The 72,089-nt window shown below is 44.9% G+C and overlaps 1 protein-coding gene and 1 long non-coding RNA gene across 2 annotated transcripts in view; one reads left to right on the forward strand and one right to left on the reverse strand.

Moving 5' to 3' along the window:
• The window catches only part of LOC140201102 (uncharacterized), a 22,790-nt gene extending 13,527 nt beyond the window's left edge, over positions 1 to 9,263 (forward strand). The window contains exon 4 of the long non-coding RNA XR_011886775.1: positions 8,598 to 9,263. This is a non-coding gene — a long non-coding RNA (uncharacterized lncRNA). The remainder of the gene's footprint in view (positions 1 to 8,597) is intronic.
• Positions 9,264 to 13,307: 4,044 nt separating this feature from the next.
• LOC140201101 (uncharacterized) lies at positions 13,308 to 38,424 on the reverse strand. Its single transcript, XM_072264700.1, has 2 exons — positions 37,825 to 38,424; positions 13,308 to 14,333 (listed from the first exon to the last, which is right to left on the reverse strand). Exons 1-2 carry the CDS (start codon positions 38,288 to 38,290, stop codon positions 13,843 to 13,845), a joined length of 957 nt encoding a protein of 318 aa, XP_072120801.1. The 5' UTR covers positions 38,291 to 38,424; the 3' UTR covers positions 13,308 to 13,842.
• Positions 38,425 to 72,089: the final 33,665 nt, after the last annotated feature.

The raw sequence follows: 72,089 nt of genomic DNA on the forward strand, positions 1-72,089 counted from the left end.
GGCCTTCTGAAAGTCCAAATATACAACATCTTCTGCATCTCCTTTATCTATCTTGCGTGTACTCTCCTCAAGGAATTCTAACGAGTTCGTCAGGCAGCATTTTCCCTGAAGGAAACCTCACTGGCTTTGCCCTATCTTGTCCTGTGTCACCAAGCACTCAATCACCTCATCCTTAACAATTGACTCCAACATCTTCTCAACCACTGAGGTCAGGCTAACTGGTCTATAATTTCCTTTCTGCTACCTCCCTCCTTTCTTGAAGAGTGGAGTGACATTTGCAATTTTCCAGTCCTCTAGCACCGTGCCAGAGTCCAATGCTTTTTGAAAGATCATTATTAATGCCTCTACAATCTCTAACGCTACCTCTTTCAGAACCCTGGGGTGCAGTTCATCTGGTCCAGGTGACTTGTGTACCCTTAGGTCTTTTAGCTTGATGAGCACCTTCTCTCTTGTAACAGTAACTGCACTCAGTGCTCTTCCCTCACACCCTTCAACAGACCAAAGAGACAGGTATTAAGATTAGGTTTTTCCTTTTTTCCTATTGCTGATTTGATCTTGGTTGCCCATTGTACAGTGCAGGCAGGATGGCAGATATGGCAGTGGAATGTTCCTCCTGTGGGATGTGGGAATTCATAGAACCTGATGGTCTCCCTGATCTCTACACCTACAGGAAATGCAGCCAGCTCCAGCTCCAGCTCCTGAAAGACCGCATTAAGGAGCTGGAGTTGGAGTTCGATGAACTAAGGATCATCCGGGAGGCATGCAATTGACAGATACAACATTTGAGCAGGTGGTTACACCCAGAGTGCAGAATTCAGGGAGTAGATGGGTGAACACTGAGAGAGGTAAAAGGGAGAAGGAAGTCAGGGTTTCCCTGTGGTCAATAGACAATAGGTGCAGGAGTAGGTCATTCAGCCCTTCGAGCCAGCACCGTCATTCACTGTGATCATGGCTGATCATCCACAATCATTCTCCTCAATAGCAGGTATACTCCTTTGGATACTGCTGAGGGAGATGACCTATCTGGGCAAGGTGGCAGGAGCCACACCAATAACAGTGTGGTCAGCTCTGAACTTCAGGAGGGTAGGGTGAAGTCAGATGGAGCAATAGTCACAGGGACTTAATAGTTAAGGGAACAGATAGATTCTATGGCAACAGAAGATGTCTCTGAGTGGTTGTAGAATATCCTTGAAGGGAAGGGTGAGCAGTCAGAGGTTGTGGTACGTGTTGGTACCAATGAAATGGGCAGGAGAGGGATAGAGGTCCTGCACAGTAAGTTTAGGGAGTTAGGAAGGAGGCTGAAGAACAGGACCTCCAGCTGGTAATCTCCAGATTACTCCTGGAGCCTCGAGCCAGTGAAGGTCAGAACAGGAAGATAGCGCAGAGGAATTAGTGGCTGAGGAGGTGGTGCAGGGGGCAGGGTTTAAAGTTCTTTGAATCTTTTCTAGGGAAGGGGTGACTTGTACAAGTGGGAGGGGTTGCACCTGAACTGGAGGAGAACCAATATCCTGGGAAGGCGATTCGCTAAAGCTGTAGGGGAGGGTTTAAACTAGATTTGCAGGAGGCAGAGGATGGGTGGTTAGCGCACAGGTAGAGACAGCTTGTGGGTAATTTCTGAGGAAGGATAGACAGATGTTAGAGCAAAGATGCACTCAGCCAGATGCTTTGACATGTGTCTGTTTGAATGTAAGGAGTATCATAAACAAGGCGGATGAACTTAGAGCGTGGATCAATACAGGGAGTTGTGATGTTGTGGCCATTACAGAGACTTGGATGTCTCAGGCGCAGGAATGGTTGCTGAGCGTGCCGGGCTAGATGTTTCAAAAAGAACAGGGAGGGAGGCAAAAGAGGTGGAGTTGTGGCACTGCTAATCAGGGATAGTATCACAGCTGCAAAAAAGGAGGAAGTCATGGAGGGATTGTCTACTGAGTCAGTGTGGGTGGAAGTCAGAAACAGGAAGGAGACAATAACTCTACTGTGTGGTTTTTATAGACCCCCAAAGAGTAGCAGGGATATCGAGGAGCAGATGAGGGGCAGATTCTGGAATGATGCAGAAATAAGATGGACTTATTTCCATCTGGGATAGTTTGCATATTGTTGTTTGATTGTTTGTGGTTTTTGTACTGCTATATTTATGCTCTATTCTTAGTTGGTGCGGCTGTAATGAAACCCAATTTCCCTCGGGATCACCAAGTATATCTGTCTGTCTGTCTGTCTATCTATCTATCTATCAGGGTTGTTGTGTTGAGTGATTTTAACTTTCCTAATATTGATTGGCATCTCCCGAGAGCGAGGAGTTGAGGGGTGGGTGGAGTTTGTTAGGTGTGTTCAGGAAGGTTTTCTGATGCAATATGTAGATAAACCAACTAGAAGAGAGGCTGTACTTGATCTGGTATTGGGAAATGAAACTGGCCAGGTGTCAGATCTCTCGGTGGGAGGGTATTTTGGAGGTAGTGATCACAACTCTACCTCCTTTACTGCTGGAGAGGGATAGAAACAGACAACTTGACCATAAGAACATAAGATATAGGAGCAGGAGCAGGCCATTTGGCTTGTCAAGTCTGCTCTGCTATTCAATCATGGGCTGATCCAATTCTTCCAGTCATCCCCACTCCCCTGCCTTCTCCCCATACCCTTTGATGCCCTGGCTAATCAAGACCCTATCTACATCTGCCTTAAATACACCCAATGACTTGGCCTCCACAGCTGCTTGTGGCAACAAATTCCACAGATTTACCACCCTATGACTCAAGTAATTTCTCAGCATCTCTGTTCTAAATGGACGTCCTTCAATCCTGAAGTCATGCCCTCTTGTCCTAGACACCACTACCATAGGAAATAACTCTGCCATATCTAATTTGTTCCGGCCTTTTAAATTCAGAATGTTTCTATGATATCCCCCTCATTCTCCTGAACTCTAGGGAATACAACCCAAGAGATGCCTCATACAGTAACCCTTTCATTCTTGGAATCATTCTCATAAATCTTCTCTGAACCCTCTCCAACATCAGTATATCCTTTCTAAAATAAGGAGCCCAAAACTGCGCACAATACTCCAAGTGTGGTCTCATGAGTGCCTTATAGAGCCTCAACATCACATCCCTGCTCTTATATTCTATACCTCGAGAAATGAATGCCAACATTGCATTTGCTTTTTTCACCACTGACTCAACCTGGAGGTTAACCTTTAGAGTATCTTGCACAAGGACTCCCAAGTGTCTTTGCATCTCTGCATTTTGAATTCTCTCCCTATCTAAGTAATAGTCTGCTCATTTATTTTTTCCACCAAAGTGCATGACCATACACTTTCCAACATTGTATTTCATTTGCCCATTACCCTAAATTATCGAAGTCTCTCTGCAGGCTCTCTGTTTCCTCAACACTACCGGCTCCTCCACCTATCTTTGTATATCAGCAAATTTAGCCACAAATCCATTAATACCATAGTCCAAATCATTGATATACATCGTAAAAAGCAGCGGTCCCAACACCGGCCCCTGTGGAGCTCCAGTGGTAACCGGCAGTCATCCAGAATAGGATCCCTTTATTCCCACTCTCTGTTTTCTGCCGACCAGCCAATGCTCCACCCATGCTAGTAACTTCCCTGTAATTCCGTGGGCTCTTATCTTGCTAAGCAGCCTCATGTGCGGCACATTGTCAAAGGCCTTCTGAAAATCCAAGTACACTATGTCTACTGCATCTCCTTTGTCTACCCTGCTTGTAATTTCCTCAAAGAGTTGCAGTAGCTTTGTCAGGCAGGATTTTCCTTTCAGGAAACCATGCTGACTTTGGCCTATCTTGTCATGTGACTGCAGGTACTCCATAATCTCATCCCTAACAATCGATTCCAACAACTTCCTAACCACTGATGTCAGGCTAACGGGTCCATAGTTTCCTTTCTGCTGCCTCCCACCCTTCTTAAATAGCAGAGTAACATTTGCAATGTTCCAGTCATCCAGTATAATGCCAGAATCTATCGGTTCTTGAAAGAGCATTGTTAATGCCTCCACAATCTCTCCAGCTACTTCCTTCAGAACCCGAGGATGCTGATCCAGGAGATTTATCCACCCTCAGACCATTAAGCTTCCTGAGCACCTTCTCAGCTGTAATTTTCACTGCACGTACTTCACTTCCCTGACACTCTTGAATGTCCGGTATACTGCAGACGTCTTCCACTGTGAAGACTGATGCAAAATACGCATTCAGTTCCTCTGCTATCTCTGCATCATTAACTGTCATTATCATTAACTCCAGCATCATTTTCTATTGGTCCTATATCTAACTTCAAGTTTCTTTTACCCTTTATATACTTAAAAAGCTTAAAAGCTTTTAGTATCTTCTTTGATATTAGTTGCCAGCTTCCTTTCATAATTCAGATTTTCCTTCCTAATGACCTTCTTAGTTTCCTTCAAGTTTTTAAAAGCTCCCCAATCCTCTATCTTCCCACTAGCTTTGGCTTCCTTGTATGCCCTCTATTTTGCTTTTACTTTGGCTCTAACTTCACTTGTCAGCCATGGTAGTGTCCTCCTTCCCTTTGAAAATTTCTTCTTATTTGGAATATATCTGTCTGGCACTTCCCTCATTTTTTCACAGAAACTCCAGCCATTACTACTCTGCAGTCCTTTCTGCTTGTATCCCTTTCCAGTCAACCTTGGCCACTTTCCCTCTTGTGCCATTGTAATTTCCTTTATTCCACAGAAATACCGACACATTGGGTTTTAGTTTCTCCTCAAATTTCACCATGAACTTGATTGTATTGTGATCACTGTTCCCATAGGGGTTCCTTAACCTTCAGCTCCACAAATTAAATTAAATTCCACAAATTCACCACTAAAGAAATTTCTAAAGAAATTTAGAAATTGGCTAAAGAAATTTCTCCGCATCTCTGTTTTGAAAGGGCGCCCCACTATCCTGAGGCTGTGCCCTCTTGTCCTGGACTCTCCCACCATGGGAAACATCCTTTACACATCTACTCTGTCTAGAGCTTTCAACATTTGAAAGGTTTTAATGAGATCACTCCTCATCCTTCTGAATTCCAGTGCGTACAGACCCAGAGTCATCAAACATTCCTTGTATGATAACCCTTTGGAATCATTCTTTGGAACCTCCTCTGGACCCTCTCCAATGACAGCACATCTTTTCTAAGATGAGGGCCCAAAACTGTTCACAATACTCAAGTTGGGACCTCACCAGTGCCTTATACAGCCTCAGTGTCACATCCCTGCTCTTGTATTCCACACCTCACCACCTTCCTCACTGCTGACTCAATTTGGGAAAACATTTAATTGATGTAGGAGGAAATATGATACTATTAGTCAGAAACTTGGCAGCAGACATTCTCGGGGAAATACACAGCAGGAATGTAGCAAATCTTCAGGGACATTTGCATGGATTTCGGCAAAGGCATGTTCCATTGAGACAGGCAAAGGATGGTAGAGTTAAAGAACCATGGGGTACAAATATGTAGAAAATCTAGTTAAGAAGAAAAGAAAGCTTACCAAAGGTTCAAGAAACCAGGTACTGTTTGAGCCTAGAAAATTACAAGGTTGCTAGGAAGGTGCTTAAGAATGAAATTAGGAGAGCTAGAAAGGGCCTTGGTGAGCAGGATTAAAGAAAACTCCAAGGCATTCTACAAATATGTGAAGACCAAGAGGTTGAGCCATGTGAGAATAGGGCCATTCAGGTTCAATTTACTGTCGGAATTGGTCCCATCCTTCACAAACTGACCATGAATACAGTTATTGGGACCATATGCTTTCTCTCTTTCTGCCCCCCCCTCCCCCCTGTTTGTACCACTCACCCACACATAGCAGCCCATGAACTGTCTCACACACTAGGTGCTCCCTCACACAGTAGGCGCTCCATCCTCACATAGTAGTGCTCCCTCAGATTGTGCGTCGCTCCCTCACAGAGTGGGTGCGCTCTCAACACAGATTGAGTGCTGTCTCACACTTGCATTGCTTCCTCACAGAGCGGGACGCTCCCTCACTCCCCTGACGGTGGGCGGTGTACCGTGGTGCTGGTTACTGTAGTCAGTCTGACCCTCGCCCTCTCCGCCTCTGCTCAGTCACCTCTGCCCCAGTGCTCAGCTCTGCTCTGATTGGCCAGATGTCACCATGTAACTTTCCTTCTGTGGGAGGGGCTGGGGGGAGTAGATTCCCATTGCTGAACCCAGGGTTGAAGCTTCCTCTGGTCTGGATACTGGAACCAGCCTGGGGAGCAGGTACCTTGAGGCCACAGAGTTAAACCCTTCAGCCCAACTTATTCATGCTAACCCTGATTCCAATCTAAACTAATCCCATGTAAGGCCATAAGATATAGGAGCAGAATTAGACCATTTTCCCATCAACTCAGTTTTGCCATTCTGTCATGGCCAGTTTATTATACCTCTATCCCCATTCTCCTGCCTTCTCCCCATAACTTTTGATGCCCTGACTAATCAAGAACCTACCAACCTCTGCTTTAAGTATGCCCAATGACTTGGCTTCCACAGCCGTCTGTGGCAATGAATTCCACAGGTGTCCACCTGTGGCCTCTTCCACTGTTGTGGTGAGGACACCTTATATCCTGTCTGGGTAGCCTCCAACCTGATGGCATGAACATGGATTTCTCAAACTTCCAGTAATGCCCCTTACCCGACCCCCCCCACCTTCACCATTTCCCATCCCCCTTTTCCTTCTCTCACTTTATCTCCTTGCCCACCCGTTGCCTCCCTCGGGTGCTCCTCCCCCTCTTCTATGCCCTTCTGTCTCTTTCATCAATCAACTTCCCAGCTCTTTACTTCATCCCTCCTGCTCCAGGTTTCACCTATCACCTCATGTTTCTCCCTCTCCTCCCCACCCCCACCTTTCAAATCTACTCCTCAGCTTTTTCCTCCAGTTCTGCCGAAGGGTTTTAGCCTGAAGCATCGACTGAACTTTTTCCAATGATGCTGCCTGGCCTTCTAAGTTCCTCTAGCATCTTGTGTGTTGCAAGTTAACCTTTAGGGAATCCTGTGCAAGGACTCCCAAGTCCCTTTTCACCTTAGACTTTCATATTTTCTTCGCATTTATAAAGTAGTCAGTGCCTTTATTCCTTTTACCAAAGTGTAAGACCACACAAGTGGTTCCACTGTATTCCATCAGCCACTTTGCATTCTCCAATCTGTCTAATCTGTCCCAATTTGCCCACATTTGCTCCACGTCCCTGTCCACTATCGAAAAGCAATGCCATATTGAAGCAGACGCCTCAACTCAACTGGCCAAGAGGGTGTCATGGTAACTTAGTGGTTAGGGTAATGCTTTACGGTGCCAGCAACTGACGTTCAGTTCCCACCACGGTCGAGAAGGAGAATGTACCTTCTCGCTGTGACCATGTGTGCTGCCGCCAGATGCTCCGTTTCCTCCCACCGTCCATAGATTGTGTTAGTGTTAGTGGGTTATGTCTGCTGTGTACAATTCCCCTTTCAGCAAAGTACTTTTAATGATCCACAGACTGCACAATCTCATGAAGGGTGTGGAATAAAATGTGTTTCAATGTATAAATACTAGCATGTATTTACAATATGAACAGCATTATAAAATCTGGTTTAGAGTTTACAGTACAGAGATAGATATACTTTATTGATCCTGAGGGAAATTGGGTTTCGTTACAGCCGCACCAACCAAGAATAGAGCATAAATATAGCAATACAAAAACCACAAACAATCAACAACAAAATGCAAACTATGCCAGATGGAAATAAGTCCAGGACCAGCCTATTGGCTCAGGGTGTCTGACCCTCCACGGGAGGAGCTGCAAAGTTCGATGGCCACAGGCAGGAATGGCCTCCTGTGCTGCCCAGTGTTGTATCTCAGTGGAATGTGGCTGAAGTCCAACAGTAAAAAGTTCAATATCCGGTCTGCAAACACGTTCCTTGATTGTAATATGACCCGGATTGCACCATCTGTTGTTAACCAGAACAGTAAGCACCCAACTCCTTTATGCTTACCGCTCTCAGTGCACTTCCGGTCAGCCTGAACGGTCTGGAAGCCGTCCATGGAGAAGTTTTGATCGGGTATGTCCTCGTGCAGCCCCGCTCCAGTAAAACACATAACACTGCACTCCCGAAATGTCCTGTGAGGCCTGGCTAGTGCTGTGAACTCGTCCATTTTATTACCCACCGAACTCCTCTTCTCCATAAGTCTCTGTTGTCTCGACCTGGTCCTCTTTCCTTGCCTTTGTAATCCCCCTTTGCATCTTCTGTGTGTTTTCCTCCAGATTTTAGCAGGGGTGTCCGCCACTCTGCTCGCTAAACCAGCCGGTGTAAGCGCAAGTAGCTGGTCCCTGGAATGAACAATGCGACCATGCTTCTGTCCTGCATGTCGGGATGTAACTATTTCCAGTGCTAAAAACCCAAATAAAACTCTCCCTACCAGCATGTTAGAGAGGGTGCAGCTTTGATGTGTTACCGTCGAAAAAAATTACAAAAAATAACAAGTTGTTTTGTGCTGTGATGGGGGTAATAGAGGGGGTGGTGGGGCTAACAAGAATGGTTGATCAGATTAACTGCCCTTTGAGGGAGAAACTTTTAAGATGGAGTGAAGTTTTTTTTTAAAATAGTGCTATAATTCCACCAGGAAGGGGGGAGAAGATGGTGGCGCGATAACAGTGCGCGTGGCCACTTCGGTGATGAATATCTGTTATCTGTCAAGTGGGGACCGTGCACAATTCTGATTTGATGGAGACGGATGTGTGAGAACAGCAGAACATCTGGAAAAACTTCTGAAATGCCGGCTTTGCTGCCGCTGTTACTGTGTGGTAACCGGAATCTCCGGAGCAGAAGGCCCTGAAATCCTCGGCTTTGCGTGTTTCAGCAGCCGGGGAGGGGTCGAAGGTGCTCGGCAGAGGATGGCGCTCGGGAGACTGTATCAGAGAGGCTGCTCGGAAGCTCGGAGATTTCAGATGGACGGACTCAGTGTCGGCTGTGGTCGGCTGCTTCCAAGGTATCAGCAAGTTGACGGTGCCTGGAGGTTTATGGCAGGGAGTTTCTCCCTTTTGCCGCCTGCTATCGGGGACTCGGGAGTTGATTGACTTGGGACTTTGAGACTTTTTTTTTACTGTGCCTGTGGTCTGTTCTTCATCAAATTATGGTATTGCTTTGCACTGCTGTAACTATATGGTATAATTATGTGGTTTTGTCAGGGTTAGTCTTTGGTCTGTCCTGTTTTCTGTGATATCACCCTGGAGAAACATTGTATCATTTCTTAATGCATGTGTGCATTTCTAAATGACAGTAAAAGAGGACTGAGTGTTGTCATAATCTAATCTATAACACTTTCCAGACAAGAGTTTTTGGAAACAACAGCTTGCAGGTTGGGTAGTGTCTGCAACGTTTTTACTGCCTACTGCTTTGTCCTAGAAACATATGTCTTGCAGTGCAGCCAATGACCCTTTTCTGCTGATGTGACAGTTCACTGCAGTTTTTCTATATCATGAGAAGATGCTAACACCAAACCAGACTGATGGCTGATATGAGGATGATTTTTATGATGACAGTGTTCATGATTTCCCAACCTCAGGAAGAAGAGTGTGCCACATTCATCTTATTCTCACAATCTTACACTCAGTCGCTATTTTTGAGTATTTCACCAACAACCGATCTGGAATTTTCACACAGAATAGTGTCGACAGTTTACAGACAGTGGTGGGAAAAACAAAACCATTCTGTGGGTGAAAATACCTCATTAATGAGGCCGGAGGAGAATGTCCAGACTGGTTCAAGCTGACAGGAACGTGACAATAACTCAAATAACCACACGTTACAACAGCAGTGTGCAGAAGAGCATCTCTGAATGCACAACACATCAAACCTTGAAGTGGATGGGCTACAGCAGCAGAAGACCATGAACATACACTCAGTGGCCAGTTTATGAGGTACAGGAGGCATGTAATACAGTGGCCACTGATTGTATATGGTGTACCTCTGTATGATCAACCCTCAGTCCCTGACACAATCTGCTCAACCTCTTTCCATAACTTAGTGCCTCGAGGCCAAGTTACATTATCTCTGGCCCTCCTGGTTTTACAGAACTATGTAGGGGACCACTCCTCCCCCTTCACTCCAGCGAAAACAGTCCCAGCCTGCCCAGCATCTCCCTATAACCCCAGCCCAGCAGCCACACACTTTGATGTCACCCTCGAGCACCCAGCCCTGCTCCTGGCCTGTGTGAAAACCCCTCCCTTCCCTCTGTGGATTGAACATTGAGTGCTGGCATTAATTGCAGGCACAAATCTGAAGGTTTAAGAGTTAACTGAGGTTATAATATCACTATTGAACAATGAAGCCGTTTTCATTTGTGTGTGACCGCTGATGATGTTTCCTTTGCAGTTGACTCTCTCTCATTCTAGGTTTGTCTGGAGATGGTGGGGAGGAGAAGGAGCTGTAGGAGGGGATGGTTCCATCACTCCCAGAGGTGCGACCCCTCTCTCAACCAGACTTCCCTCTGCTTTCCTCACCATGGTTCCACCACCGCAGAATGTGTGGGCTGTCCATCCCACTACTGTTCCCACAGCCCTTCCCTCCTATTTCCCCAATCGGCATCTCCCACAGCCCCCATTTTCTCTGCAATCCAAAACTACCTAGTTTTCTTTCTCTCCAAGGTCTGTGACTGCAACGTTCAGTGATACTTTCTCCACATTCACTGACTAACCAGCTGAGTGATTCAAACAGCTATGTTTTTATCTTAATATGGAATAGCTATTCATTACAGATAGTTCCTAACATAAATAAAAACACAGCGTGCAGTGCAAGAGAATCAATTTCTTTCATTTAGTTGTGGTTCAGAAGCAGAATAACTTTACCAAGGGCTTAACGATTCCCATCGACAGCTGCTTTAAATATGAAAAGTATCAGGAAATATAGATGAGGATTGACCCACAGTAGAGCAGCAAAGAGTACCACTAAAATTAGTGGTGAGTGGTGCCGCAGCAACAACCTGGCACTCAACGTCGGTAAGACGAAAGAGCTGATTGGGGACTTCAGGAAGGGTAAGACGAAGGAACACAGACCCAATCCTCAGAGGGATCAGAAGTGGAGAGAGTGAGCAGTTTCAAGTTGCTGGGTGTCAAGCTCTCTGAGGATATAACCTGGTCCCAACATATTGATGTAGTTATAAAGAAGGCAAGATAGCGTCTATACTTCATTAGGAGTTTGAAGAGATCTGGCATGTCAACAAATACACTCAAAAACTTCTATAGTTGTACTGTGGAGAGCATTCTGATAGGCTGCATCACTGTCTGGTATGGGGGAGTGGGTGCTACTGCACAGGACTGAAAGAAGCTGCAGAAGGTTGTAAATCTAGTCAGCTCTATTTTGGGTACTAGCCTACAAAGTACCCAGGACAAGGGAAACAAGTAGTGAGATCATGGAAACTGTACAGATCGAAAAGGAGGAGGTCCTTGCTGTCCTGAGGAAAGTTAAAGTGGATAAATCCCTGGGACCTGACAGGGTGTTCCCTCGGACCTTGAAGGAGACTAGTGTTGAAATTGCAGGGGCCCTGGCTGAAATATTTAAAATGTCGCTGTCTACAGGTGAGGTGCCTGAGGATTGGAGAGTGGCTCATGTTGTTCCGTTGTTTAAAAAAGGATTGAAAAGTAATCCGGGAAATTACAGGCCAGTAAGTTTAACGTTGGTAGTAGGTAAGTTATTAGAGGGAGTACTAAGAGACAGAATCTACAAGCATTTGGATAGACTGGGACTTATTAGGGAGAGTCAACATGGCTTTGTGCGTGGTAGGTCATGTTTGACCAATCTATTGGAGTTTTTCGAGGAGGTTACCAGGAAAGTGGATGAAGGGAAGGCAGTGAATATTGTCTACATGGACTTCAGTAAGGCCTTTGACAAGGTCCCGCATGGGAGGTTAGTTAGGAAAATTCAGTCGCTAGGTATACATGGAGAGGTGGTAAATTGGATTAGACATTGGCTCGATGGAAGAAGCCAGAGAGTGGTAGTAGAGAATTGCTTCTCTGAGTGGAGGCCTGTGACTAGTGGTGTGCCACAGGGATCAGTGCTGGGTCCATTGTTATTTGTCATCTATATCAATGATCTGGATGATAATGTGGTAAATTGGATCAGCAAGTTTGCTGATGATACAAAGATTGGAGGTGTAGTAGACAGTGAGGAAGGTTTTCAGAGTCTGCAGAGGGACTTGGACCAGCTGGAAAAATGGGCTAAAAAATGGCAGATGGAGTTTAATACTGACAAGTGTGAGGTATTGCACGTTGGAAGGACAAACCAAGGTAGAACATACAGGGTTAATGGTAAGGCACTGAGGAATGCAGTGGAACAGAGGGATCTTGGAATACAGATACAAAATTCCCTAAAAGTGGCGTCACAGGTAGATAGGGTCGTAAAGAGAGCTTTTGGTACATTGGCGTTTATTAATCCAAGTATTGAGTATAAGAGCTGGATTGTTATGATGAGGTTGTATAAGGCATTGGTGAGGCCGAATCTGGAGTATTGTGTTCAGTTTTGGCCACCAAATTACAGGAAGGATATAAATAAGGTTGAAAGAGTGCAGAGAAGGTTTACAAGGATGTTGCCGGGACTTGAGAAACTCAGTTACAGAGAAAGGTTGAATAGGTTGGGACTTTATTCCCTGGAGTGTAGAAGAATGAGGGGAGATTTGATAGAGGTATATAAAATTATGATGGGTATAGATAGAGTGAATGCAAGCAGGCTTTTTCCACTGAGGCAAGGGGAGAAAAAAAACCAGAGGACATGGTTTTAGGGTGAGGGGAGAAAAGTTTAAAGGGAACATTGCGGGGGGCTTCTTCACACAGAGAGTGGTGGGAGTATGGAATGAGCTGCCAGACGAGGTGGTAAATGCGGGTTCTTTTTTAACATTTAAGAATAAATTGGACAGATACATGGATGGGAGGTATATGGAGGGATATGGTCCATGTGCAGGTCAGTGGGACTAGGCAGAAAATGGTTCGGCACAGCCAAGAAGGGCCAAAAGGCCTGTTTCTGTGCTGTGGTTTCTATGGTTTCTATATTTGGACTGACACTGGAATGGGAAAGGCAGGAATGCTTACAGTCCAAGTGCAGGCAGGTAAGCAGTAAAGCTGGGCTGGAGGGTCTGTTTCTGTGTGATGAGTTGGTAACATTGATGCATAAAGCTATGGACTGGTGGCTTCCTTAGGTATTGTAATGCTTAGGGCTATTGACTCACATATGTCTAGGGGAACCCCTGTCCGCCCGCCAAACCGTGTTTCAGGTTTGCATAGATGCTGTGTAATGCACCCTGGTGCAGACTCACACATAAAATATCAGAGAGCACACAAGGTACGATTAACTGATTACACTTTATAAATCTTAATGTGACTGTGGTTAATAGAGATACAAATACTAAAGGAAAAGAAAAAGGCCCCAATCTTATCAGAGTTCAACCAATTCATGCACAACCGTTGGAGCTCAATTAACGGAGTCTTCTCTCCACCATTCAATCTCCTCCGAACTCCTCGACCCTCAGACTGGGACCAACCACGGTGGTCTACCAGAGCGCGTCCAGCACGTCCTTCCTCTTCGTTGTTCCTCGCTGAAAAACCCCCCAAGCCCGCGCAAGCTAACAGCTTTCACACAGCAGAAAGAGTAACATCTCTTCCATTGGTTAGCAAGTGAATACAAGTCCCATTATCACTAATTATAACCCAAACATGCTGCTACAGAGAATCTTACCTCATCAGTTAACATTACTGAAAAGCCATTTCATTTTAACACTGCAGAGAAGCCATTTCATTAATAGCAGTTAATATCACTGAGAGCCCTACAGTACCTTCAGGGAGTCAGTACCTCCCACACACATCCCTTTGTGGTCGCTCTCAGACCCCCGGGAGGGACGGTGCTCCATTCGGGCACTTCCCATCGAGTTGGCTGAGCTTGCTGATTACCCGGGGGTCTTCGAGCAACTCAAGGCCAAAGCTTTGTCCCTGGACAAGGGAGACGAGTTTCTGGAGATGACCAATCAGATTAAACCCAGGGTAGTTATCTGGGTCGCAATCCTCGTACACCACGTCCAGCTCTCTCTGGAGGGCTTTCAGGTGGTCCATACTGTTGAACACCTTCATCCTGCTGGCACACAGCTGGGTTATGTGTTCCTGCCTGACCTGGACATCCATCTCGTTCCCCCTCAGCTGGCTGTCCACCTCCAGCTGCTTCAGCCTCAGCTCCTCCACCTTCTCCTGGCACTCGGTTAGCTCCTGGCACACGCTGTCCTGTTCCACCTTCATCGTCGACAACCTTTCAGAGGCCTTGGAGATCAGTTCCTTCGAGCGTTTCATTTCCCTGGTTGCACCGAGAGCCAGGGGGATTCCTAGAGGAGGGAAGGAGGTGGATAACTGAGGGTCTGCCTATCCACATCTCCACACACTCTCTGGGACAGACTTTCTGACCCTCACCCCCACCCTCCCCGCTCTCAAACGCTCCCCCTCCCCCTCCCCTGCTCACCCTCACCTTCATCCTCATCCTCATCTTCTCCCTCCTCCACTACAGCACAGAAATGGACCATTCAGCCCATCTAGTTAATGCTATAATTAGTTCAGAAGACATAGAGGGCCGAGATGCCTGTCTTGTGATCGACTGTGACCATTTATCCTGAAGCTATGACTGGTGGCTCTAAATATCCCTTTGTATCTGCTCTCGTGTCTGTGAATTTGCGCTGCGGCCTGTATATCTGCAGATTTATTCGTATTTGGATAGTCATGGACTAAGAAAAGTCAGTATGGACTCGTGTGGGATGTCATGTCTATTCAATCTTATAGAGTTTTTGAGGAAGTTACCAGGAAAGTGGTTGAAGGCAAGACAGTGATTGTTGTCTAAGTGGATTTTCATAAGACATTTGACAGGTTCCTGCATGAGAGGCTGATCAAGGAGGTTCAGTCGCTCAGCATTCAAGATGAGGTAGTAAACTGGCTCTGTGGGAGAAGCCAGAGAGTGGTCATTGACAGTTGCCTCTCTGACTGGAGGCCTGGCAGTGGCGTGCCACAGGGATCAGTGCTGTGTCCGATCTTCTTTGTCATCTATATCAATGATCTGCATGATAATGTCGTTAACTGGATCAGCAAATTTGTGGATGACACCAAGACTGGTGGTGTAAGGAAGACTATCAGAGCTTCCAGGGGGATCTGGAAAAAATGGGCTGAAAAATGGATCATATCTGAGAGGCCATCGAAAAGATTAAGAAAGTGAGAGGACAGTTTCACAATTAAGACACTCCAGGAAGCGATTGGTGAGTGACTATCCTACGTTCTGATATAATCATTGGTATAATTATAATCATCACTGTTATTCTTTTGTGATTTATGTGTCGTGTAGGTCTAGGTACTGTATATTGAAAATAGGTACTACCTGTTGATCCAGACTTGGAAAAGGGGATTTTGTTTAATTAAAGTTCTGAGACTGTATCATTATTTGAATATTCAAGATCATTTTGATTACTGTACTCATACCTTAATAATTATGTTTTTGATTATTATGGTGTTGTTATGAAATGACAATAAGGAGGGAATGTGGAAATATATTTGTAACTGTGAATTCTTTATGAGTTTGTAACTTTTGTAAAATGTAATGTAACAAAATAAGGTCTATGAAATCCATAGTGCTATGCTGGTTTGGGTGAGAACAAGTGTGATTGTGTTATATGGGAGCAAACTATTTTCTTTGATGACAGGCAATTTGTTTTATGAGCAGAAGCAATGTCTTGATAGCAGGGAAAACAGGATGGAGCTTCTAAAGCTCAAATGTGAGAATGAGATGAGGATGAAGGTCACAGAGGAATGTAATGTTCAACCTAATCACTGTTCTTTGCAAGAAAAAGTATCAAAGTACTTGGGTTGAAACAGAAGATTGGAGCTCTATTTCCAGATGAAACTTGGCTGGAAGTACATTTCCCCTTGCAAGTAAAATAATAAATGCATTAATAATGTGATCCACTCTGAATTTGCTGTCATTTGTTTCTTTATATTGGAAGGCCTAGCCGAACGGTACAGCTGTCCTGGCTCGCAAAGGGATCTGCTCCAGCTGGAAAAATGGGCTGAAAACTGGCAGGTGGAACTTAATACAGACAAGTGTTAGGATTTGCACTTTGGTAGGACCAAGTCTTACACAGTGAATAGTAGGGCACTGAGGAGTGTGGTAGAACAAAGGGATCTGGGAATACTGGTCCATAATTCCTCACAGTGGCGTCTCAGGCTGATAGGATCGTAAAGAAGGCTTTTGGCACATTGGCCTACATAAATCAAAGTACTGAGTACAGGAGACGGGATGTTATGTTGAAGTCGTATAAGACATTAGTGAGGTTTAATTTGGAGTATTATGTGCAGTTTTGGTCACCTACCTACAGGAAAGATGTGAACAAGGTTGAAAGAGTACAGGGAAAATTTACAAGGATGTTGCCAGGTCTGGAGGACCCGAGTTATAAGGAAAGACTGAGTAGGTTAGAACCTCATTCCTCAGAATGTAGATGACTGAGAGGATATTTGATAGAGGTGTAGAAAATTATGAGTGGTATAGACAGGGTAAATGTAGGCGGGCTTTTTCCTCAAAGGTTTGGTGGGAATACAACCAGAGGTCATGGGTTAAGGGTGAAAGGTGACAAGTTTAAGGGGAAGAGGAGGAACCCTTCTCTCAGAAAGTCATGAGAGGGTGGGAGGAGCTGACAGCACAAGTGGTGCAGGTTGATGAGACTAGGCATTTTCAATGGTTTTGACATGGAGTAGATGGGCCGAAGGGCCTGTTTCTGTGCTGAACTTTTCTCTATAACTGTGATCTGTGTCTGCTTGTGTCCCTGGGCTGCGGCCTGTGTCATCTTAAAAAGTGAAAGAACCTGCCAGATGGAGAGGGAAGAGGCTGCAGGCTCCGGAATCCAGACCATCAAACTAACCACCGGAGGAACGGAACAGGTCGAGCAGAATCTGTGGAGGCAGGGGGATGGTCGATGCCTCATGTGAGACTGAGGTGAAGGTTTCCCTCATCAGATGCTGCTTTATGCTTGACCTCCTCCAGTGTTGTAAGTTTGATATGGAAACAAGGCTCTCTGCAAACAGTCAACAGGTCAGGCAGCTTCTGAGGAGAGAAAAACTGTCCTGGCATTTCAAACCATCTGAACACAGCACCTCGTGAAGAACTATAAAAGACTGAAGATAATATCAGACTCAACAGAAAGCCACACTGAGTGATGACCTTGGATCTTAGGGCCTGTCACAACCCCTACCAGTGGAAAGGGGCTCGTCGAGCAGCAGTTTGAGCAGAGGCCAGAGGCGGAGCATTTGAAAAACCTTGGTAGATTGGCACAGACTAGATGGGCCAAAAGGCCTGTTTCTGTGCTGTAGTCTATGGCAGGTCAGGCAGACTGGGCCTGTATCTGCTTGAGGGTAGAAGAGTAGACAGCAACTGACAGAATCATGTGTAATGTGGAGAGAGCGTTTCCTCTTGCGGGAGAACTGGGAACTATTGTCACTGGTTAAAAATAAACTATGAACCACTTAAGACAAAGCAGCATTATTTTTTCGCTGAAGGGATGATCAGCCTTTATATCTTTCTTCAAGGAGCAGTGGTGATCAAAGCGGGGGGTCTGGTTATCATTAATGCCGAGGTTGATGGATTCCTGAAAAGCGAGGGGTGGGGTGAAGGGTCACACAATTGAATAAGAATCTGTTAATCCACATCAGCCATTAGCAATGAAGGGGACAGTCTAGATGGGCTGATTGGCCACTGCCAGCTCCTCCTTTCATCTTCTGTTGTTGAATTCAGTATTGAGGACCGAGCATAGGCCATTACAGCATAAAATCAGACCTTTCAGCTCATCTACTGTCAAGCTGTTCTTCCGCCTAGTCCCATCAACCCAAACCGAGGCCACGGCCCTCCATAACCCTCCCATTATGTACGGTATCTGTCCAATTTCTCTTAAATGTTGAGCCTGAACCCACTTCCACCGGTAGCTCGTTCCACACTCTCACCAGACCTCTGAGTGACAAAGTTCCTCTTCAGGTTCCCTTTAAACATTTCACTTTTCACTCTCTAATTCAAGTCTCACCTACCCCTGACATCGATGTACTGATCCAAAAGCTGATGAGATGCTGCTCCTCCAGTGTTAAACTATAAGGCCAAAAGATCACAAGACCATAAGACATGGGAGCAGAATTCGGCCATTCGGCCCATCAAGTCTGCCCTGCCATTTCATCATGACTGATCCATTTCCCTCTCAGCCACAATCTCCTGCCTTCCGCCCTTAACCCTTCATGCCCTGATCAATCTATCAATCTCTGTCTTAAAGGTAATCAGACCTGTTATAGTAAAGACAATATACATACAGACTTGCCCTCCGCAGCTTTCAGTAGCAAAGAAAGCCACAGATTCACCACCCTCTACCTAAAGAAATTCCTCCTCATCTCTGTTCTAAATGGACATCCCTCTATTCTGAGGCTGTGCCCTCTGGTCCTAGACTCCCCCAGAACAGGAAAAATCCTCTCCACATCTACTCTCTCTCGGCCTTTCAGTATAACCATATAACCATTACAGCACGGAAACAGGCCATCTTGGTCCTTCTAGTCCGTGTCGAACTCTTACCCTATCCTATTCCCACTGACCTGCACTCAGCCCATAACCCTCGATTCCTTCCCTGTCCATATATCTATCCAATTTAACTTTAAACTACAACATGGAACCTGCTTCAACCACTTCTGCTGCAAGCTCATTCCACACAACTACCACTCTCTGAGTAAAGAAGTTCCCCCTCATGTTACCCCTAAACTTTTGTCCTGTAATTCTCAACCCATGCCCTCTTGTTTGAATCTTCCCCACTCTCAATGGAAAAAGTCTAACCACGTCAACTCTATCAATCCCCCTCATAATTTTAAACACCTCTATCAAGTCTCCCCTTAACCTTCTACGCTCCAAAGAATAAAGACCTAACTTGTTCAACCTTTCTCTGTAACTTGGGAGATGAAACCCAGGCAACATTTTAGTAAACCTCCTCTGTACTCTCTTAATTTTATTGACATCTTTCCTATAATTCGGTGACCAGAACTGTACACAATACTCCAGATTTGGCCTTATCAATGCCTTATACAAATTCAACATTACATCATTTGTCAGAAAAGTGGAGGAGGCCACACTGGGAGGTCAGACTGGAAGTTAGAGACAGGAAACGGGAACCTCAGGGTCACCACTGCAGATTGAATCTGGAGTGCTCCCCAAACTGGTCACACGGTCTACGCTTCTTTTCCCTGTTGTCGAGGAGGCTGCTGTGTGAATTCTGAGTACGCACATCGTCTGCGAGTGTGATAATTTATCAAGGAATTCAGCATTTGTGATTGTTTAATGTCATTTCCAGTACACTACTTCCTTTTTCATTCTCTCTTTGCCCCTCCCCCTTTCCTCTTCTTCAATTTGTCACTCTGGCCTCTCAGCACTTCCCCTCACCTGCCTATCACCTCCCTCCGGTGTCCCTCCTCCTTCCCTTCTCACATGATCCACACTGCTGTCCTATTAGATTCATTTCTCCAGAGCCCTTTATCTTTCCCACCCACCTGTCTTCATCTATCACTTTCCAGCTATACTCCTTCACCTCCCTCCCCTCCCCCCAGCTATTTATTCTGGTATCTTACCCCTTCCTTTCCAATCCTGATAAAGGGTCTCGGCCCAAAACTTCCAACAGTGTTTTCGTTTTGGCAGATGCTGCCTGACCACTGAGCTCCTCCAGCATTTTGTGTGTGAAATAATTGTACCGCTGGCTCTGGTGCACAACCCAGTAGACAGCCCCCGAGCAGGCTGGGGGGATGAGAAGGGTACTCGGGAGAGATGGCTGTGGGAGTAGGGATGTTGTCCTCTGGTACGTGGGGAGTCGACGAGACTCTGGGAAGAGCTGTCAGTGGCCCTGGAATGTGAGGAGGAGGGAGAGGGAAGGGCTAAACGGAGGGAGCTGGGGAAAAGACTGGAGAAGCTGCAGAATGTCGGGGAGGAAGGGGAGGGGAAGGTATGACTGCTGGCAGAGTCTCGCGAGGATCGGCGGTAAGGGCGAGAGGACTGGGGGTGGGGAGAAGCTCTGCTCCTGTCTTGTCCAGGAGGAGAGCAGAGGGTGAGAGGCTGGATGTGAGGGATGCTGTTGGCAATGATGGCGTGGGCACTACGAGTCGAAGACATTCTGGAGGGTCCTGCACAAAATGTCTCATTGTGGGATCAGGAGGAACTTGGAGAGAGGATAGAATTCTTAACGGAGGCAGTCCGGAGGAACTGTAGTTAGGATGTGTATCCTCACAGTAGTCTGTGCCTCCATGCTGTGACCACCTGCAACTCTGCACTGGGACCAGTGTCTACACGTTGGGACCAGAATCTCTGCTGGGACCGCCAGTGTCTGCACTGGGACCAGTGTCTCCACGTTGGGACCAGAATCTCTGCTGGGACCGCCAGTGTCTCTACACTGAGATTGTCAGTGTCTCTGCACTGGGACTGTCAAGGTTTCCACACTGGGAATGTCAGTGTCTCTGTGCTGGGACTGCCAGTGTCATCTGCTTTCAGAATCCGAATCAGAATCAAGTTAATTATCGCTGGTGTATGTGATGAAATGTGTTGTGGCAGCAGTACAGTGCGGTACAGGAGAATGAATACAAGTTACAGAAATTACATATAACAAATCAGTGAGTGGTGCAAAAAGATAGGAAAGTTCATCAGTTCATGGAGTGTTCAGAAACCAGATGGTGGCTGGAATGTCTCTGGGCTGGGGTCTGTGTATCTGGGCTGCAGTTTGTGTATCTGCACTGGGCCTGTATTTCTGGGTGGTAACCGTGCTGGTGTGCAATGTGGAAACACACAGGAAGTTGGTGTGTTTTCTGTAGCCTTGGTGTCCACCGCAGTGCTGAACACACAGTATCTGTTCCTTCAGATGGACAGAACTGCTGACGGACTCCGGGTGTGTCACTGCAGCCTACGCCCTCTCCAGGCAGTCTACCCAGAACTCTCACACACTCTCCCTGTCACCAACTGTCCAGGCAGTCTACCCAGAACTAACAGACACTCTCCCCCATTACCCACACCCCCACCCACTGAATCCCCTCCCACAGCTCACAGACACTCTCCCCATTACCGACACCCCCACCCACTGAATCCCCTCCCACAGCCCACAGACACTGTCCTGCATCACCGACTCTCCCCACCCACATCACATGGACTCTTTCCCCCATTACCAATATCTCCCACCTCAGACAACCATCCCATGGATGCCCTCCCCTGTTGTGAAGTTGTCCTGGGATCAGGCTGATTCTTCGGGGTAGAGAGTGTGAGTGCACCGTTCCTGTGGGGAATCTGAAAATCGTGTCTGTGCCAGAGTTCTTTGGCAATTTCATTGGCGAGGAGACCAGAAATGAGTGGACTAGAAAGTGTGATCACATAGGATCCAGGGTGATGTGGGCACTGGGAGACAACCAGAGGCAGAGGGTGGTAGTGATGGTGTGGTTCAGACTGGAGTCCTGCCAGCTCGGTGTGCCACAGGGGTTGGTGCAGGCTCCACTACTGTTTCTCATCTGTAATACCACTCTTGATGCCATTGTCCCTGGCACAGTGGGTGGTGGGCTGGACTCTATAATACCACTCTCGATGCCATTGTGTTGGCACAGCTGGTGGTGGGCTGGACTCTGTAATACCATTCTTGATGCCATTGTGTTGGCACAGCTGGTGGTGGGCTGGTCTGAGGTTACTATAGTCTCTACATCCACTGGGAACATGAGCCACGGATCAGCAGATGGAATTTAACTCAGACAAGTTATGTATTTTACAATGAACGTCAAACAACACAGTACAGGCCCTTCGGCCCACCATGTTGTGTGGACCTTTTAACCTATCCAAGATCCGTCTAACCCTTCCCTCCCACATAGCCTCCATTTTCCTTTCACTCATGTCTCTCTTAGAAGTCCCAAGTGGGTCTGTCTCTACCACCACCCCAACACGCATCCCCCACTCTGTGTATATAAAAAAAAAACAAACACTACCTCTGACACCCCTCCTATACTTTCATCCAATTGCCTTCAAACGATGCCCCCTTACATTAGCCATTTCCACCCTGGGAAAAATGTCTCTGTCTATGCTTCTTATCATCCTGTGCACCTCTCTCACATCACCTCCCCTGGTCAAAGGGAAGTTAAATAAGGGTAGGATTTGCACAATGAACGGTAGGTACGTGGGGACTGTTGTGCGACAGAGAGAATTAAGAGTACAAGAGCAGAGTGCCCTGAAGGTGACAACCCATGTAGACAGGGTGGCAGAGAAGGTGCCTTCGTCAGCTGTGGCACTGAGGGTGGGAGATGGGATGGGATGTTGCGTTGCAGCAGTGCAGAACATCATTTAGGTTGCAGCCGGAGAACTGTGTTCAGTTCTGGTCACAGCTCTGTGGGAAGGATGTGATTAATAGACAGAAGATGCGTTCTAGTCACCTAGCTACAGGAAAGATGTCAGTAAGATTGAGAGAGTCCAGAGACAATTTACAAGGTGGTGCCAGGACTTGAGTTACAGGGAAAGGCTGAATAGGTTAAGGCTTCATTCCCTGGAATGCAAGGGAACGAGGGGAGATGTGATAGAGATATGCACAATGGTGTGGGATATAGACAGGGTAAATGCAAGCAGGATTTTTCCACTGAGATAGGGTGAAACTAGAACGGGCAGTCATGGGTTAAGGGTGAAAGGTGATATGTTTAAGGGGATATGAGGGGGAACTTCGTCCCTCAGAGGGTGATGGGAGTGTGGACAAGCTGCCAGTGCAAGTGGTGGATGTGGTCTGATTTTAACATTTAAGAGAAATTTGGTTAAGTACATGGAAGGGAGGGCATGGAGGGATATGGCCCAGGTGCAGGTCAATGGGTTTAGGCAGATTAATGGCTCAGCACAGCCTAAATGGGCTGAAGGGCCTGTTTCTGTGCTGTAGTGCACAATGACCTCATGACTCTAAAAGATAGTTGCTGGGACTCAAAGCCTGAGATATGAGGAGTGATAGGACCGGATGGGACTGATTTAAGACCATAAGATATAGGAGCACAATTACTCCATTTGGCCCATGGAGTCTGCTCCACCATTTGATCATGGCTGATCCATTTCCCTCTCAGCACCTACTGCCTGCCTTCTCCCATAACCCTTCATGCCCTGACCAATCAAACCTCTGCCTTAAATATACGTAAAGACTTGGCCTTCTCAGCTGCCTGTGGCAATGAATTTCACAGGTTCCCCACTCTCTGGTTCAACAAATTCTTTCTCACCTCTGTCCCAAATGGACATTCCTCTGTATCGAGGCTGTATCCTCTGTTCTTCGGCTCTCCCACCAAAGGAAACATACTCTCCACTTCCACTCTGTCGAGGCCTTTCACCATTCGATAGGTTTCAATGAGGTCACCCCTCATTCTTCTGTATTCCTGTGACTACTGGCCCAGAGCCATCAAACACTCTTCATATGACAAGCCATTCAATCCTAGAATTGTTATTGTGAACCTCCTTTGAACCCTCTCCAGTTTCAGCACATCCTTTCTTGGATAAGCGGCCCAAGACTGCTCACAGTACTCCAAGAGAGGCCTCACCAGTGCTTCATAAAGTCTCAACATTACATCCTTGCTTTTATATTCTACTCCTCGAAATGAAAGCTAACAACACATTTACCTTCCTCACCACAGACCCAAACTGCAAAATAATCTTTAATGAATCTTGCATGAGGATTCCCAAGTCTCTTTGCACCTCAGATCTTTTCTCTCCATTTAGAAAACACTTTTATTTCTTCTACCAAAGAGCATCCATACACTTCCCGACACTGTATTCCATCTTCCATTTCATCGCCAATTCTTCTAATACGTTTAAGCTCTTCTGTAGTCTCTTTGCTTCCTCAACACTGTATGTGGACAGGCCGACCAGGGGGAATGCCATACTAGATCTAGTACTAGGTAATGAACCGGGTCAGGTCACAGATCTCTCAGTGGGTGAGCATCTGGGGGACAGTGACCACCGCTCCCTGGCCTTTATAATTATCATGGAAAAGGATAGAATTGAAGAGGACAGGAACATTTTTAATTGGGGAAAGGCAAATTATGAGGCTATAAGGCTAGAACTTGCGGGTGTGAATTGGGATGATGTTTTTGCAGGGAAATGTACTATGGACATGTGGTCGATGTTTAGAGATCTCTTGCGGGATGCAAGGGATAAATTTGTCCCGGTGAGAAAGATAAAGAATGGTGTGGTGAAGGAACCATGGGTGACAAGTGAGGTGGAAAATCTAGTCAAGTGGAAGAAGGCAGCATACATGAGGTTTAGGAAGCAAGGATCAGATGGGTCTATTGAGGAACTTAGGGAAGCAAGAAAGGAGCTTAAGAGGGGGCTGAGAAGAGCAAGAAGGGGGCATGAGAAGACCTTGGCGAGTAGGGTAAAGGAAAACCCCAAGGCATTCTTCAATTATGTGAAGGAAAAGAGGATGACAGGAGTGAAGGTAGGACCGATTAGAGATAAAGGTGGGAAGATGTGCCTGGAGGCTGTGGAAGTGAACGAGGTCCTCAATGAATACTTCTCTTCGGTATTCACCAATGAGAGGGAACTTGATGATGGTGAGGACAATATGAGTGAGGTTGATGTTCTGGAGCATGTTGATATTAAGGGAGAGGAGATGTTGGAATTGTTAAAATACATTAGGACAGATAAGTCCCCGGGGCCTGACAGAATATTCCCCAGGCTGCTCCACGAGGTGAGAGAAGAGATTGCTGGGCCTCTGGCTAGGATCTTTATGTCCTCGTTGTCCACGGGAATGGTACCGGAGGATTGGAGGGAGGCGAATGTTGTTCCCTTGTTCAAAAAAGGTAGTAGGGATAGTCCGGGTAATTATAGACCAGTGAGCCTTACGTCTGTGGTGGGAAAGCTGTTGGAAAAGATTCTTAGAGATAGGATCTATAGGCATTTAGAGAATCATGGTCTGATCAGGGACAGTCAGCATGGCTTTGTGAAGGGCAGATCATGTCTAACAAGCCTGATAGAGTTCTTTGAGGAGGTGACCAGGCATATAGATGAGGGTAGTGCAGTGGATGTGATCTATATGGATTTTAGTAAGGCACTTGACAAGGTTCCACATGGTAGGCTTATTCAGAAAGTTAGAAGGCATGGGATCCAGGGAGGTTTGGCCAGCTGGATTCAGAATTGGCTTGCCTGCAGAAGGCAGAGGGTCGTGGTGGAGGAAGTACATTCAGATTGGAGGATTGTGACTAGTGGTGTCCCACAAGGATCTGTTCTGGGACCTCTACTTTTCGTGATTTTTATTAACGACCTGGATGAGGGGGTAGAAGGGTGGGTTGGCAAGTTTGCAGAAGACACAAAGGTTGGTGGTGTTGTGGATAGTGTAGAGGATTGTCAAAGATTGCAGAGAGACATTGATAGGATGCAGAAGTGGGCTGAGAAGTGGCAGATGGAGTTCAACCCGGAGAAGTGTGAGGTGGTACACTTTGGAAGGACGAACTCCAAGGCAGAGTACAAAGTAAATGGCAGGATACTTGGTAGTGTGGAGGAGCAGAGGGATCTGGGGGTACATGTCCACAGATCCCTGAAAGTTGCCTCACGGGTGGATAGGGTAGTTAAGAAAGCTTATGGGGTGTTAGCTTTCATAAGTCGAGGGATAGAGTTTAAGAGTCGCAATGTAATGATGCATCTCTATAAAACTCTGGTTAGGCCACACTTGGAGTACTGTGTCCAGTTCTGGTCGCCTCACTATTGGAAGGATGTGAAAGCATTGGAAAGGGTACAGAGGAGATTTACCAGGATGCTGCCTGGTCTAGAAAGTATGTATTAGGATCAGAGAGTATGGGAGCTAGGGCTTTACTCTTTGGAGAGAAGGAGGATGAGAGGAGACATGATAGAGGTGTACAAGATAATAAGAGGAATAGATAGAGTGGATAGCCAGCGCCTCTTCCCCAGGGCACCACTGCTCAATACAAGCGGACATGGCTTTAAGGTAAAGGGTGAGAAGTTCAAGGGGGATATTAGAGGAGGGTTTTTCACTCAGAGAGTGGTTGGTGCGTGGAATGCACTGCCTGAGTCAGTGGTGGAGGCAGATACACTAGTGAAGTTTAAGAGACTACTAGACAGGTATATGGAGGAATCTAAGGTGGGGGCATATATGGGAGGCAGGGTTTGAGGGTCGGCACAACATTGTGGGCCGAAGGGCCTGTACTGTGCTGTACTATTCTATGTTCAACATGACCTGTCCCTTAATCTATCTTTGTATCATCTGCAAACTCGGCCACAATACATTAATTCTGTCATTCAAATCATTGAAATATAACGTCAAAAGAAAAGGTCTCAAAACAGACCTGTGGAATACCACTGATTACCAGCAGCCTCCCTGTATTCCCTCTCTTTGCCTCCTACTAATCAGTGACTGCTTTATCCATGCTAGTATCTTTCCATGCCAAGCAGCCTCATGTGCAGCATTTAGTCAAAGGCTTTCTGGAAATCTAAGTATACAATATCCACCAATTTTCCTTTGTCTATATTGCTTGTTATTTACGTAAAGAATTCCAGTAGATTTGTCAGGCAAGATTTTTCCTTGTGGAAGCCAATCTGACTTTAGCCTATTTTATCATATGCCTCCAAGTACCCTGAAACCTCATCCTTAGTAATCATCTCCAACACCTTTTGAACCACTCAGGTCAGATTAACTGGCCTATAATTTCCTTTCTTCTGCCTCTCTCCCATCTGAAAGAGTGGAGTGACATTTGTAATTTGCCAGTCATCTGGAACCATGCCTGAATATATTAATTCTTGATAGATCATTACTGCTGCCTCCACAATCTCTTCAGCCATCTCATTCGGGGCGCTGGGGTGTACCCTATCTGGTCCAGGTGACCAAGCACTTTCTTTCTCCCTTCTAGTAGTAACTTCACTCACTTCTGCTCCCTGATACCCTTGAACTTCTGGCACTCTGCTAGATCTTTTCACACTGAAGCCTGGTACAAAATACTTATTCAGTTCATCTGCCATTTCCTTGTTCCCCATTACTATTTCTCCAGCATCATTTTCCAGTGGTCCAATATCTACTCCCATCTCTCTTTTACTCTTTATATATTTGAAGGAACCTTTGGTATTTTCTTTAATATTATTAGCTATCTTACCTCGTATTTCATCTTTTCCTTCTTTATGGCTTTTTTAGTTGCCTTCTGTTGGTTTTTAAAAGCTTCCCAAGCCTATAACTTCCCACTAATTTTTGCTGTATTATATACCCTCTCTGTGGCTTTTAAGTTGGCTTTGACTTCCCTTGCCAGCCACGGTTATGTCACCCTGACCTTAGAATTCCTCTTCTTTGGAATGTATCAATCCTGCACCTTCTAAATTGCTCCCAGAAACTCTGGCCATTGCTGCTGTGCCATCATACCTGCTAGTGTCCCTTTCCAATGAAGTTTGGCCAGCTCCTCTCCCGCCTCTGTAACTTCCTTTACTCCACTGGAATACTGAATTCCCTGGAGCACAGGAGGCCAAGAGATGTTATGATAAAGGCATGTCAAATTAAGAGAGGCAAAGATGAGGAAGACAGCCAGTCCATTTTGCGTGATTCGGGGTCCAAAAGTTGAGGGTATTGGTTTAAGCTGGGAACGTGGACGTTTCAGGTGAACCTGAGAAAGTATGCTTTCACACCAAGAGCAGATGGTAGGTGGGATGAGCTGCAGGAGGGGTAACATTTGTAACCTTTGGGTCTCGGCCTGAAACGCCGACCGTACCTCTTCCTAGGGATGCTGCCTGGCCTGCTGCGTTCACCAGCAACTTTGATGTGTGTTGCTTGAATTTCCAGCATCTGCAGAATTCCTGTTGTTTGCGGGGTAACATTTGGACAGGTACTTGAATGACCAGGGTTTGGAGGGAGATGTAATTAATGCAGGCAGATGGGATAGGCACAGTGGGCTGAAGAGCCTGTGTTTCTGCTGTACAACTCCGTTAGGAAGGGGTGGAATTTGTTAGGTGTGTCCAGGGAGGATTCCTGACACAATATATAGACAGGCTGAATGGAGAAGAGGCCTTATGGATCTGGTACTTGGTAATGAACCTGGTCAGGTGTCAGATCCCTCAGTGGGAGAGCATTTCACGGACAGTGACAACAACTCCCTGACCTTTACCACAGCCTCAGAGAGGGACAGGAGCAGAGTGTGGGAAGTATTTCATTCAGAGAGAGTTAATTATGATGCCATTATGCAGGAAGTTGGGAGCATAAATTGAAACAGATGTACTCAAGGAAAAGTGGAATGGAAATGTGGGGGTTGTTTATGGAGCACTTGCATGGGTTCAGGATAGGTTTGTCCCAGTGAGGCAGGGAAAGGGTGACAGGGTGAAGGAATCATGGTTGATAAGAGATGTGGAATATCTAGTCAACAGGAGGAAGGAAGCTTACTTAAGGTGTAGGAAGCCAAATCAGACAAGACTCTAGACAGCTACAAGGTAGCCAGGAAGCGCTTAAGAATCGTCCTAGGAGAGCTAGAAGAGGTTAGAAGGCCTTGGTGAGTAGGATTATGGGAAACCCCAATACGTGCTACACATATGGGAAGAACATGAGGGTGACTAGAGTGAGGGTAGGGCCAATCAGAGATGGATGAAGGAAAAATGGAGGGCGATGTGGAGGGAAGGGTTAGATTGATCTTTGAGTAGGTTAGAAAGTCAGCATAACATCATGGGCCGATGGGCCTGTACTGTTCTGTACAGTGCTGTGTTTGGTGTTTTAACAAGTTGGAGGAGATTGGGGATGTCCTTAGTGAATACTTTACTTCTGTACTCACCATTTGACATTTGTGAGAAGGGTGTAAAATAGACGGATATACTTGACAACACACACAAAATGCTGGAGGAACTCAGCAGCTCAGGCAGCATCTATGGAGAGGAATAAACAGTTGAAATTTCAGGCTGACACCCTTCATCAGGACTGGAAAAAGAGATGAGAAGTCAGAGTAAGAAGGTGTGGGAGGGGAGGAAGAAATACAAGGTTGTGGGTGGTAGGTGAAACCGGGAGAAAGAGGGGGAAGGGGTGGGGAGAAGAGCTGGAAAGTTGTGAAGAGTCAGAGATCTCGGAGCAGTAGCGAGAGACAGTTTCACTGAACACCTGTCAAAGAGAAGAATTCAACTTCTTCAGGACTGGAATCCCTCGAAGCCTTCACAGTGTAGTAGTGTAAATGTTATTCCTCTGTTCAAGAAAGGGAGTTGGGAATAATAGACTATTGAGTCTTTCTTCAGAGGTGGGCAAATTAATGGAAAAGATTCTTACAGACAGGGTTTATCAGCATTTGGAGACACATGGTCTGATTGGGGTAGTGAGCATAGCTTTGTGGGAGGCCAGTCATGCTTCATAAGCCCTGATTGACGAAGGTGGATGCGGTGTACATCTATTTTAGTAAGGTGTTTAAGGATAGGCAGGTGGGAACAAATGAGGTACGTATGCAGTATAAAATGCAAGAGAACACTTCAGAAGAAAATCAGGAGGGCTAAAAGAAGGCATGAGGTTGCCCTCTCCAACACGGTGAAGGAGAATGCTAAGGGATGCTACAGATATGTTAAGAGCAAAAGGATTGTAAAAGATAAAATTGGTCCTCTGGTAGATGTGGTGATATCACATGCAATGATGTGCCAGTACATGATTGGACGGAGCACTGAGCATGCGCAGGATTGCCAGAATGTTCCAGCACGTGGCTGGGTTAAGACGTGTTTGTTTATTACTGTAAATAAAAGTTCTCCAATTCTTCCAGAATATGATTCTTTATTGTCAACCCACGGTACGTTTAAACAGAAGTAACATAACATGGTGTCAGAAGTGGTTCTGGAAGAATAATAAAGGAGAATCGAAGATAATCGAAAAAAAAGAGAAGAAAAAAGTTCAAACTGTAAACGGTAAAATGGAAGGTTTACAACCCCCACCAAAGTTTCAGCTGACTGGCAATGTAGCTGAGAATTGGAGGATATTCAAGCAACAGTTTGAACTGTACTTATCAGCGATCGATTATGAAGAAAAATCGGAAAAAAACAAAGCTGCGCTTCTGCTCCATGTAATCGGGAATGACGCAGTAGAGGTATATAATAATTTTGTCTTTGAAGATGGAGATAATTTCAAGTTAAAGTTGATAATGGACAGATTTGAAGTATTTTGTATACCTTAGCGTAATTTAACGTATGAGCGATATAAATTCTTCACGTGCGCAGAGAGCCGCTGAAACAATTGATCAGTATGTTGCATCACAGTCGGCAGAAGGTGAGGTAACTCGACTGCAGGTCCAGCTCATGGAGGCAAATGCTGACATGGAGGATATAAAAGCAGTGGCTGCAGTGTCCGAGATGACAAAACAGGAGGCAATTGATGATATGAAAGCGTAGTGCGAGTTTGGATTGCTCATGGACTCTCTCATTAAAGATAGACTCGTTTGTGGCATTCGAGATAATGTGCTGAGAGAAAGGCTGGTGAGAGAGCAAGATTTAAATTTGGACAAAGCTTTGGCACTTTGCAAAGCTTCTGAGACCGTGACGTTGCAGGCTGAAGAGCTTTTTGTCGAAAACTGCAATGCAAACGCTGTAAAAAGCACAAATACATCAAGAAATATAATAATACATTAACAAAACCAACAGAGAGCAAGACAGCATTGGAAAAGAAAAGTCATGTGATCGCTGTGCGTGAGAACATCGTCCAAATCAGTGTCCCGCATATGGCAAAATTTGCAATGGTTGCAGTAAGATTAATTGTTTTCCACGCTGTTGTAAAAGTAGAAAGAAGGAAGATAAAATGAAACAAGTAAATTCTGTGCTTGAAGATGAACGTGAGGAATTTTATCAAGATGTGCTTTGTGAAAATAAACAAAGTAAGAATGACTGGACTATTCCATTGCAAGTGAACCAAAACAATACTCTGTTTAAATGTCATACTGGAGCGCAAGTAAATGTTCTTGCAGAATCTGAGTTTAATGCTTTAAAGCCAAGAGGCAAGACTGAAGTTACATCAGACAAATATAAAAGTGACTGGGTATTCAGGTGCAGACATTTCAGTTAAAGGAACATGCATGGCAAAGCTATCACACAAAGATGTTGTGCAGACGCTTTCATTTGTGGTTGTGCCAAAAAATGTACAGTCAGTTCTGGGTGTATCTGCCTGTGAAAGGCTTAATTTGGTGAAAAGAATTTTTGTCTTGGATAGTGACACAAAGCTGAAGTGACAGAATGTTGCATTATTTATGGTTTTATTACTATTTAATTATTTATGGTGCAACTGTAACGAAAACCAATTTCCCCCAGGATCAATAAAGTATGACTGTGACTATTACAGTCGGCAGAAGGTGATGTAACTCGACTGCAGGTCCAGCTCATGGAGGCAAATGCTGACATGGAGAATATAAAAGCAGTAGCTGCAGTGTCCGAGACGACCAAGCAGGAGGCAATTGATGATGTGAAAAAGCAATGGCAGGAGGAGATTGCTTCAATGCAAGTGATAATGAAAGAGACACTGAGAGAATATGAGATTCAGTTTCATCACCGTCTAGAGCAAGAACGCTCACAGTGGGCACGGTATAAGGAAGAAGTGAAAGCACAAGTGAAGGAATTGAGAAGTATTATTGAAATGATGAGGTCTCAGCATAGAAAAGAGATGACACAGTTAATGAAAGAATTAGATGAAGAAAAGAAGATTCATATTTCATTACAAATAAAAGTGGAATGTGAATTGACTGATCTAAGGAGACGTTTGTCTGAAGGACAAGGAGAGAAAGTGAGGGTACAAGATAAAAGGAACACATGGACACAGACCAGACCATACATGGTCCAAACAGAGGAGGGAGCCGTGTTAAGAAAGAATTGCAAAGGGTTTAAGAAAGAGCCAACTTCAGAGTTTCAGTTATCTGATATAAATGTGTTTTGATTAATGTTGTTAATTGTTTTTCTTTTTAAGGAAAGGAAGATGTGGTGATGTCATGTGCAATGATGTGCCAGTACATGATTGGACGGAGGATTGAGCATGCGTAGGATTGCCAGAATGTTCCAGCACGTGACTGGGTTAAGACGTGTTTGTCTATTACTGTAAATAAAAGTTCTCTAATTCTTCCAGAATATGATTCTTTACCGTTAACCCACGGTACGTTTAAACGAAAGTAACATAACAAAATGGTAATCTATGTATGGAGCTAAAGGAGATGGCTTTTGGCTTCATGCCAAAAGGATCTTTTGCATCTGTTTTTACTTGGGAGACAGACACAGAGTGTTCTGAAGTGAAGGAGCAGCAGCGAGGCCATGGGTCCTATACAGATTACAGAAGAGAAGGTGTTTGCTGCCTTGAGGCAAATTGGGTTGGATAAATACCCATAGGCTTGATAAGGCGTTCTCTCAAACCTATGGGAGGCAAGTGCAGAAACTGCAGGAGCCCGAGCAGAGATACTTAAATTATCCTTCGTGACAAGTGAGGTACCAGAGGATTGGAGAATAGCCAATGTGATTCCGTTGTTTGAAAAAGGCTCCAAACATAAACCAGAAAATTATCAGCTGGTGAGTTTATGGCTTCATGTGTGGTAAGTCGTGCCTAACCAATTTTATGAAGTTTTTCAAGCAAGTTACCAGGAAAGTTGATGAAGGCAAGGCAGTAGATGTTGTCTGCATAGACTTTAGCAAGGCATTTGACGAAGCCCCACATGTGAGGTTGGTTGAGAGAGTTCAGTTGCTCAGTATTCAGGATGAGGTAGTAAATTGGATTAGACATTGGCTTTGTGGGAGAGGCCAGAGAGTGGCAGTTGATAGTTGCCTCTCTGACTGGAGGCCTGTGACTAGTGGTGTGCTGTAGGGATCTGTTCTGGTCCTTTGCTGTTTTAAATCTGTATCAATAATCTGGATGATAATGTGGTTAGCTGGATCAGCAAATTTGTGGACGACAGTATGTGAGTGTGGTGGACAGAGAAGAATGCTATCATGGACTAGAGGAAATCTGCAGATGCTGGAAATCCAAGCAACACACACAAAATGCTGAAGGAACTCAGCAGGCCAGGCAGCATCTATGGAAAAAAGTACAGTCGACGTTTTGGGCCGAAACTGTTTGTCGACTGTACTTTTTTCCATAGATGCTGCCTGGCCTGCTGGGTTCCTCCAAGGCTATCAAGGCTTGCAGAGGGATCTGGACCAGCTGGAAAAATGGGCTGAAAAATGGCAGATAGAATGTAAATGCAGACAAGTGTATACCAGGGTAGGTCTAACACAGTGAACAAGAGGGCACTGAGGAGTGTGGTAGAACAAAGGCAGCCGGGAATACAGGTGCATAATTTATTAGAAGTGGCAGCACTGGTAGACAGGGTTGCAAAGAAAGTTTTTGGCACATTGGCCTTCATAAATCCAAGTATTGAGTAAAGGGGATGGGTTGGTATGTTGAAGCCATTAGTGAAGAATAATTTGGAGTATTGTGTGCAGTTCCTGTCACCTACCTACAGGAAAGATGTAAATAAGGTTGAAAGTGTACAGAGAAAATTTATAAGAAGAATGTAGCCGGACTGGAGGACCTGAGGCATAAGGAAAGGTTGACTAAGTTAGGACTTTATTCCTTGGAATGTAGAAGATCGAGAGGAGATTTGGTAGAAGTGTACAAAATTATGAGGAGTATAGAAAGGGTAAATGCAAGCAGACATTTTTCACTGAGGTTGGATGGGACTACAACTAGTGTTCATGGGTTTAGGGTGAAAGGTGAAAAGTTTAAGAAGAACATGAGGGGAAATTTGACTCAGAGTGTGGTGAGAGCACAGAATGAGCTCCCAGCGCAGGTGATGCATGCGAGCTCGATTTCAAAGTTTCAGAGAAGTATGGATGTCTATGGTCCAGGTGCAGGTCGATGGGAGTAGGTTGGCTGAAAGGCCTCTCTCTCTCTACTGTACTTTCTATGTCTCTAGGTCTCTATTTGATAAGGGTCCCTGTGGTAGGCTCATTCAGAAAGTTGGGGAGCCTAGGATCTAAGCTTCAAACTCTACGACCCATCAGGAATGGGGACAGTTACCTGGACTCCCTGGTTCAGGAGGTAGTCACACCCATTAGATTAGTTGCTTCAGATTTAGTCTGTGGTCAGGGACAAGAGGATCTGACTGCAAGTGATGCGGTTAGGAGTCTCAGCCTTTGAGTTTGTCCAACAGGTCTAAGATTCTTGCTCCCTGCATGGATGAGAGTGGGGCTGTAGGAAGGATGAACAACTTAGCTGTGGCACTGTGGTTCAGGGAGCCATTCAAGAGTGGGGAGAGAAGAGAAATGTAGTGATAATTGGGGATAGTATAGTCAGAGAATAGACAGATTTCTCTGTCACAAGGATAGAGTGTTCCGAAGGCTGTGATGCCTGCCTGGTGCCCAGGTTCGGGATATCTTATCTGACCTGCAGAGAAATTTGCAGTGGGAGGGGTATGATCCAGTTTTCGTGGTCCATTGGTTACCAATGACTTGGGTAGAATGAGGAAAGAGGCTCTGCTGAGGGAATTTGAGCAACTCGGGCCTAAGTTAAAAAGCAGAACCAAAAAGGTGACAATCTCTCGATTACTACCTGAGCCACATGCAAATTGGCAAAAGGTTAAAAAGATTAGAGAGTTAAATGTGTGGCTCAAGGATTGGTGTGGGAGAAGTGGGTCTGAACTAATGGGAAATTGGAACCAGTATTGGGAAGGAGGGAGGTGTTCCATGATGGGAGCTGGATCCTGGTGAATCACGTAACTAGGGCTGCGGATAGGGCTTCAAACTAAACAGTAGGGAGGTGGGTTCAACAGATTGGAGAAATCTGGATAAAGTAAACGAGAAAAGTTTGGATAAAGATAAAGTAAAAGCAAAAGTTAAAAAAGGGAAATATAAGAGTGGAGTAAAGAAAAGTCAAGTGCAAAAGAGACAAAGATTACAAGATTTTAAAAGCACAATGAGTGTGAGGGCACTTTGTCCGAATGCCCATAGTATTCGAAACAAGGTCGGTGAACTTGTGGCACAAATCAATACAGAGGGGTATGATTTAGTGGCCATTACAGAGACGTGGTTACAGGGTGGAGAGGATTGGGAGTTAAATATCCAAGGATATCAGGTAATATGGAAGGATAGGCAGGAAGGTAAGGGAGGTGGGGTAGCGCTCTTAATTAACGATGAGATCAGGGCGATAATGAGGGATGATATAAGATCTAAGGAGCAGAATGTTGAATCCATCTGGTTAGAGATTAGGAATAGTAAAGGGAAAAAAATCATGGGTGGGAGTTGTCTATCGACCATTGAATAATAGCATTACAGTGGCACAGGTAATGAACAGAAATATCTGAGGCATTTAAGAATGGAACAGCAGTTATCATGGGAGACTTTGACTTGCACATAGATTGGGTGAATCAAGTTGGTCAAGGCATTCTTGAAGTGGAATTCATAAAATACAAATGTGATAGCTTTTTTGGACAGTATGTTACTGAATGTGCTATCTTGGATCTAGTCCTGTGAAATGAGACAGGTAAAATTAGCAATCTTGTTGTTCAGGAACCTCTTGGAAAGAGTAACCACAGTATGAATGAGTTTCTCATACAAATGGAGGGATCTAAAACCAAGAGGATGCCTGAACGAGGGAGACTACAACAGGATGAGGGAGGAGTTGGATAGGCTAGACTAGTAATACAGACTGTATGGTGGAACAGTGGAAGACTTTCGAAGAGATTTTCCACGGTGCTCAACAAAAGTATATTCCAGTTAAAAGCAGTTAAGGGTGGGAAGAGCCAGCCATGGAAGTAAAGGATGGCATCAAACTAAAAGCTCATGTGTATAAAGTCACCAAGAGTATTGGAAAACTGGAATATGGGGAAAACGTTAAAAAGCAACAAAGAACCACTAAGGAGATCTTATAGAAAGATATAACATTATTAAAGAGATAGATAAGATGGAGGCAGGAAAGATGTTTCCACTGGTGGGTGAGACTAGAACTAGGGGACATAGCCTCAAGATTCAGGGGAGTAGATTTAGGACGGAGATGAAGAAGAACTGCTTTTCCCAGAGAGTGGTGAATCTGTGGAATTCTCTGCCCAATAAAGCAGTGCAGACTACCTCAGTAAATATATTTAAGATAAGGTTGGATAGATTTTTGCATTGTAGGGGAATTAAGGGTTATGGGGAGAAGGCGGGTAGGTGGAGATGAGTCCGTGTCCAGATCAGCCATGATCTTATTGAATGGTGGAGCAGGCTCGACAGGCCAGATGGCCAACTGCTGCTCCTATTCCTTATGTTCTTATCCAGAGAAACTTGGCTGTGTGGATTCAGAACTGGCTTGCCCACAGGCAGTGGTGGTAGATGGAGTGTATTCTGCCTGGGATTCGGTGACCTGGGGTGTTCCTCAGGAATCTGTTCTGGGAATCCTGTTCTTTTGTGTTTTTTTAAAGTAACTTGGATGTGGAAGTGAAATAGTGGGTTTGTAAGTTTAGAGATGACAGGAAGTTTGGTGATGTTGTGGACAGAGTAGGTTACATTGAAGCATTGACAGGAGGATGAGCTGGGCTGAGATTGAAGTCTGGGTGGAATTCAACCCAGAAAAGTGTGAAGGTTGAATTTTGGGAGGCAGAAAATAGGGTTAATGGCAGGATTCTTGGAAGTACGGAGGAACAGAGATCATGGAATCCACATCCGTAGATCCCCAAAGCTGCTGTGCAGGTTGATAGCATGCTTAAGAAGGCGTATAGTGTGTTGGCCTTCATTAGTCGATAGATTGAGTTCAGGAGCCAAGAGTTAATATTGCAACTGTGTAAAACTCAGGTTAGACCACACTTAGAGTATTGTGTTCAGCTTTGGCTGCCTCATGATAGGAAGGATGTGGGAGCCTTAGGGACTGTGCAAAGGAGACTTACCACAATACTGCCTGGATTAGAGAGCGTGTCTTATGAGGCCAGGTTAAGCAAGCTGGGGCTTTTCTCTCTGGAGTGAAGGAGGACGAGAGGTGACTTGATGGAGGAGTCTAAAGTGTTCACTGGCATAAATCAAGTGGACAGTCAGAGACTTTTCCAAGGGCAGAGAGTGGCAGATACAACAGGACATAATTTTATAGTTTTTGGAGGAAAATGTAGTGGGGGATATCGGAGGTAGGCCTGTCACACAGAGAGTGGTGGGTGTGTGGAACACCCTGCCAGGGTGGTGGTAGAGGCGGGTACATTAAAGGCAGGTAGAAACTCCTGGATAGGGACACAGGTGAGAGAGAAATAGAAGACTGTGCAAGAGAAGGGTAGATATATCTTAGCGTACGTTAAAGTTTGGCATAACATTGTGGGCCGAAGGGTTCTGTGGACATACTGTTCCATGTCCGATGTGCTGTGCTGAACGAGCTCAACATGTCAAGCAGGTGGACAGCCAATTTCCCCGGTCTCAATGCTGCCTGGCCCACCGAGCTCCTTCAGCAGATTGTGTCCTGCTCCCAAATATGCTGTCTGCCATCTCACTCGAAATGAATCACCCACTTAAGACGGAGATGAGATCACTGGTTTCCCTCAGGGGGTGGTAGGCCTCAGAATGTCTCCCCCTCAGTGGAAGTGGAGCCTGAGAGTATTTTTAAGAGAGGTTGATAGATTGGTGATGAGCAGGGGCAGTGAGGAGCGATGCGAGTCAGTGGGACCTGGGACCGATTCATCTGATGTGGTTGGGAGGAGGAACAATTTGGAGCGGCTGAGGTGACGCCTCATCTTGTTGACTTTAACGCGGAGCCCCAAGGGTTGGAAAGAGCACTTGGGGAGATGAGGTGATGTTCCTCGACGTGCATTGGGCCGCGGCTGGAAAGGCGCAGAGCGGGGATTGGGTGTTGGGTTATCCCGAGGGGAATGGTTTAGAAATTTGTGACTCACCAACAAAGGGCAGGATGAGCAGGCCAAATCCCACATTGCGTAATGTTTCCTTCTCTGCCTGACGGGCGTTTTCAGCTTCCTGGGCTTCTTCTTTTTGCAGAATCGTCGCCTGAACCCTCTTCAGTTCGGCTTGCTTCTTGTCTTTCTTAGTCTCCAGGGTGACGAGCTGGTTTCCCACCTCCAGCAGCTGCTTCCTCTTATTCTCCATCTCCTGCTGAACCTTCCTCTTCTCCTCCGTCGCATCTCTGATGGCCTCGTTCACCTCGTCCTGGACCTTCCCTCCCTCCGCTACTGCCTTTTGGATCTCGGTGTGAGCTGTCGTCACCACTGTCCTCAGCCTGCTCTCTACCCCGCTGAGCTCCCGATCACTGCACTTGCTGACAATGTCGTCCAGCGTCACAACCTCCGTTATCACCTTCAGGTAATGAGGCAATACTTTTTGTTTAAAGCTTGTCTGGTGTTCCATTTCTGGCCTGGGTGATCCTCTGTGAAAAAGGGGGTGTCCCAGCAGCGTCCAGTTCCCCTACTTCGTTTGCCTCGCGCCGTCTCCCTCGCCAGAGACTCCGGCAACAAGTGGTATCAAGGCATCACAGGATGTGGCCAGGGTAAGGGGGGGGAGGAGGACGAGTCTCGTGACGAGGTTACAGATCTATGATTGGTCATGGTGGGAGGTGCCATTATCTCACAGCAGTGATCACTCCCCGATCTGCACACACCACCCATTGGCAGCCCGTCACTCACACAGTCTCCTTCCTTCCTCCTCCATCACTCTCAACTGCAGCACACACATCGCAGTCCTCACAGGCTCACAGAGTACAGCTGGAGGAGCACACCGACACACATTCACACTCACACACAGTGCACAACGACACACACTCACACACAATACACACTGGCACACACTCACACAGTGCACAACGACACACACTCACACACAATACACACTGGCTCACACTCACACACAGTGCACAACGACACACACTCACACACAATACACACTGGCACACACTCACACTCACACACAGTGCACAATGACACACACGCACACACTCACACTCACACACAGTACACACCGGCACACATGTGCACTGACATACAATAATCATTCACACACTCACACTCACATACAGTACACACTGACACACACCGACTCACACTCACACAGTGCACAATGACACACACTCACACACAATACACACTGAGACACACTCACACACAGTACACACTGACACCCACTCACACTCACACATAGTACACACCAACACACACTCACACTCACATACAGTACACACTGACACACACACACACTCTCACTCAGACACACACATTAATCTTACGTACACATTGACACACACAAGAAATGAATACGCCCACGCTCTCATTTAAAATGCACATGCACACACTCATACATACACACTCATGCACAAATTCACAACCTCACATTCACACTCTTACACAAACACATACACACAATCTGTCTCAAAAATACTCTCACACGCACTCACAAATAAATACACACACACACACACACACACATATATATATATATATATATATATATATATATATATATACACACACACACACACACACACACACACACACTACACCATAGAACCATAGAAACTACAGCACAGAAACAGGCCTTTTGGCCCTTCTTGGCTGTGCCGGACCATTTTCTGCCTAGTCCCACTGACCTGCACATGGACCATATCCCTCCATACACCTCCCATCCATGTATCTGTCCAATTTATTCTTAAATGTTAAAAAAGAACCCGTATTTACCACCTCGTCTGGCAGCTCATTCCATACTCCCACCACTCTCTGTGTGAAGAAGCCCCCACTAATGTTCCCTTTAAACTTTTCCCCCCTCACCCTTAACCCATGTCCTCTGGTTTTTTTTCTCCCCTTGCCTCCGTGGAAAAAGCCTGCTTGCATTCACTCTATCTATACCCATCATAATTTTATATACCTCTCTCAAATCTCCCCTCATTCTTCTACGCTCCAGGGAATAAAGTCCCAACCTATTCAACCTTTCTCTGTAACTGAGTTTCTCAAGTCCAGGCAACATCCTTGTAAAGCTTCTCTGCACTCTTTCAACCTTATTTATATCCTTCCTGTAATTTGGTGACCAAAACTGAACACAATACTCCAGATTTGGCCTCACCAATGCCTTATACAACCTCATCATAACATTCCAGCTCTTATAATCAATACTTTGATTAATAAAGGCCAATGTACCAAAAGCTCTCTTTACAACCCTATATACCTGTGACGCCACTTTTAGGGAATTTTGTATCTGTATTCCCAGATCCCTCTGTTCCACTGCACTCCTCAGTGCCTTACCATTAATCTTGTATGTTCTACCTTGGTTTGTCCTTCCAACATGCAATACCTCACACTTGTCTGTATTAAACTCCATCTGCCATTTTTCAGCCCATTTTTCCAGCTGGTCCAAGTCCCTCTGCAGGCTCTGAAAACCTTCCTCACTGTCTACTATACCTCCAATCTTTGTATCATCAGCAAATTTACTGATCCAGTTTACCACATTATCATCCAGATCATTGATATAGATGACAAATAACAATGGACCCAGCACTGATCCCTGTGGCACATCACTAGTCACAGGCCTCCACTCAGAGAAGCAATTCTCTACTACCACTCTTTGGCTTCTTCCATCGAGCCAATGTCTAATCCAATTTACCACCTCTCCATGTATATCTAGCAACTGAATTTTCCTAACTAACCTCCCATGCGGGACCTTGTCAAAGGCCTTACTGAAGTCCATGTAGATAATATCCACTGCCTTCCCTTCATCCACTTTCCTGGTAACCTCCTCGATAAACTCCAACAGATTGGTCAAACATGACCTACCACGCACAAAGCCATGTTGACTCTCCCTAATAAGTCCCAGTCTATCCAAATGCTTGTAGATTCTGTCTCTTAGTACTCCCTCCAATAACTTACCTACTACCGACGTTAAACTTACTGGCCTATAATTTCCCGGATTACCTTTCGATTTTTTTTAAACAACGGAACAACATGAGTCACTCTCCAATCCTCCGGCACCTCACCTGTAGACAGCGATATTTTAAATATTTCTGCCAGGGCCCCCGCAATTTCAACACTAGTCTCCTTCAAGGTCCGAGGGAACACTCTGTCAGGTCCCGGGGATTTATCCACTTTAATTTTCCTCAAGACACCTCAACCATCAGGCTCTTGAACAAAAGGGGATAACTACACTCACTTAAGGACTATGTTATATTGTTATTTCATGCTTGTTATTTATTACTATTTATTTATTATCCACATTTGCAGTTTGTTTAGAACATAGCACAGTACAGGCCCTTCGGCCCACAATGTTGTGCCGACCCTTAAACCCTGCCTTTCATATAACCCCCCCACCTTAAATTCCTCCATATACCTGTCTAGCAGTCTCTTAAATTTCACTAGTGTATCTGCCTCCACCACTGACTCAGGCAGTGCATTCCACGCACCAACCACTCTCTGAGTAAAAATCTTTCCTCTAATATCCCCCTTGAACTTCCCACCCTTACCTTAAAGCCATGTTCTCTTGTATTGAGCAGTGGTGCCCTGGGGAAGCGGCGCTGGCTATCCACTCTATCTATTCCTCTTATTATCTTGTACACCTCTATCATGTCCCCTCTCATCCTCCTACTCTCCAAAGAGTAAAGCCCTAGCTCCCTTAATCTCTGATCATAATGCATACTCTCTAAACCAGGCAGCATCCTGGTAAATCTCCTCTGTACCCTTTCCAATGCTTCCACTTCCTTCAGTTTACAGTTACTGTTCTATAGATTTGTAAGTATGCTCGCAGGAAAAGAATCTGTGTTATATATGGTGACATGTATGTACTTTGAAAATAAATTGTACTTTGAACTCTCTCACAGAACTCACAATCTCTCTCTATCTCTCTCACACAAATACTCTATTCTTCTATCACACAACCACTCTTCTCTCACACTCTCTCCCTCACACACATGCTTGTCTCTGACACAACCACTCTCTCTTCTCTTACACACCCTCACACACACGCTCTCCCCCACACACACACTCTCTCTCCCACACACACACACTCTGTCTCTCTCACTCACACACACACACACACACACACACACACACAAACACAGTGGGGAACTGAGACAGGGTAACCGTGGTGGGGAGGAGAGTCATTTTGACAACAGTGACCAGTATTCTGTTAGTTTTGAAACAGTTATGGAAAATGATAGCATTGGTTCACAAGTTAAAGTCCTAAATGGGGTAAAGGTAGTTTTGAAGGTTTAGGCAGGACAGTTGTAAGGTTGATTGGGAGGGGTCGTCAGTAGGTAAAGGGATGTCTGACAAGTGGGAGGCATTTAAAAGTGAGACTGGAACAGGACATTGCTGTTAGTGTGAAGGGCCAGATTAGGGATTAAGGAATCCTGCTTGATGAATGGTACTTAGGGTCTGGTCATGGAAAAAGAGGAAATATTAAACCAGATGTTGCATACAGACAGCTGGGGTACAAGTAGGGTAACTGCAAGCAGGTTTTTTCCACTGAGGCTGGCTGAGACTACAACTAGAGGTCATGGGTTAAGGGTGAAAGTGCAGCCTGAAGGGGACTTCTTCACTCGCAGTGATTTGTAAAGTTTTTATGCTATAGACCAGTAGCATTAAGCAAGGTGTCCATGGTCCCAAGTTGGAAACCCCTGGATGAAAGGGTGGTGAGAGAGTGAAATAAACTTCTGTGGAAGTAGTAGGTGCAGTTTAACCAGAGGCCTAACCAGAATTTCATAAAGCTGCAATGTAACTCTTGAACTCAATGCCTCGATTAATAAAGGCAAGCATTCCATATGCCTTCTAACCACTCTATCAGCTTTCATGTAGCTATGAACTCGGATCCCTCTGTTCATCAGCACTGATCTTGACAGTGTACTCACCCTTTACATTTGACTTATTGAGGTGCACTGCTTCATATTTGGCCAGGCTCAACTCCGTCTGACATTTCTCTGCCCATATCTGCAACTGATCCATATTCCGCTGTATTCTTTGCCAGTCATCTACTCTATCCACAATCTTATCATCTGCAAACTTACTTACCCACCCGTCTATATTTTCATCCAGGTCACTTATATACGAGGGGTGATTGATACATTCGTGGCCTAAGGTAGAAAGAGTCAGTTTTAGAAAACCTAGCACATTTATTTTTCAACATAGTCCCCTCCTACATGTACACACTTAGTCCAGCGGTCGTGGAGCATACGGATCTTGGACCTCCAGAAAGTGCCCAGAGCAGGGGTGATTGATAAGTTCGTAACCTATACGGCCTCGTTACCTGCACGTGCAGTTCAACTCTTTGAGTGATTATGCAGGGAGTTTGAAGTTAATAACTCATCTCCTTCTACCTTAGGCCACGGACTCATCAATCACCCCTTGTACATCACAAACAGCAAAGGTCCCAGTATACATCCCTATAGAACTCCACTAATCACAGACCTCCAGCTAGAAAAAAGTCTCTTTGACCAACCACCATCCTCTGTAAGTCTGACCACTCTAATACTGTCCACTCCCACAATAGCTGCTCTGCTTAAACCTCTCTTCTTTTATTGGCTGTTGCTAAATTACTATTAACCCAAACAATCTCCTGTTCTGCAGACAAGTCCCACCAGACCCAGTCACTTTTTAAACCTGATGTGTAAAGTTCGCAAGGAGCAGTTGCCAACTCACTCTGCGATCTCCTGCTTGGCAAACAAATCTCAACATCCCTGTTTATCTTTTAAAACTGGCATGTAAATACCACAAAGGACTGTCTCCCACTCACTCTGTGAGATCCCGTTCAGCAGACAAGTCCCAAAAGGCACTGCTCACTTTCTAAAGAATGAAGGGAGATCTCATTAAAACCAATCAAATATAGATAGAGTTGATGTGGAGAGGATGTTTCCTGTAGGGGGGGAGCCTAGGACCAGAGGGCACAGACTCCCACTTACCAAGTACTCTCACAGGTTTAAGGTGAGAAGGGAGAGGTTTAATAGGAACCTGAGGGAGGGAAGATTTTCACCCAGAGGGTGTCAGTATACGGAATGAGCTGCCACTCGAAATGGTTGAGGCAGGTTCATTAACAGCATTTGAAAGATAGATGGACGGGTTGGTAGCTAGGAAAGGTTTCGAAGGTTATGAGCAAAACGTGGGCAAATGGAACTGGCTGGGGTAGGGACACGCTGATCAGCAGGAATGAGATGGGCCAAAGGGATAGCTTCCATACTGCATGTCTCTCTGGCTGGTAACCCCTCTGTTCTCTTTAGCTCCTCTCTTGCCTCCAATACACTTACAAAGCTTTAGGATTCTCCTTAATCTGAATTGCCAACATCAGTTCATCACACCTTTTGGTCTTAATTTCTTTCTATGTTCTGTCCTATACACTGTAAGAGGTTATAAGACTGGCTTTGTTTGCCACATGTACATCGAAACTAGGGGTGAGAAGTGCTGCTTGTATCTATGACCAACACAGTCTGGGTTTGCTGAGGAGAGCCCACAATCATCACCGCACTTCCACAACCAACATAGTGTACCCGCAACTCACTAACCATAACCTGATCTCCTACCACCCTCAAATAACTCATTTGAAGCCAGTTTCACATCTCTGAAATGTGCTTCCTTCTTCCCCCGATTAAATCTCCTCTACACTCCCACAATTAACCAATGTCCTCCAAACTTACCATCATTGTTTCTTACCCCGGAGGGACACGATACTCAAAACTCGTGTTACCTCATGTTTAGAGACGTTTTTGAAATTTTCGTTTTTTTTTCTCCAACAGCGTTCTGAGAGGCGGGACTGTGCAGGCGTGTGACGTCGGGCAGTGCAGCGCGGCAGATTTAAAAGGAACAGAGCCTCATACAGCGGGCAGCGTAGTTTGCGGGTGGCGGAGTGAGCCGGGAGCAGAGTGAAGACTTAAGGGCTTCGGCTCAATGGGCTTAGGTGGAAACGGGCGCAGCGAGGAAGGTTTGGTATTCATTTTCTATTGTTATTTGAGGAGAGGGGCAGTATGAGTGTGAGGGCAGTTTGTTGTTCTCGGTGTCGGATGTGGGAGGCCCTGGAGTCTCCAAGCCTCCCGGACGTCTACATCTGCACCAGGTGCACCGAGATACAGCTCCTAAGGGACCGCGTTAGGGAACTGGAGCTGCAGCTCGATGACCTTCGTCTGGTCAGGGAGAGTGAGGAGGTGATAGAGAGGAGTTACAGGCAGGTGGTCACACCGGGGCCACGGGAGGCAGACAAGTGGGTCACGGTTAGGAGAGGGAAGGGGAAGAGTCAGGTAATAGAGAGTACCCCAGTGGTTGTACCCCTTAACAATAGGTACTCCTGTTTGAGTACTGTTGGTGAGGTCAGCTTACCTGGGGGAAGTAACAGTGGCCGTGCCTCTGGCACAGAGTCCGGCCCTGTAGCTCAGAAGGGTAGGGAAAGGAAGAGGAGGGCAGTTGTAATAGGGGACTCGATAGTAAGGGGGTCAGACAGGCGATTTTGTGGACGCAGTCCAGAGACCCAGGTGGTAGTTTGCCTCCCTGGTGCCAGGGTCTGGGATATTTCTGATCGTGTTCAAGATATCCTGAAGTGGGAGGGTGAGGAGCCAGAGGTCGTGGTACATATAGGTACCAATGACATAGGTAGGAAAAGGGAAGAGGTCCTGAAAGGAGAATATAGGGAGCTAGGAAGGGAGTTGAGAAAAAGGACTGCAAAGGTAGTAATCTTGGGATTACTGCCTGTGCCACGCGACAGTGAGAGTAGGAATGCGATGAGGTGGAGGATAAATGCGTGGCTGAGGGATTGGAGCAGGAGCCAGGGATTCAAGTTTTTGGATCATTGGGACCTCTTTTGGCGCAGGCGTGACCTGTACAAAAAGGACGGGTTACACTTGAATCCTAGGGGGACCAATATCCTGGCAGGGAGATTAGCGAGGGCTACTGAGGTGACTTTAAACTAGAATGGTTGGGGGGTGGGAATCAAATTAAAGAGGCTGGGCGAGAGGAGGTTAATTCACAACAGGGGGATGGAAACCAGTGCAGAGAGACAGAGGGGTGTAAAGTGAGGGTAGAAGCAAAAAGTAGTAAGGAGAAAAGTAAAAGTGGCAGGCCGACAAATACAGGGCAAGCATCAAAAAGGGCCACTTTTCAACATAATTGTATAAGGGCTAAGAGAGTTGTAAAAGAGCGCCTGAAGGCTTTGTGTGTCAATGCAAGGAGCATTCATAACAAGGTGGATGAATTGAAAGTGCAGATTGTTATTAATGATTATGATATAGTTGGGATCACAGAGACATGTCTCCAGGGTGACCAAGGATGGGAGCTCAACGTTCAGGGATATTCAATATTCAGGAGGGATAGACATGAAAGAAAAGGAGGTGGGGTGGCGTTGCTGGTTAAAGAAGAGAGTAACACAATAGAAAGGAAGGACATAAGCCGGGAAGATGTGGAATCGATATGGGTAGAGCTGCGTAACACTAAGGGGCAGAAAACGCTGGTGGGAGTTGTGTACAGTCCACCTAACAGTAGTAGTGAGGTTGGGGATGGTATTAAATGGGATATTAGAAATGTGTGCAATAAAGGAACAGCAGTTATAATGGGTGACTTCAATCTACATGTAGATTGGGTGAACCAAATTGGTAAAGGTGCTGAGGAAGAGGATTTCTTGGAATGTATACGGGATGGTTTTTTGAACCAACATGTCGAGGAACCAACTAGAGAGCAGGCTATTCTAGACTGGGTTTTGAGCAATGAGGAAGGGTTAATTAGCAATCTTGTCATGAGAGGCCCCTTGGGTAAGAGTGACCATAATATGGTGGAATTCTTCATTAAGATGGAGAGTGACATAGTTAATTCAGAAACAAAGGTTCTGAACTTAAAGAGGGGTAACTTTGAAGGTATGAGACGTGAATTAGCAAAGATAGACTGGCAAATGACACTTAAAGGATTGACGGTGGATATGCAATGGCAAGCATTTAAAGGTTGCATGGATGAACTACGACAATTGTTCATCCCAGTTTGACAAAAGAATAAATCAAGGAAGGTAGTGCACCAGTGGCTGACAAGAGAAATTAGGGATAGTATCAATTCCAAAGAAGAAGCATACAAATTAGCCAGAAAAAGTGGCTCACCTGAGGACTGGGAGAAATTCAGAGTTCAGCAGAGGAGGACAAAGGGCTTAATTAGGAAGGGGAGAAAAGATTATGAGAGAAAACTGGCAGGGAACATAAAAACTGACTGTAAAAGCTTTTATAGATATGTAAAAAGGAAAAGACTGGTAAAGACAAATGTAGGTCCCCTACAGACAGAAACAGGTGAATTGATTATGGGGAGCAAGGACATGGCAGACCAATTGAATAATTACTTTGGTTCTGTCTTCACTAAGGAGGACATAAATAATCTTCCAGAAATAGTAGGGGACAGAGGGTCCAGTGAGATGGAGGAACTGAGCGAAATACATGTTAGTAGGGAAGTGGTGTTAGGTAAATTGAAGGGATTAAAGGCAGATAAATCCCCAGGGCCAGATGGTCTGCATCCCAGAGTGCTTAAGGAAGTAGCCCAAGAAATAGTGGATGCATTAGTGATAATTTTTCAAAACTCTTTAGATTCTGGACTAGGTCCTGAGGATTGGAGGGTGGCTAATGTAACCTCACTTTTTAAAAAAGGAGGGAGAGAGAAACCGGGGAATTATAGACCGGTTAGCCTAACATCGGTGGTGGGGAAACTGCTGGAGTCAGTTATCAAAGATGTGATAACAGCACATTCGGAAAGCGGTGAAATCATCGGACAAAGTCAGCATGGATTTGTGAAAGGAAAATCATGTCTGACGAATCTGATAGAATTTTTTGAGTATGTAGTAGAGTGGATAGGGGAGAACCAGTGGATGAGATATATTTGGATTTTCAAAAGGCTTTTGACAAGGTCCCACACAGGAGATTAGTGTGCAAACTTAAAGCACACGGTATTGGGTGTAAGGTATTGATGTGGATGGAGAATTGGTTAGCAGACAGGAAGCAAAGAGTGGGAATAAACAGGACCTTTTCAGAATGACAGGCGGTGACTAATGGGATACTGCAAGTCTCAGTGCTGGGACCCCAGTTGTTTACAATATATATTAATGACTTGGATGAGGGAATTAAATGCAGCATCTCCAAGTTTGTGGATGACACGAAGCTGGGCGGCAGTGTTAGCTGTGAGGAGGATGCTAAGAGGATGCAGGGTGACTTGGATAGGTTAAGTGAGTGGGCAAATTCATGGCAGATGCAATTTAATATGGATAAATGTGAAGTTATTCACTTTGGTGGCAAAAATAGGAAAACAGATTATTATCTGAATGGTGGCCGATTAGGAAAAGGGGAGGTGCAATGAGACCTGGGTGTCATTATACACCAGTCATTGAAAGTGGGCATGCAGGTACAGCAGGCGGTGAAAAAGGCGAATGGTATGCTGGCATTTATAGCGAGAGGATTCGAGTACAGGAGCAGGAAGGTACTACTGCAGTTGTACAAGGCCTTGGTGAGACCACACCTGGAGTATTGTGTGCAGTTTTGGTCCCCTAATCTGAGGAAAGACATCCTTGCCATAGAGGGAATACAAAGAAGGTTCACCAGATTGATTCCTGGGATGGCAGGACTTTCATATGAAGAAAGACTGGATGAACTAGGCTTGTACTCGTTGGAATTTAGAAGATTGAGGGGGGATCGGATTGAAACGTATAAAATCCTAAAGGGATTGGACAGGCTAGATGCAGGAAGATTGTTCCCGATGTTGGGGAAGTCCAGAACGAGGGGTCACAGTTTGAGAATAAGGGGGAAGCCTTTTAGGACTGAGATGAGGAAAAACTTCTTCGCACAGAGAGTGGTGAATCTGTGGAATTCTCTGCCACAGGAAACAGTTGAGGCCAGTTCATTGGCTATAGTTAAGAGGGAGTTAGATATGGCCCTTGTGGCTACGGGGATCAGGGGGTATGGAGGGAAGGCTGGTGCAGGGTTCTGAGTTGGATGATCAGCCATGATCATAATAAATGGCAGTGCAGGCTCGAAGGGCCGAATGGCCTACTCCTGCACCTATTTTCTATGTTTCTATGTTTCTATGTTTCTAGACACTCCTCACTTGTCAATAATCAATAATTCCTCAAGCAATTATCTCACTTTAAGGACTCTTTATCTTCTCAGGCTTCTAGCCGGGTACAAGTATCAATTTTAATCGATGTTTCAATGACAAACTCTGCCATCTTCATTAGGGATAATACCTCAGCATGTCAAGTCCAGCAGTATATACACCCCTGTCGTCTGCCTCCCCTGATTGGTTAGTTCTTAACCAATCAGGTTTCTGCTGTCCCACCACTTACACTGACTTCTAGCTGAACAATCACAGCCACCATCACACTTCCCAACGTAGCGCGGTTCTTTCTACTTTGATTAACCGTTTCAGACCCACGAGGAAATAAGACAATTCCGCACAATGTTCCTACAGAATAGCTACAAGGTGAAGGAAATCAATCGGGCCCTTAAAAGGGCCAATGGGAAAACAAGGAAACCTAACAACGAGAGGGAATCCATCGCTACTACCTGTCTTCCCTATACTTCCACGGTTTCCGCAAAGTTAGCCAGGATCCTGAAGAAATATCGGATTAATACCATCCATAAACCCATAAGGAAGCTCAAACCCCAGTTTGTGCAGGCAAAAGATGGCGTGGGACTCGGGAAGGCTGGTGTTTACAGGATTCCCTGTGAATACAGAGCAGCGTATACCGGCCAGATGGGGCGGACAGTGGAAACCTGCATCAGGGAGCACCGGAGGAGTATTTGTCTGGGTTACTCAGTGAAATCAGCAGTAGCAGAGCATTGCATTTGCAATGGCCTTAGGATTGACTTCAACGGCACAAAACTACTGTGCTGTGCCAATGGCCTTTGGGACCGCCTGGTGAGGAAGGCCAATGAAATTAAATAGGAGAAAAAGAACTTTAATAAGGATGAAGGTCTTGCTCAAAGGAAGAACTGGAATTCGATTGGAAACAAGGTGGGAGAGCAGAAACCAGATTGGCTGAGGATGAACCAATCAAGAGGGTTGGACGATGGAGGTATATAGACCACTGGACTAGACCCGCCAACTTGATGAACCTGGCAGAGTTTGTCATTGAAATATCGGTTAAAATCCAAATCCATATCCATACCCAGCTGGAAGCCTGAAAAGAGATGATTCGTCACATATGCCGGGAAAGTACTAGATCATTTCATGTTCTCATTGTTCATTGCTATTTATTTATATCTGCATTTGCACAGTTTGTTGTCGCTGGACACTAGTTGATCTTTTATTGATCTTGTTATAGTTACTGTTCTATAGATTTGCTGAGTATGCCCACAGGAAAATGAACCTCAGGGTTGTATGTGGTGACATATACTTTTGTACTTTATTGTCTCCAAACAATTGATACAAGAACATACAATCATCACAGCGATATTTGATTCTGCGCTTCCCGCTCCCTGGATTACAAATCGATAGTAAATATTAAAAATTTAAATTATAAATCATAAATAGAAATTAGAAAGATGGAAAGTAAGGTAGTGCAAAAAAACTGAGAGGCAGGTCCGGATATTTGGAGGGTTCGGCCCAGATCTGGGTTAGGATCCGTTCAGCAGTCTTATCACAGTTGGAAAGAAGCTGTTCCCAAATCTGGCCGTACGAGCCTTCAAGCTCCTGAGCCTTCTCCCGGAGGGAAGAGGGACAAAAAGTGTGTTGGCTGGGTGGGTTGTGTCCTTGATTATCCTGGCAGCACTGTTCTGACAGCGTGCGGTGTAAAGTGAGTCCACGGATGGAAGATTGCTTTGTGTGATGTGCTGCGCCGTGTTCATGATCTTCTGCAGCTTCTTTCAGTCTTGGACAGGACAACTTCCATACCAGGTTGTGATGCACCCGAGAAGAATGAGCGAGGGTTTTAGGGGACAGGCCAAATTTCTTTAGCTTTCTCAGGAAGTAAAGGTGCTGGTGGGCCTTCTTAGCAGTGAACTCTGCTTGGTTAGACCAAGTCAGGTCATTTGTGATATTGACCCCGAGGAACTTAAAGCTTTTGACCTGTTCCACTTGCGCACCACCGATGTAAATTGGGTTGTGCGGTCCGCTACTCCTTCTGAAGTCAACAACCAACTCCTTCGTCTTGCTGACATTGAGGGATAGGTTATTGTCTTCGCACCATGCCACCGGGTTCTTAATTTCCTCTCTGTACTCAAACTCATCATTACCCGAGATACGGCCTACAATTGTTGTGTCATCAGCAAACTTATATATTGAGTTTGATGGAAACTTGGCTACACAATCATGGGTGTACAGTGAGTACAGCAGGGGGCTGAGTACACAGCCTCGTGGGGCACCGGTGCTCAGAGTGTATTCTGGTAATAAAATTTACTTTGAACTTTGATGTTTCCCATCCCCCAGCTGCTCCCAGTCTACCTCCATCAGGTCCTGCCGTAGGCTGTTAAAATCGGCCGTCCCAGTTACAGACACTAACCTCAGGACCACCCATATCTTTACCCATGTCCGCCTTGAACATTACGAGCATTTTGTGTGTGTGGTTCAGGATTTTCAGCATCTGTGGAACCTCTTGTGTTTATGACTTGCTTGGAAAATGATGGTCGGTGTAACTACAGGTTCCCTGCAGACTCTTCCAACACCTGCCCATCGGCATTTCCTGCAAAAAGTTCAGAACAACCCCACCTTACTAAGGATAAAGTTACTTTTCAAACTATGGTGAGTGTTACCAAAGGGTCCCTATGCAGACTTGCCTATCCTTCTCCCCTACTGTAAGTTCAGGTAGGGAACCTTCCTGGTTGTACAGTACTCTCTACAAGCTATCTAAAAAATCCTTGGATGCGTTTTGCAAATTTCACCTCATCTAAAGTCCTTGAGAGCCAGGCCAGATTTAAAAGAGGCTGTGAACTGAAGAGACTGGGGAAGAGGAGGTTGGCTCACAAACAGAGAAAGCTTATAGACAGTGCAAGATGGAGGATAGGCAGATGATAGAGAAGGGACGCGCTCAGACCGAAGATTTGAGATGTGTCTATTTTAACGCAAGGAGTATTGTGAACAAAGTGGATGAGCTTAGAGCGTGGATCAGTACTTGGAGATATGATGTGGTGGCCATTACAGAGACTTGGATGGCTCAGGGACAGGAATGGTTACTTCAAGTGCCGGGTTTTAGATGTTTCAGAAAGGACAGGGATGGAGGCAAAAGAGGTGGGGGCATGGCACTGTTGATCAGAGATAGTGTCACTGCTGCAGAAAAGGTGAACCTCCAACAGGCCAATAGTTTCCTTTCTTCTGCCTCTCTCCCTTCTTGAAGAGCCATGTGATTTGCAATTTTCCAGTCCTCTGGAACAATCCCAGAATCTAGTGATTCTTGAAAGATCTTTACCAATGCCTCTACAATCTCTTCAGCCACCTTTTTCAGAACTCCGGGGTGTAGTTCATCTGGTCTAGGTGACTTATCTATCTTCAGCCCTTTCAGTTTTGCCTTTGGTTATGAAGTCAGCATAACCTTCTCTCTGGTTATGGTAACTTCACACACTTCATGGTCCTTGACACCTGGAACTTCCACCAGATTGACACAAAATATTTATTTAGTTTGTCTGCCATTTCCTTGTCCCCCATTACCACCCCTCCAGCATCATTTTCCAGTGGTTCAATATCCACTCTTTACTCTCTTTACACTATATGTATCTGAAGAAATGTTTGGTATCCTCTTTAATATTATTGGCTAGTTTACTTTCATATTCCATCTTTACCTTCTTAATGACTTTTTTGTTCCCTTATGTTTGTTTTTAAAAGTTTCCGGTCCTCTAACTTCCCACTAATTTTTGCTTTATTATATGGCCTGTCTTTGTTGGCTTTGACTTCTTTTGTTAGCCATGTTTGTGTCAACTTCCTTCAGATACTTCTTCCTCTTTGGGATGTATATATGTTGTGCCATCTGAATTGCTTCCAGAAATTCCAGCCATTGCTGCTCTGCCATCATCCCTGCCAGTGTTCTTTTCCAATCAACTCTGGCCAACTCTCATGCCTCTGTAATTCCCTTTACTCCACTGTAATACTGATACATCTGACTTTATCTTCTCCTTCTCAAATTTCAGGATGAATTTGATCATATTATGATCACTTCCCCGAAGGATTCTTTTACCTTAAACTCTCTAATCCATTCTGGTTCATTGCACAACACCCAATCCAGGTTTGCTGATGCCCTGGTAGAATGAACACCGAGCTGTTTTAAAAAGCCATCTCTAAGGCACTCTAGAATTGAATTGACTTTATTACTTACATCCTTCTTATACATGAGGAGTAAAAATCTTTACATTACGTCTCCATCTAAATGCACAATGTGCAATTTATAGTAATTTATAATAAATAGTATGTACAGTCGATATAGTATAGAAATACAATTGTATCAATGTGAGTTAATCAGTCTGATGGCCTGGTGGAAGAAGCTGTCCCGGAGTCTGTTGGTCCTGGCTTTAATGCTGTGGTAGCGTTTCCCAGATGGTAGCAGCGAGAACAGTTTGTGGTTGGGGTGACTCGGGTCCCCAATGATCCGAGTTTTTACATACCTGTCTTTGTAAGTGTCCTGAACAGTGAGAAGTTCACATCTACAGATGCGCCGGGCTGTCCGCACCACTCTCTGCAGAGTCCTGCGATTGAAGAAAGTACAGTTCCCATACCAGGCAGTGATGCAGCCAGTCAGGATGCTCTCAGTTGTGCCCCTGTAGAAAGTTCTTAGGATTTGGGGCCCATACCAAACTTCTCCAATCGTCTGAGGTGAAAGAGGCGCTGTTGTGCCTTTTTCACTACACGGCCAGTATGTTCAGACCATGTGAGATCCTCGGTGATGTGTATGCTGAGGAATTTAAAGCTGTTCACCCGCTCAACCCCAGATCCATTGATGTCAATGGGGTTTAGCCTGTCTCCATCCCTCCTGTAGTCCACAACCAGCTCCTTTGTTTTTGTGACATTGAGGGACAGAATTCTCTCTTCTTGTAATCCAGCACCAACCTAATTTTCCCAATCTACCTGCGTATTGAAATCCCCCATGACTATTATAACATTGCACTTTTGGCATGCATTTTCTATCTCCCGTTGTAACTTGTCCCACATCTTTACTACTGTTTGGGGTTCTATATACATCTCCCATCAGGGTCTTTTTACCCTGGCAGTTCCTTAGCTCTATCCACAACAATTCAACACCTTTCGACCCTATGTCACCTCTTTGAATGATTTAATTTCATTTTTACCAGCAGAGAGCACACCACCCCTCTGCCTTCCTGCCTGTCCTTTCGATACAATGTTAACTAGATTTGGACAGTAAACTCCCAGCCATGATTCAGTGATGCCTATAACATCATACCTGCCAATCTGCAACTGTGCTGCAAGTTCATCTACCTCATTCCGTACACTGCACACATTCAGATACACCTTCAGTGCTGCATTCACCCTTTTCGGTTTTGTTCACCTTTTACTGTACGTTACAACTCAATCTGTTGACTGCAATTTTGCCCTTTCAACAGCCTCTCGTCACTACACATTGCGTTCTGTAAACCAGATGCCTCATCTTCAGCACTATATTTGCCTTTCCTATGATACTTCTTGCATTGAAATATATGGAGCTCAGGACACGAGTCACACCATGCTCAATCTTTCGACTCCGGCCTTTGTCTGTCGTCTTACCAACATCTGCCTTCACAACTTCTCCACTAACCGTTCTGGCACTCTGGTTCCCATCCTCCTGGAACTCTAGTTTAAACCCCATTGTGCAGTACTAACAAACCTTCCCACTAGGATATTAGTCCCCCTCCAGTTCAGGTGTAAACCATCCCCTCTGTACAGGAAGAGAGCCCAATGATCCAAAAATCTTCTGCCCTCCCTCCTACACCAACTCCTTAACATAGAACATAGAGTAGTACAGTACAGTACAGGCCCTTCGGCCCACAATGCTGTGCCGACCCTCAAACCCTGCATCCCATATAACCCCCCACCTTAAATTCCTCCATATACCTGTCTAGTAGTCTCTTAAACTTCACTGTGTATCTGCCTCCACCACTGATTCAGGCAGTGCATTCCACACACCAACCACTCTCTGAGTAAAAAAACCTTCCTCTAATATCCCCCCTGAACTTCCCACCCCTTACCTTAAAACCATGTCCTCTTGTATTGAGCAGTGGTGCCCTGGGGCAGAGGCGCTGGCTATCCACTCTATCTATTCCTCTTATTATCTTGTACACCTCTATCATGTCTCCTCTCATCCTCCTTCTCTCCAAAGAGTAAAGCCCTAGCTCCCTTAGGCATGTGTTAACCAGCGTTCCCCAACCACCGGGCCGCGGACCGGTACCGGGCCACAAAGCATGTGCTACCGGGCCGCAAGGAAATGATATGATTTGGCGATATGAGTCAGTTGCACCTTTCCTCATTCCCTGTCACGTGCACTGCTGAGCTTAAATGCACGCGAGGTCATTACCCGCGCGTCATCCATGTCAGCACGGGAAGGAGATCAACTCTGCGAGCTTGCAAATGACGACGGGCTGAAAAGTATGTTTGACGTAACATCTCTGCCGGCATCTGGATCAAAGTCAAGGCTAGATATCCTGAGATAGCTACGAAAGCACCGAAAACGCTGCTTCCATTTCTAACAAATCTCTGCAATGAATGCAACGAAAACTAAATTGCAGAATAGACTGGACATAAGGAACCCCCTTCGAGTATCGCTGTCTCCCATCACCCCTCGATGGGACCGTCTTGTTGCAGGGAACAAGCCCAGGGCTCCCACTGATTCAGCAATATTGGTGTGTTGCAATGATTTTATATGTTCATACGGGGAAAATATGCGCTGTGTTTAATATCCAAACGTTACTTAAAATATTATGATGCTATTGACTTATATAACCATATAACAATTACAGCACAGAAACAGGCCATCTCTGCCCTTCTAGTCCGTGCCGAATGCTACTCTCAACTAGTCCCACTGACCTGCACTCAGCCCATAACCCTCCATTCCTTTCCTGTCCATATACCTATCCAATTTTTTATTAACTGATAATATCGAACCTGCTTCTACCACTTCTACTGGAAGTTCGTTCAACACTTACTTCAAGCTCCCCTGTCCTCCCCTGATAATTGACTTCTCACTATATTCATGCGAGGAAAATGTGCGCTGTGTGTTTAATATTAAATTCGTTAGATAAACGCTTTTAGAAACGAAATTGAGTGTATTCACCACTTATCACCGATATTCTGGTTGTGATTAACCGCGCCCCCCCCCCCCACCCCCAACCAGAACAGAATCACCAAAAACGATTTGTAGGAAAAAAAAATCGGCACATACACGCATGCGCACTGGTTCCCGCGCAAGGCTTCATGGTCATTGTAATCTTTCTCAGGGTAAACACAACGTATTTGACTGCTACTCTTGTCTGTTTGCAACCTCACCCCCGGGTCGGCCGGTCCGCAAGAATATTGTCAATAATAAACCGGTCCACAGTGCAAAAAAGGTTGGGGACCCATGTGTTAAAGTGTATAATCTTCCTAGTTCTGGTCTCACCAGTACGTGGCACAGATACCAGTTCTAAAATCTCTACCCTGGAGGTCCTGCCCTTTAACTTATCACCTAACTCTCTGAACTCCCTCCGCAGAACCTCATCACTCGTCCTACCCACGTACTTGGTACCTAAATGGACCTCAACTTCTGACTGTTCACTCCCCCATTTAAGAATGCTGAGAACTTTATCCAAGATTTCCCAGACTCTGGCACCTTGGAGGCAACATACCATTGGGGAATCTTATTCTCAAAACCTCCTGTCTGTCCCCCTAACTAATAAATCTCCATCACCACTGCATGCCTCTTCTCCTCTTCTGAGTCCCAGAGGCAGACTCACTGCCAGAGACCCGATCTCTGTGACTTTCCTCTATTAGGTCAATCCCCCCTCCCACAGTATCCAAAGTGTTGAGGGGGCAGCCACAGGGGCGCCCTGCACTGGCTCCTTAACCCCCTTCCCCTTCTGAATGCCACCCAGTTTCCCATGTCCTGCACCTTGGGTGTAACTACCTCCCCATAAGTCCTATCTACTGTCCCCACAGTCTCCCAAATGATCCAGAGTTCATCCAGTTCTGCCTCCAACTCCTAACGCAGGTCGCAGATTGTTAGAAGCTGCATCTGAATACACTCCTCACAGTTGTAGTCATCTGGGACCACAAGAGCATAAGACATAGAAGCAGAATTAAGTCATTCAGCCCACCGAGTCCACACCACCATTTCATCATGGCTGATCCCAGATCCCATTCAACCCCATACACCTGCCCCCTCACCATATCCCTCAATGCCCGCCCAATCAGGAATCTATCAACTTCCACTTTAAATATACCAAAGGAATTGGCTTCCACCACAGGGTGTGGCAGAACATTCCGCTCTTTGGCTGAAAAAATTCTTCCTTACTTCTGTTAAAAAAAGGTAGCCCCCTCAATTTTGAGGCTGTGCCCTCTATTTCTGGATACCCCCACCATAAGAAACATCTTCTCCATATCCACCCTATCTAGTCCTTTCAATATTCAGGAAGTTTCAATGAGATCTCCGCACTTTCCTCTAAATTCCAGTGAGTACAGAATTCTAACAGATTTGTGCCCCTAACTCTAACAGATTTGTCAGGCAAGATTTCCCCTTACAGGAAACCATACTGACTTTGACTTATTTTATCATTAGTCTCCAAGTACCTTGAAACCTCATCCTTAATAATACTGTTTGTAGACTCCAACACTTTCTCAACTACTGAGATTAGGCTAATTGGCCTATAATTTCCATTCTTTTGTCTTCCTCCCTTCTTAAAAGTGTGGAGAGACATTTGCAATTTTTCAGTCCTCCGGAACCATGCCAGAATCAAGTGGTTCTTGAAAGATCATGACCAATGTTCCCTCTAATTTTTAGTAGTCAGTGTGCACAAAAATCTTATGTTGTGCAATTTTTTTTCCTGTGACAAAAGTATATGTGCACTGAATGCACACATGGCTCAGTTTATGTAGGTTTACAAAATATTTGACATAAAACTGCACAGAGTAACAACAAAATAACATACATATTTAAGTCACTCAGATATTTTTTCTCTCTCCTGTCTTTGGCATTAATCCATTCTTTGTAAACGCTATCTAGACTAATAGAACTTCCATCCAATTGATAGTTTTTGATTCTCTTTTTTTAATTTGGATAAGGTATTCGCAAGTATTATACTAACTTTTTTTTACATGTATAACCTTTTCCATTTTTTATGTACGTATAAACTTATAATTATTTATACATTCACAAGTACACATTGAGATGATATAAAAAGTAATTAGGTGCTTAAATAGATAATTGTGTGCAGTTGTAATTCCACTCTATTAGATTAAGAAATGATAATGGTTGTTAAAAAATAGTAATAACAGTGGTTGAATATTAATTTCCATTTATCTCTTCTGGTCCATTTCTTCCTGGTCCAAAATATTGTGTGTAGCCCTATGTAACTTCCATCGTAGGTGTTTGTATCTTAACTTGTTCATGTTTGCTCCTACTCATAAACATACTTATCCAATCCCTATGTACTTATTTACTTCCTTTTATCATTTTTTTCCTTTCCCAAATATTTTCCTTTACTTGTGTTAATTCCCCGTTTTCCAAAAAAGAACACTAAACGTTCGAACCAAGGGTGCTTATGTTAACACCATTACTATGTTGATGAGGAAAGCAGTATAAACTATTAGGAGAGTCATCTAAAGTCTGCTCGCTTTGGGGTTATAAATTCAATGCATTTATTCCAAATTTGATAAGATTTTTCTTTTTGAATTCTCAGAGAGTAAGTCATCTTTTCTATTTTAAATATTTCCAAAATAATTTCATGCCAGTCTTCTAATGTAGGTGATATTGGATTTAGCCACTTTCTGGTGATTGATTTCTTACTTGCCGCTAAAAGGGCCTGCAGCAGCTTTACATCTTTCTTCTGTTCAGGAAACAATACATGTCCCAAATAAAGAGTCTCAAAGTTCAGAGGTATCTGGGTCTTAAATACCTTAACTGATGTTCTGTGAATACCTTTCCAATATAAACTTAATTTAGGGCAATCCCACAAAATATGGAAATGATCTGCCTCCTTGGAGCCGCCACCTTCTCCAACACATCACGTTTGTGTCTTTATATTTTTCCTGGTAGGGGGTCTTGAAGTATCTTATAATATTTTTCCAGCAATGTCCTCTCCAAATCAAAGAGTTAGTCGAAGACCACTGAAAGCTGCAGATTTTCCCCCAAGCCTCCTCTGAAAGTACCAACCCCGCTTCTTTCTCCCACTTCTCTTTAATATACAATGTGTTTTCATTTTTGGCATGAAAGAGGGCATTATGTAATTAAGAAACTGATTTACTTGGTATTGAACTGTAAACCGAATTCAGAATCTTGAAAAATTCTAATTCTACTGTTGATAAGTCTGTATATCTACGACTCTGGTTAACATAATGTCGTACTTGAAGGTACCTAAAAAAAGTCATTGTGTTCTAGGCCACGTTTGTCCTGCAGGGACTGAAAACTTTGTGATACTCTTTTATGTGTGAATGAGAGGTAGTTTGTAAGACCTTTCTTTATCCATAGTTCAAATCTTCTATCTCCTCTGCTGGGAAGGAATTCGGTGTCATATGCACACCACCTGAAAAGTTTTAACATGCTATTGATTCCATGTGAATTAGCCACCTTCTGCCATACTTTTAATGTGAGATTTATCCAGCTGTTTTTAAACTTTTCCAATTGGGCCATCAATCCTTTCTCCGCTATTGAGGCCTGTAGAGGAAAACTGTCAATCAAACCAAATTCTATTTCCTTCCATCTAGCCTTATATTCCCTATTACACCAATATAACAGAGGGGTTATCTGTGAAGCATAAAAATAATTTCTCAAACAAGGAAGTGCCATACCTCCTCCTTCCTTCCCTAACTAAGGTGTTAAAAGCTTTTGATTCGCATTAACATATCCAAATGACATTCAGCTAAACGGTTTCTCAGCTTGTTTTTGAGTTGATTCATTAGGCTAAAACCTCGCTCACAGTCCGCACTAGATGCAAGAAAGGTTCCCCCAATGTCCATCAACTGTGCAAGGTCGCAAAGCTGTTCATTTTGAAGTACAAATGCCACCATTTGGGCAAAGTTTGAAATCAGTTTGGATTTAATTTTTTTTTGCACGGAAAATTTGAAATCATTAAACTGTCTAACTATTACAGTATTTTCAGCGAGAAAATCATGATATCTTAGACATAAGGCATTAACTTGTTCATCGCCAAATGTGAAGTCCCAATCTGCAATTGCAGAGAAATCAAAAGCTGACCATTCTTGTACCTCAACTTCAGGAAACCTTTCTTCTAAATGAACACAACGACTATTTGTAAAAGTCAACAGCGAACTTGTATCTACTGTGATGTTTTCTTCATGTTGTTGGCTTAGCAAAACTTTAACTTTGTCACTCCACGAAATATTGTCTCCCAGATTCTGCTTTCTTGTTAATTTTGCCTCGTGCAAAATGAAGTGAATCAATCGGTGTCAGGCCACGCTTTTGCACAATCTTGCACAGTGCAGCCAGTTCATCAAAGATATCACTTAAAACCCGTAAAGTTCTTATGTGCTTCACGCCCTTCACTTTTGAATTCGACATAGTGAATCAATATTTTTTTCAATAAAAACTTAGTAAGCTACCTACAGGATTTGAAACAGATCTTTGTAAACTTTACGATATGAACACTGTCCACCACAGATGGTTGCCGCCATGATGCAGCTGTACAAACCGGAACAGGAAAGGTGAGGTGACGTGTATGGTGGTATTTAAAAAACTGACTAACTAGTTAACAGAAACATTTAGCTAAAGGATTATTTTCAATAAGTATAATTATTAATTACTACATTATTTTAGATAACTAACCTTCTGTGCGCACATTAATTCTGATGACTCTGCCAAAGTTGGATGCATCAGCAAGGGAGAGGAGGCTGAGTACAGGGCTACGGTAGGAAACTGTCACATGGTGTGAGCAGAATTACCTGCAGCTTAATGTGAAAAAGACTAAGGAGCTGGTGGTAGACCTGAGGAGAGCTAAGGTACCAGTGACCCCCGTTTCCATCCAGGGGGTCAGTGTGGACATGGTGGAGGATTACAAATACCTGGGGATATGAATTGACAATAAACTGGACTGGTCAAAGAACACTGAGGCTGTCTACAAGAAGGGTCAGAGCCTTCTCTATTTCCTGAGGAGACTGAGGTCCTTTAACATCTGCCGGACGATGCTGAGGATGTTCCACGAGTCTGTGGTGACCAGTGCTATCATGTTTGCTGTTGTGTGCTGGGGCAGCAGGCTGAGGGTAGCAGATACCAACAGAATCAACAAACTCATTCGTAAGGCCAGTGATGTTGTGGGAATGGAACTGGACTCTCTGACAGTGGTGTCTGAAAAGAGGATGCTGTCTAAGTTGCATGCCATCTTGGACAATGTCTCCCATCCACTACATAATGGATTGGTTGGGCACAGGAGTACATTCAGCCAGAGACTCATTCCACCGAGATGCAACACAGAGAGTCATAGGAAGTCATTCCTGCCTGTGGCCATCAAACTTTACAACTCCTCCCTTGGAGGGTCAGACACCCTGAGCCAATAGGCTGGTCCTGGACTTATTTCCTGGCATAATTTACATATTACTATTTAATTATTTATGGTGCAACTGTAACGAAAACCAGTTTCCCCCGGATCAATAAAGTACGATTATGACTGCGACTATGACTAATTTCCTTTGTGCGCTGGTTGAAAAATGTGTGCGCGCGTGCACACGTGCACAGCTTAGCAGGAACATAGATCATGACCAATGCATCTGTTATTTCTTCAGCAGCCTCTCTCAGGACTCTGGGATGTCATCCAGCTGGTGCACGTGACCTGTCCACTTTGAATTTGCCCAGCACTTTTTCCTTTGTAATAGCAATGGCACTCACTCCTGCTCCCCGACACTCTGGCATACAGCTAGTGTATTCCACAGCAAAGATTGAAGCAAAGTACTTATTAAGGTCATCTGCCATTTCTTTGTCCCCCATTACTACCTCACCAGCATCATTTTCCAGTGGTCCAATATCAACTCTCACCTCCATTTTATGCTTTATATCATTGAAAAAACTCTGGCGGTCTCCCTGCCTTCCCACATCCCCCAGGAGGAGCATTCAACTGTCCTCCCTATCACCTCTACCGTCCGAGCTGAGCAGATATGAAGAAGGGAATGAAAAAGAAAACAACCTTGAGCTTTTCTTCGCTTTGCTTTCTCTGACTGAAGCCTCCCTTCGCGGAAGCCTCGAAGAGCTGAAGCCTCGAGGTCACCACTCTGACTCGGCCCGCTCAGATGATGGCTGTTGTGATGATGGTCCTGGGTGGTGTCAGGGAGTCCAGTAATCTTCAGTGGTTCAGGGTGCCGGGGCAGGCCGGTGCTCAGCTGGCTGTTCTGCGAGCTTTACTCGTCTCTCTGCCGTGGCCTGCAATTAACAGGCTCCTGAGTCAGCTGTGACTTCGTAGCTGCGAACGCATTTTCGTGAACTTCAGTTCTGAATCTTATTTGCTTGAGTTGTTCTCTTCTGCATATTGAGTGTTTGATGCTCTTTTTAAATTGAGTTTCTATGGGGTTTCTTTGTTTTGTGGCTGCCTATAAGGAGACGAATCTGGACATTGCATATATGATATATACTTTAACAATAAATGTAGATTGTGTTTAGAATGGTCTGGGGGAAGACGCTGTTTCCCACCCTAACAATCCCAGTGCTAATGCTATGGCACCTCCTGCCTAATTTTATTGATTTATTTGTTGAGAAACAGCACAGAAGAGGCCCTCCCAGCACATTGAACAACACTGCACACCAATCCACAGATTTAATCCGAGCCTAATCATGGAACAATTTATAATGATGAATTAATCTACCAACCGGTGTGTCTTCAGACCGTGGGAGAAATCCAGAGCACCCGGAGAAAACAGACGCAGTCATGGTGAGAACATACAAACTCCTTACATGCAGTGGCATGTTGGTTGGTTATTTATTTATTTAATATTATGTATTGCATTGAACTGCTGCTGCTAAGTTAACAAATTTCACATCCCATGCTGGTGATAATAAACCTGATTCTGATTCTGAATTGAACCTGGGTCGCTGGTACTGTAAAGGGTTGAGCTAACCACGACACTAACACCACGGTGTTACGGGGGTCAAAAAGACAGATGAGTGCGATGACTAACAAAGCTAAGGGCCCTGTGCCTAAAAGATTGTGTTGAGGCCAAGTGTAGAAGATGAACTACTGAATACCACAGTTCAGCTCATTGCCCACAGTTCAGCTCACTGCCCACAGTTCAGCTCACTGCCCACAGTTCAGATCACTACTCACAGTTCAGCTCATTACCCACAGTTCAGCTCACTATCCACAGTTCAGCTCACTATCCACAGTTCAGATCACTACTCACAGTTCAGCTCATTACCCACAGTTCAGCTCACTATCCACAGTTCAGATCACTATCCACAGTTCAGATCACTGCCCACAGTTCAGCTCATTACCCACAGTTCAGATCACTACCCACAGTTCAGATCACTACTCACAGTTCAGATCACTACTCACAGTTCAGATCACCACTCATAGTTCAGATCACTGCCCACAGTTCAGCTCACTGCCCACAGTTCAGATCACTACTCACAGTTCAGATCACTACTCACAGTTCAGCTCATTACCCACAGTTCAGCTCATTGCCCACAGTTCAGCTCATTGCCCACAGTTCAGCTCACTGCCCACAGTTCAGCTCACTACTCACAGTTCAGCTCATTGCCCACAGTTCAGCTCATTGCCCACAGTTCAGCTCATTACCCACAGTTCAGCTCACTATCCACAGTTCAGCTCATTACCCACAGTTCAGCTCACTATCCACAGTTCAGCTCATTGCCCACAGTTTAACTCACTACCCACAGTTCAGCTCACTATCCACAGTTCAGCTCACTATCCACAGTTCAGCTCACTGCCCACAGTTCAGCTCATTGCCCACAGTTCAGCTCATTGCCCACAGTTCAGCTCACTGCCCACAGTTCAGCTCATTACCCACAGTTTAACTCACTACCCACAGTTCAGCTCACTATCCACAGTTCAGCTCACTATCCACAATTCAGCTCATTACCCACAGTTCAGATCACTACTCACAGTTCAGATCAGTACCCACAGATCAGCCCAATGCCCACTGTTCAGATCACTACCCACAGTTCAACTCGCTACTCACAGTTCAACTCACTACCCACGGTTCAGATCACTACTTACGGTTTAGCTCACTACCCACAGTTCAGATCACTACCCACAGTTCAGATCACTACCCACAGTTCAGCTCACTACTCACAGTTCAACTCACTACTCACAGTTCAACTCACTACCCACAGTTCAGATCACTACTCACAGTTTAACTCACTACCCACAGTTCAGATCACTACTCACAGTTCAGATCAGTACCCACAGATCAGATCACTACTCACAGTTCAACTCACTACCCACAGTTCAGCTCACTACCCACAGTTCAGCTCACTACCCACGGTTCAGCTCACTACCCACAGTTCAACTCACTGCCCACAGTTCAACTCACTGCCCACAGTTAACTCACTACTCACAGTTCAGCCCACTGCTCACAAATCAGCTCACTACTCACAGTTTAACTCACTACCCACAGTTCAGCTCACTGCCCACAGTTCAGATCACTGCCCACAGTTCAGCTCACTATCCACAGTTCAGCTCACTATCCACAGTTCAGCTCATTGCCCACAGTTCAGCTCACTGCCCACAGTTCAGCTCACTATCCACAGTTCAGCTCACTATCCACAGTTCAGATCACTACTCACAGTTCAGATCACTACTCACAGTTCAGCTCACTGCCCACAGTTCAGATCACTACTCACAGTTTAACTCACTACCCACAGTTCAGATCACTACTCATAGTTCAGATCACTGCCCACAGTTCAGCTCACTGCCCACAGTTCAGCTCATGCCCACAGTTCAGATCACTATCCACAGTTCAGATCACTGCCCACAGTTCAGATCACTACTCACAGTTCAGATCACTACTCACAGTTCAGCTCATTACCCACAGTTCAGCTTACTATCCACAGTTCAGCTCATTGCCCACAGTTCAGCTCATTGCCCACAGTTCAGCTCACTGCCCACAGTTCAGCTCACTACTCACAGTTCAGCTCATTGCCCACAGTTCAGCTCATTGCCCACAGTTCAGCTCATTGCCCACAGTTCAGCTCACTATCCACAGTTCAGCTCACTGCCCACAGTTCAGCTCACTGCCCACAGTTCAGCTCACTGCCCACAGTTCAGCTCATTACCCACAGTTCAGCTCATTACCCACAGTTTAACTCACTACCCACAGTTCAGATCACTGCCCACAGTTCAGCTCATTACCCACAGTTTAACTCACTACCCACAGTTCAGCTCACTATCCACAGTTCAGCTCACTATCCACAGTTCAGATCACTGCCCACAGTTCAGCTCATTACCCACAGTTCAGATCACTACTCACAGTTCAGATCAGTACCCACAGATCAGCCCAATGCCCACTGTTCAGATCACTACCCACAGTTCAACTCGCTACTCACAGTTCAACTCACTACCCACGGTTCAGATCACTACTTACGGTTTAGCTTACTACCCACAGTTCAGATCACTACCCACAGTTCAGATCACTACCCACAGTTCAGCTCACTACTCACAGTTCAACTCACTACTCACAGTTCAACTCACTACCCACAGTTCAGATCACTACTCACAGTTTAACTCACTACCCACAGTTCAGATCACTACTCAGTTCAGATCACTACTCACAGTTCAGATCAGTACCCACAGATCAGATCACTACTCACAGTTCAACTCACTACCCACAGTTCAGCTCACTACCCACAGTTCAACTCACTGCCCACAGTTAACTCACTACTCACAGTTCAGCCCACTGCTCACAAATCAGCTCACTACTCAGTTTAACTCACTACCCACAGTTCAGATCACTACTCACAGTTTAACTCACTACCCACAGTTCAGATCACTACTCAGTTTAACTCACTACTCACAGTTCAGATCAGTACCCATAGATCAGATCACTACTCGCAGTTCAGATCAGTACCCACAGATCAGATCACTACTCACAGTTCAGATCAGTACCCACAGATCAGATCACTACTCACATCAGATCACTACTCACAGATCAGATCACTACTCACAGTTCAGCCCACTACCCATAGTTCAGATCACTACTCACAGATCAGATCACTACTCACAGTTCAGATCACTACTCACGGTTCAGCTCACTACCCACAGTTCAACTCACTGCCCACAGTTAACTCACTACTCACAGTTCAGCCCACTGCTCACAAATCAGCTCACTACTCACAGTTCAACTCACTACGCACAGTTCAGATCACTACGCACAGTTCAGATCAGTACTCACAGTTCAGATCAATACCCACAGTTCAGCTCACTACCCACAGTTAACTCACTACCCACAGTTCAGCCCGCTGCTCACAAATCAGCTCACTACTCACAGTTTAACTCACTACCCACAGTTCAGATCACTACTCACAGTTTAACTCACTACCCACAGTTCAGATCACTACTCACAGTTCAGCCCACTGCTCACAAATCAGCTCACTACTCACAGTTCAACTCACTACGCACAGTTCAGATCATTATGCACAGTTCAGATCACTACTCACAGTTCAGATCAATACCCACAGTTCAGCTCACTACCCACAGTTAACTAACTACCCACAGTTCAGCCCACTGCTCACAAATCAGCTCACTACTCACAATTTAACTCACTACTCACAGTTTAACTCACTACTCACAGTTCAGATCACTACTCACAGTTCAGCTCAGTACTCACAGATCAGATCACTACTCACAATTTAACTCACTACTCACAGTTCAGCTCACTACTCACAGTTCAGCTCACTACTCACAATTTAACTCACTACTCACAGTTCAGCTCACTACCCACAGATCAGATCACTAATCACAGTTCAGCTCACTACCCACCGTTCAGCTCACTACCCACAGTTCAGCTCACTACCCACACTTCAGCTCACTACTCACAGTTCAGCTCACTACTCACAGATCAGATCACTACTCCCAGATCAGATCACTACTCCATGTCAGCCAGGATCCCTCACCTGAAGCTGTCCTGCTTGTCTGTGTCTGACTTGTCTCACTTTCTTCTCACTGCTACCATTGGAATAGACATGGATTGCAGGTCTGGGCTCTAATTCAGTTTGATGATGTGTTGAAATTCGGTGTTTCTGATGTGTCCTAATTCAGGGTTTATGATGTGTTCTAATTCGGTGTTTATGATGTGTCCGAATTCGGTGTTTATGATGTGTTGAAATTCGATGTTTATGATGTGTTCTAATTCGGTGTTTATGATGTGTCCTAATTCGGTGTTTCTGATGTGTTCCAATTCGGTGTTTATGATGTGTCCTAATTCGGTGTTTCTGATGTGTCCTAATTCAGGGTTTATGATGTGTTCTAATTCAGTGTTTATGATGTGTTGAAATTCGGTGTTTATGATGTGTCCTAATTCGGTGTTTATGATGTGCTTTAGTTCGGTGTTTATGATGTGTTGAAATTCGGTGTTTATGATGTGTTCTAATTCGGTGTTTCTGATGTGTTCTAATTCGGTGTTTATGATGTGTTGAAATTCGGTGTTTCTGATGTGTTCTAATTCGGGGTTTATGATGTGCTCTAATTTGGGGTTTATGATGTGCTCTAATTCAGTGTTTATGTGTGCTCTAATTAGGTGTTTATGATGTGTTGAAATTCGGTGTTTATGATGTGTTCTAATTCGGTGTTTCTGATGTGTCCTAATTCGGTGTTTATGATGTGTTGAAATTCGGTGTTTCTGATGTGTTCTAATTCGGGGTTTATGATGTGCTCTAATTCGGGGTTTATGATGTGCTCTAATTCAGTGTTTATGTGTGCTCTAATTCGGTGTGTATGATGTGTTGAAATTCGGTGTTTTTTAATCTGCTCTAATTCGGGGTTTATGATGTGTTCTAATTCGGGGTTTATGATGTGTTCTAATTCGGGGTTTATGATGTGCTCTAATTCGGGGTTTATGATGTGCTCTAATTCGGTGTTTATGATGTGCTCTAATTCGGTGTTTCTGATGTGTTGAAATTCGGTGTTTATGATGTGTTCCAATTCGGTGTTTCTGATGTGTTCTAATTCGGTGTTTCTGATGTGTTCTAATTTGGTGTTTATGATGTGTTCCAATTCGGTGTTTCTGATGTGTTCCAATTCGGTGTTTCTGATGTGTTCCAATTCGGTGTTTGTGATGTGTTGAAATTCGGTGTTTATGATGTGTTGAAATTCGGTGTTTATGATGTGCTCTAATTTGGTGTTTATGATGTGTTGAAATTCGGTGTTAATGATGTGTTGGGGGCTTTGGGGTTCGAACATTTAACTGTCATCCACTCTTTGGGGCACTCCTCTGTTTTCATGGATGGTTGCGAAGAAAAAGCAATTCAGGATGTATATTGTATACATTTCTCTGACATTAAATGTACCTTTGAAACATTTGAAATCTTTGTTCTTTTTGGTTGTTGATCGATAGGGTGATTATAGTACACCAATGCTTCATCAGATGTAGGAATTTCACAAGTATTGGGTGTAGTTTATATACAGTGACGAAAGCTAATGGCATGCTGGCCTTCATAACAAGGGGAATTGAGTATAAGAGCAATGAGGTCCTTCTGCAGCTGTACAGGGCCCTGGTGAGACCATGCCTGGAGTACTGTGTGCAGTTTTGGTCTCCAAATTTGAGGAAGGACATTCTTGCTATTGAGGGAGTACAGCATAGGTTCACAAGGTTAATTCCCGGGATGGCGGGACTGTCATATGTCAAAAGATTGGAGCGACTGGGCTTGTATACTCTGGAATTTAGAAGGCTGAGAGGGGATCTTATTGAAACATATAAGATTATTAAGGGATTGGACATGCTGGAGGCAGGAAGCAGGTTCCCGCTGATGGGTGAGTCCAGGACCATAAGACAAAGGAGCAGAAGTAGGCCATTCGGCCCATCGAGTCTGCTGCGCCATCTTATCATGAGCTGATCCATTTTCTCCTATTTAGTCCCACTCCCCTGCCTTCTCACCATAACCTTTGATGCCCTGGCTACTCAGATACCTATCAATCTCTGCCTTAAATACACCCAATGACTTGGCCTCCACTGCCGCCCGTGGCAACAAATTCCATAGATTCACCACCCTCTGGCTAAAAAAATTTCTTCACATTTCTGTTCTGAAAGGGTGCCCTTCAATCCTTAAGTCATGCCCTCTCATACTAGACTCCCCCATCATGGGAAACAACTTTGCCACATCCACTCTGTCCATGCCTTTTAACATTCGAAATGTTTCTGAGGTCTCCCCTCATTCTTCTAAACTCCAAGGACTACAGTCCAAGAGCGGACAAACGTTCCTCATATGTTAACCCTCTCATTCCCAGAATCATTCTAGTGAATCTTCTCTGTACCCTCTCCAACGTCAGCACATCCTTTCTTAAATAAGGAGACCAAAACTGCCCACAGTACTCCAAGTGAGGTCTCACCAGCGCCTTATAGAGCCTCAACATCACATCCCTGCTCCTATACTCTATTCCTTTAGAAATGAATGCCAACATTGCATTAGCCTTCTTCACTACTGACTCAACCAGAGGCCACAGTTTAAGAATAAGGGGTAGGCCATTTAGAACGGAGTTGAGGAAAAACTTTTTCACTCAGAGAGTGGTGGATATATGGAATGCTCTGCCCCAGAAGGCTGTGGAGGCCAAGTCTCTGGATGCTTTCAAGAACGAGATGGATAGAGCTCTTGAAGATAGCGGAATCAAAGGTTATGGGGATAAGGCAGGAACTGGATACTGATTGTGGATGATCAGCCATGATCACAGTGAATGGCGGTGCTGGCTCGAAGGGCCGAATGGGCTACTCCTGCACCTATTGTCTATTGTCTATTAACCATGAGTCTGGGACAGAATCACATGCTCTTTGGTAGTCAATATTACAACATGAAAGGTTTCTGCTTTTCCAGCAGGCTTGATTAGAATTACAGAATCTATTATCTGTTGTTCTTTAAATCCTTTCACACCCTTACTTCTCCTTTCTGCTCTGCTGTATTTTGTCGTTATCTAAGTGAGTGCTGATTACTTGTGAGATGACTGATGTTATAATTTTATGTATTTTTATTGTGTGTCATGCTGTTTGACCAGACACTAGACCAAAAGTTCATATTCTCCGTTTGTTGGTAATTCTGTACTAGGGTTGGTGACATTTTGGTGTGTTGCATGTAGTATCAATGTCCTGTTTAAACCTTTATCATTGTTCCTGAACTGATAATTCTGCTTTCTTTGTCTGGCCCATTTCATGTATCTATTTAGTCTGGCTTTGTATGCACCAAGCTTTTGTTCTAGTGTATCTATAAACTCTACAGTGCTTTTGTAAGGCTGATCTTATATCTCATATCTTACAATGGACTCTACAATGCCTTTGTTAGGCTGATCTTGTATGAACCTTGTATCTCCTTAGTATTTCCTTCGCTTTTCTCTGAACTTTCTCGCTCGGGTTATCTACTTTATACTCTAGCAGGCGGGCTATTTCTGCTCTTAAGGTTTCAATTTTATTTCTTGATCTGTTGTGCCATGTTGGTGTTCTCAGTTTTGGGTTTCTATTACTGAGTGATCAATTCAAGATTCAAGATTCAAAAGACTTTATTGTCATTCTAACCATACATCAGCTCTGCAGGGCAGAACGAGACAGCGTTTCCCAGGAGCAGTGCAATCATAACAGAGTGAAAAATACACGTGGATTGAGATGTTAACTGTCCTGTGCTATCACTAGTGGGATCATCACAACAAACAGAACACTAAATAATAAACATAACAATAAATAGTAAAACACAACAGCCACATGTCAGTTAAAATCAAGTTATAAGTATCCAGTGCAAGTTACAAGTGTCCAAAGCAGAGTCAGGTAGAGCAGCTATTTAGCAGTCTACCGTATAGGGCTGCGGTAGAAAACTTTGTCACATGGTGTGAGCAGAATTATCTGCAGCTTAATGTGAAAAAGACTAAGGAGCTGGTGGTAGACCTGAGGAGAGCTAAGGTACCAGTGACCCCTGTTTCCATCCAGGGGGTCAGTGTGGACATGGTGGAGGATTACAAATACCTGGGGATATGAATTGACAATAAACTGGTCTGGTCAAAGAACACTGAGGCTGTCTACAAGAAGGGTCAGAGCCGTCTTTATTTCCTGAGAAGACTGAGGTCCTTTAACATCTGCCGGACGATGCTGAGGATGTTCTACGAGTCTGTGGTGGCCAGTGTGATCATGTTTGCTGTTGTGTGCTGGGGCAGCAGGCTGAGGGTAGCAGACACCAACAGAATCAACAAACTCATTCATAAGGTCAGTGATGTTGTGGGGATGGAACTGGACTCTCTCATGGTGGTGTCTGAAAAGAGGATGCTGTCTACGTTGCATGCCATCTTGGACATTGTCTCCCATCCACTACATAATGGACTGGTTGGGCACAGGAGTACATTCAGCCAGAGACTCATTCCACTGAGATGCAGCACAGAGCGTCATAGGAAGTCAATCCTGCCTGTGGCCATCAAACTTTTCAACTCCTCCCTTGGAGGGTCAGACACCCTGAGCCAATAGGAGATTTACAAGGATGTTGCCTGGATTGGGGAGCATGCCTTATGAAAACAGGTTTAGTGAACTCAGCCTTTTCTCCTTGGAGCGATGGAGGATGAGAGGTGACCTGATAGAGGTGTATAAGATGATGAGAGGCATTGATTGTGTGGATAGTCAGAGGCTTTTTCCCAGTGTTGAGCACGTGACCAAGTGGTTAAGGTGTTCATCTAGTTATCTCAGGGTCGCTAGTTCAAGCCTCATCTGTGGCAGCGTATTTGTGCCCTTGAGCAAGGCACTTAACCACACAGTGCTCTCGTCTGTGCGAGAAGTGGCACCCCACACAGACTACCAATCTGCACCTTGTAAGGCATGAAAATGCCCGACGCAGGCCTCTCATGGTCTGAGTTGGCATTCCCTCCCCCTCCCCTCCCCAGGGCTGAAATGGTTGCCACAAGAGGATACAGATTTAAGGTGCTGGGGAGTAGGTACAGAGG

Source organism: Mobula birostris, chromosome 8 (genome assembly GCF_030028105.1).
Source record: "Mobula birostris isolate sMobBir1 chromosome 8, sMobBir1.hap1, whole genome shotgun sequence".
NCBI classification, from domain to species: Eukaryota; Metazoa; Chordata; class Chondrichthyes; order Myliobatiformes; family Myliobatidae; genus Mobula; species Mobula birostris.

What these genes read in the sequence shown, in the direction of transcription:
- LOC140201101 (XM_072264700.1), bottom strand. Translation starts at nt 38,290, where the DNA reads ATGGAACACCAGACAAGCTTTAAACAAAAAGTATTGCCTCATTACCTG. An exon ending in GCTCATCCTGCCCTTTGTTG is followed by an intron (nt 14,334 to 37,824) that starts GTGAGTCACAAA and finishes TCCCTCCTCTAG; the next exon opens with GAATCCCCCTGGCTCTCGGT.